Consider the following 72,089-nt stretch of genomic DNA (forward strand, 5'->3'; position numbering starts at 1 on the left):
ATGGGCTCCCCCGTGTCACCTATTGTAGCCAACCTTTACATGGAGGAAGTGGAAAGGAAGGCTCTTGGCTCTTTCAAAGGAAGAGTACCCAGCCACTGGTACAGATATGTAGACGACACCTGGGTCAAAATCAAGACACAAGAAGTGGAATCCTTCACTTCACAAGAAAGACAGACGCAACAACGTTGTCATCCCCTATGTAGCCGGTGTATCAGAGAAACTCAGGAGAGTTTTCTCCAAGCACGACATCCCAGTGTACTTCAGACCCAGCAACACACTCAGACAGAAACTGGTTCACCCGAAAGACAAAACTCCAAAACACAGACTTAACAACGTGGTGTATGCTGTACAGTGCAGCGAGGAATGCCCAGACCTCTACATTGGAGAGACCAAACAGCCACTTCACAAGCGCATGGCACAACATAGAAGAGCCACCTCCACGAGACAAGACTCAGCAGTCCATCTGCATCTTAAGGATAAAGGACACTCTTTCGAGGATGCCAATGTTCACATTTTGGACAGAGAGGACAGATGGTTTGAAAGAGGAGTGAAAGAGGCCATCTATGTCCACTGTGAGCGACCATCTTTGAACAGAGGCGGTGGTTTACGACACCAACTGTCTGCCATCTATAATCCAGTTTTGAGTTCCCTCCCCAGACGCCTTAATGCCCACTCACATCCTGGGCCATCTGACCTCAGGAATTCACATGACAAGGTGGGGCCAGGTTTCACAATGAGCTCACCCGAAACCCTGGCTGATTAGGTCCCACACCCGCTTTCACACCTTGGCTCATGTGATTAGAGGATCACCAGGGGGTCCTTTGTCCCTCTTTGGGGGGATACTCCCACTGGGTTTAAATCTGGGACTCTCGGCCATTTGACCTTAGAACTGAAGAAGCTTCTCGGATGAGAGGTGAAACGTCTTCAAGCAACTTAAAGAAGTCCAGACGTTATTCTTTGCAAACTCCTTTGACAATCTTCTAGTGTGTTTCTTTTATGTACGGTAAATCTCAGGTTTGGAAACAGTCTCCCAGAAAATGTTCATCGTACAAACCAAATATGTTATTGAAGCCTTTGGATTTCACATTTTTGAATAGCGCATCAGAAATAGAATGCATGTAAATATTTAGTTATCAAAGTATATACATCATTACAGTTCAATCATAGTTGGGGGCACTCATCAGATCCCTGATATTGAAATTGATTCATCTAACATTGAGTGCACATGTGCCAACTCTATATCTGCAGTACAATTTTTGCTATTGTCTCTCACTTTCTTGCTCACTCCTCAGTTTCTATCTCCTGCAAAGCAGCTTCACTACCTAAGCAAAATATTCTAACAATCATGTCTGAAGAAAAAGAACTAAAAGAAAACAGAAAGCGGGAGTAAGATTGGGGAGATCCATAAATCTGTGGAATGAAAAAGAATAAAAGTGAAAATGTTTCTTTCTTTCTCAAAGGAAACTTTCTCCAAAGAGCTTGTCCTACTCTACGTAGAACAAACGATGAGCCCCCCCTTGTTCTCCTTTCCTTCTCCCCCATCCTCTTCTCTCTTCCTTACAGTACAATAATTCTAATTATGTTCAGACAACTAAACATGCCAGCTCTAACGACAGGACAGATATGGGGAAATTGGCTCATTTGCACAATAATAAATGTAGGTTTGAGCCCATAGAAAGCCTATTAACATTTAAATGATACAAGGACGTTATCTCTAAAGTATGTGCTTATCCAGGGTGGCTTTCTGTGTGGATGTGCATAGAATGATCAAACAGCCATGTGTCTGCCTATGCCCTGCACTCCTCGGTGCAACACTGACAACCCTGCTGACAGTGCTTTGTAATTGGGAGGAGAAAATGGAGGTGGAGAAGGTTGGGAGGGGGCACTGAAGAGCACACAGATCAGCATTGTATGAATGGGGGAGGGGAGTGAAGTGTGGAGTAATGAGTATGATAGATGTTGATTTTTGGCACCAAAAGGTTGAAGGAGAAGCACACGCGTTTTCACTTCTGCTTCTCCTTCAACCTTGACGGTGAAAAGACAAAAGACATAAGCAGCCTTTCCAATACAGGAACTTGGGGCAGAAAATGTGTCAACAGGAAGAATACACCCTTACAGCCTTTTGTTTACAATGAGCTTTCCCATTCATAAGGTACTATAGATTGTGGGATGACAGCCACCTAAGAGATTTATTTTTATTTTTTCATTGATCCAAGACAAGTGCTTGATTGATTTACTACTGAACAACACCCTTGCTCTTAATTTCAAAGTGCAACTTCCACTAACCAGCTAGCTCCAGTCCTTCCCATCCTCAATATTTTCCTAAAACTCTAGTCCCCTGCTTAGGAATAAGTGTTAGTGAAACAACTCCAGCACGCTAGTCCTTTTTTTCTGCCCTCTAACTACAGCCTGCAACAGGTGGAGAGCTGGTGTCAGTACACTGAGTTTACTGAGGCAGCAGAACAGGTAATACCGTTGCTAGTTGCAATCCATGAAAGTGGAGTGGAAGCCCACTCATGACATGAGGAACGTACTTGAAAGGCAGCTAATAACTGTTTATTTATACAGTTTATAGATACAATTTACGCCGTTTTATATACTCGGTCATTTAAAAAAAAACATTACTACAAGCACACATGCAGAGCATACTGCATTGCTATTACCAGAAATGTTAGATAATTATGTAGAAAAACAGATTTCTTTCATGTAGGATGCCTTGGAGTCAAAAGGTGTCTTTAATAATTTTGCGACAGCTTCAAAAGTAAAATCAGTTTTGAATGCATCAAAATAATGTAGGTTATTGTAAATATAAAGCTATCTGAACAAAACAATAGTGCAAAAAACTGAAATGCCTGCTGCATTGGTTTTTGGTGTGTTGTTGAAACCACTAAGCATCAAGTCCTGATCAACAGGTTTTGGGGGGTTTCTCAAAAACACCAAGCCTGGAGTAGTGGCTTTTTTACTTTCTTGAAAAATTCCCCTGAATGGTATCTTGCGTGATTGTTCAATGTTCATATTTCAACAGATATATGGACTAGTTCTTATATAGCGCTTTTCTATGGTACCGGCACACTCAAAGCTCTTTATACAACTTGCCTCACTCACCCATTCATACCCATTTATATGCTTTTTCTATGAAAGTGCTTTCTATCTAACATTCAACAATATTTTGCTCGAGGATATTCAGCATCCAGGGATCAAATCACCAACCTTCCTATTTTCTGAGCTACAACCATTATTTGTTATAAAGGATCTAAGGGAACTAAGAGAAATCAAAACCCAAGGTGGAGGAGACAAATTGACCCTGCAATATGTTTATACGCACAACATGTCTGCACCAATGTCTACATAAAAATAGAAATTTTTACAACAGCACACTGTAATAGTCTAAAGAGCAACTGAAAAACTGACAAACAAACAATTTAATGCAGGTAAGGCCAGTTTATTTCATAACATTAAATATCTGTTGTTAATCATGACAAATGAAAACACATAAAGAGCTAGTTGAAAGTGTGGAACTTACACTTGCTATCTTAATTCTCAATAACATTTCATTTACATTTTAAATATGGAGGCCAAAGAGATGGCCCAAAGCTGGAAAAACACAACAAATAAAAAGCAAACATTGTATCAGTGCCCAAAGCAACAATCCAGCACATTAATAAAAGTGACAAATGCACTGGAAAACTTGGAAGACAACACTGGACATCATAGAAGACAATCGGTTGACACCATAGCTATTATAATACTACACTTAAGCCAGGACTTACATGAAATGTTAATTATACTGTTTTCCAGTATAACTATAACTGTGCAAAAAACCTATCTAGCTAGAAAATGGTGATTTGTTTTTGCAGGAAGTATAAACAAAAGTTTTTAGTGAACACTGGCTGATTTTAAAATGCCAGTCAACCAAGTTATACCAGCCTACATCTAAATTATTTTATGAACTTGGTTTAAAGAGGCTGAAATGTGGAGATCATAATTATTTTATTTTATTTTTATTTTTTTACATGAACAGATACCAAATTTGTTGTAATAACTCTTTGTTGCTTTTTATGCCTTCTTGTGATGTTTCACTTGAAGTTTTTTTTTTTTTTTTTAAAGAACAACAATTAAATTAATTTTCATGGTAATATAAAAAAGGAACAGAATTTTTAAGGCACAAACCCATGTTAAAATTTCACCTTCAACACCCCTGCAAAGACTTAAGTCTTCATTTGGTCCAAATTGACCTCATAATTATGGGCTTCTGCAGTGCATTAAATCTAAAGATAGGCTACATGGCATAAAAGCATTGCCATTTCCTTTGTTATTACTAATGTGGCCTTTAACTAGCTCAAACATGATGACATGCTATTAGACTTGAAATGCCACATATTTTGGGATTTGACATTAACAAAAAAGACAAGGAACAGAAATCACATTACAGCATTCTATTAAGAAATCCTCTACAGAGAACTGGGAATCAGACAGGAAATAAGGGAAACCTGTTTTCCTACTAAAACAGGATGACCGGTGCCACTAGTTGATCACAAGACATTGCATATACAAAACTTATGTGGCAATCATTGTATAATACGTTTTTTATAAAATACACAGCACAACCATATGCACAAGCAACAATAAGTATATGCTGCTTGAACAATATAATTATTGGTAAACACACAGCAATGTATTAAAAACCTGAAATATAAACGTTTTGTGTTTCTAAGCAGCCAGTGTGCTGTTATAGTTTTCCCAGTGAATTATTTTAGGTCCCAGGCTGTTGAGGATGCCAGCTTGAGTAATGAGACATTGCTTGGACATTGTTCCTTCGTTTTTTAAAACATTCAATAGTTAAATAATCCATTAACTGAAAAAAATAAGCAAAAAAGAAAGAAGTAAAGAAAAGATGTCTTACAATCTAGGTGATTCAGTGACTCAACACAAAATCATAATGTGCCTGCTTTGAAAATATTTTTCCTCGTTTTATTTTTAAATAGAATGCAATTTTGATTTTATTATTTTCCTCACTCAGGGACATTCAGGACATTTGTCATTCTTCTCTGACAGTTTTGCAGAACTGAAACAAATATGTACAACAAATAAGATGGCACAATACTAGAAATATATTTTATGGTATGACGGTTGATGTTCACCATTACTGTTTTGCGATGTCAGATTGCATCGAAATTTAAACATTTCTGGGTTAAACAACTCAACACTAACGCATCTAAAAATAACACATGCAGTGTGCTCATCATGACAAACACAGACTAGCACTTTCTCTTCGCCCCCTCTTTCTCTCTGGTGGGAAAGCAGTTTACCTCTTCAACCCTCATTACCATACCAATAGCAAGTAGACAACTAAAGCTAGTTTGTCAAAGGTATTTTAATTACCAATTAGAAACTTGGCTGCCTCTGCATGAGCTAGTTCAATATCTTTTTTTCCCACCAACTTTCTTGCTTTCTTGTACTACACACACATAGGTGTATAGCCAGGAGCACAAAGTTCCCTGGTGCCGTAGCCTTGATAAACAATGTCCTATTCAGCTCCATATGAATAATTAAGGGTCGAGTGTTGAGAAGAGGAGACACTTGTTTATTCAGAGAGAATAGCCTTGTCGATGGCTGTATAGCAGGGTTACAGAGATGCCAGAGGAGTTTATGGCCTGCTGTGACATTATCTAAATGGCACACTTACAAAAAATTCTAAAAAAAAAAAAACCCACAGAAATTCTGTGCATGGGTACTGCGACACATTAAATAACATTCATAAATGATAAACGAACTGGATAAATAGCGTGGTAAATATAAAATATTGATGTGGATTTGGCAGACAAGGCAGGTTATGTTCTTATTAACAGAATTCCTTTGTGTGTGCACAACTTTTTAAAACCTATGGATTTTGTTGGTTCAAAGGTGACTCTAGTGAGCGGAAAAAAGAGACCAATATATCTGATAAATAATTCCTTCCAGCAGAAAAAGGCTTTCCTGTAAAATTGCAGTGATAAAACTTGAAGTATTGGAGCTGTGGATGTCAACCTGGCAATTTCCATAAGGGTTATGACTATGAGTAATAATTTGCATCTCATCCATTAGACTTGCTCACAGTTCCTTTTAAATATATAATGCAGAATCTTTGTCCCTTTGTTCTTTTCCTCCTCATACCCTTTGACTTGATCTATCAGCTTATATTGACTGCATAACTTACTTCACCCTGTGGACTTGGTAAGAAAAGTGCAGATTTGCAAAATCGTGGGCATGTCAGGAACTATACATTCAATGATGTACATTCAGAGGAAATGAATCTCCTTAGAAACAATGTCAGAATGAGGCAATGTTTGTCATGTGAAGTTCAACCTTCAGGATTTAGACCTCAGTATTTACATTTCATGTGTTTGGGTTCTTCATAAAGTTAATGTGAATAAACTCATACAGAACATTTGCTTTTTTGTTTATGCTATAATCTCGTTAATACCCATATGCAAAGGTTGCTACATAGCTTGCAGAAATCACTTAGCAGAACTGTTCCAAATACACAGCTTTGAGCCTGAGGGGTTATAGTTTCTTTTCGACTAAAATGAAAACGATCAAGGACAACAGTGAGGCACTAGGCACAGCTTAAGATAGGCTTATACACTATAACAGAGTGGGTTTCAAGTACTTCAGTTTCTTTTCCGGTTCTTTTTTCTCTAGAATGAACACTTGTTTTAGCTCTTCTTGTTATTTTATTTAGTGTTTAATGCTACCAGCTGACAGGAAACAGAGTAATAAAGATAGATGTGTGTACACAGCTGGAGCTTGTAGTCAAACCCTGCAGCCAGGGTATATCATACTGGCAATACAGAGCACCAAATTGCTGAGCCACAGGGGAACTAAGAGACAAATCTGAAATCTGATGGATTGCTTTTCAAAATCTAAGTAAAAAAAAAAAAAACCTGAAGCAAGAACACAAGTGCCACAGCATCAAGCTTCACTTCACTGGACATTAACAAAAACAACACCATGTTCATGTAATAACTATTTAGAAAGGTGAGAGAAGTATTATTAATGGAGCCATATGCTAAGCAGTGATAATAATATCATTATGTTCTTTGAGACTTTTATTATTAATATTGTTATTTTAAACTCTGGTTGTCAGATTCAGCTGTAAAAAGTCTTGTGCCCCTGTACTAAATTAACAGTCCCGTTTCTGTGAAAGAAAAAATAATGATGTTCAAGCTACAAAAGACTGCTAGTGATGTAAGGGCTATGATTCAGCCTTTGTTCTGTCTATTTAATGAGGTTCAAAACTTAAAGTTGCATCAATCAAGAAAAGGCAATAAATAAATAAAATTAATTAATACAACATATGAAAGTAGATAGCTACCTGCCGCTGCTCCTCCACATCGAAAGGAGCCAGTTGAGGTGGATCGGGCATCTGATAAGGATGCCTCCTGGGTGAGGTGTTCCGGGCATGTCCCATTGGGAGGAGGCCCGGGGCAGACCCAGGAAACGCTGGAGAGATTACATCTCTTGGTTGAGGTGGAAATTACATAACCTAGTGATGTGCGATACCACTGATTTCCAAGTAAAATTCAGGGTGTTATCGACGATACTGATCCGATACCGATACTTTGTACAAAAATGTAATGTTTTATTGTATTTCAAATTATAGCTTCATAATGATTACACAACATCAGACTACTTGTTCTTATTGCTTAATAATGCAGAATTATCATATAGAAATAAAAAACCTGAAGTTGTGCACTATTTGAACACGTTGCCTGCCTGCCTGCAGCACTAAAGGACTCCGCGAGAGACGTCTGTCTCGCCCTAGCCACACCTGTCCCTGTCTTCTCCTCCTCTTCAGTTCGCCTCATCATAAGCTCATCATATTCTGTGATATGATTTACTCTGTGTTTGACGAGGTTAGTGGTGTTGCCACAACACCTCATTCTCTTGCCACATGTATTGCAAATTGGCTGTTTGTGGACGTAAAATACGTCCACTCATGACTCTGTTTACGCTCAGTCTTTGTTGTGAATGTGCACGCCAAGGGGCTGCGACACATTTATACAGCCGTATTTCGCATATGACTATGAAAGGCGAAAGAGGAAGTAGTTCCTTCCAAGTTAGACGATCCGAATGATATAGTTTCATTCCACTGTGCTCCTGTTAATGGTAAACTACAAATTTAGCCCAAATTACTAAAATATCGATATTTTAATATGAGAATCGATTCCAGAACATAAACAACTGGTATCGAAGGAATCCGCACACCACTAACATAACCTGCTGAAGTTGAAACTGTACATCCAAAAGAAAGGTAATGTAATGTAAATTAATTTGAATGTGGCATGGGTGTTGGTGCTAAGGTCAGAAGGGAAAGTCTACACTGCTTTCTGCTGAAGGCAGACAAAGGCGTTTTAGAATGTACAATACTATGAACCTTGAAGCAGGTGGACTGCTAAATGGTAAACGGACTGGTTCTTTCAGAGCACTCAAAGCACTTTTACACAACTTGCCTCATTCACACGAGCATTTTTTTCTATGCTCTTTCTGTCTAACTTTCACACACATTCATACTCCAATGGATGCATCAGAGAGCAACTTGGGGTTAATATCTTGCCCAAGGATATTTGGCGCCCAGACTGGAGTCGACAGGGATTGAACTACCAATCTTCCGATTAGTAGGTGAACTGCTCTACCACCTGAGCTCCTGAAAATAGGAAAGTGAGACTTCAGTTCACAATTGCACACCAAAACTGGAAACAGAAGATTACAAAACAAACCAAAAATTAACTGGTGTCATGAGTTTTGATTTCTGCTGCAACACTCTGGCTGAATTTGGTATAAACAACAGGAAAGCATGGGCCCATCCTGACTTGTATCAATAGTTCAGGCTACTGGTGCTGTAATGGTATGGGAGATATTTTCTAGCGACACTCCTTACGCTCCTTATTACCAATTGAATATTTTTTAAGCTCCCCTACCTGCCTCATTATTTTTAGTGACCATGTCCATGCCTTTATGCAAAAGCAGTGAAAAAGGTGGGAAAAGTAGACATTCTTCACCTAAGTAGAAGCACAGATACTTGTGTTAGAAATATTCTGGTAAAAGTTGAAGTACTGATTTATCTTCTTTCCTCAGTGAAAAAGTACATGCTCTGAAATTGACAAAAGCTGATATTACATGAGCTATTGAGACCCCTTTATAGTATAAAGCTAGAATTCAGTATGTGAATCTTCTCAGCATCTTGAGATTAACTCTGTAAAACCTGAACCATGAAAATACTGACAGAAAATGTAAATTAAAGAAAGAGAAAAACAAAGAAATAACTTTGCATACATGAGTTTTAATTTATACCATTTTTGCTACATTTTGCATTTCCCTGCAGTTTTTTGCTTAAAATGTGTTGTCCAATTTATTTAGGTTTTTTGGAGAAAATTAAAAACAGACTGATGATGTCGAGGTTTTAAATTTTAACAGAAAAATGCATGTATCAGATATGATACTCTTGGCATTATGGGGTTAAATTTAAATGGATATTCTCTTGGTTTAACCCAACACTGACCATGAACACCAAAGCCACTCTGCAGCAGTCCAACAAGGTATTTTACTATAAACATCACCACACTCAGCACAGTTAGCTTTAAGTCTGTCGGATGGCACTGAGCAGTCCTTACTTTCTTATCTTTAAAAATTAATCTCTCTTCTTCCTCTCCTGTCATTTTTAAATCGTGTTTCATCCTTTATTGAAGTTATCTCACATTCTTTCCACTCCCTACAGCAGCTGTAACTTTAGCTAGCAGATGGATTGTTTGGCAAACTGCACAGAAAGAGTTTGTGTGTTTGCAAATATTAATTGAACTGGTAGAAACAACGCATTTGAAATTACCTGTCACTTAAAAAACAACATCAACAAGAAAATCCTTGCTCACTCCTCTTTTCTCTAGTGTATATGCCAAAGTACTTGTACTTCATTACCATCCACCTTTGCCTCTTTGGCCACAATGTGCCCATTTTCTAATGGCTACTTCTAGGTGGTTAACACACCATGTCACAAAGCTCATTCAGCTGATATAATTCTTTATGACATACATTAAAGCCAGATGTAGGCAGAAAGTAAAAATACTTCTTAAGTAGAATTTTAGGTAATTTTACTCCCTACATTTTTAAACAAATATCTGTACTGTCTAATACTTAGATTTTCAAAAACAGACTTGTTACTTTTGGTTTAACGCATTTGAGGGAAGTTATTTTTTTACGTTACTGTGTACCTTCAAACATCAAACTGCTTAAACACGTGGAAGATCTATTCTTGCATTAATCTCCTGAGGAATGTCTCATAAAAACTCGTGACATAGTCAGGGTTAACATGAGCCAGTGTTTTTGTTTTTGTTTTTTTGGAACAACACTGGAATGAGTACAGATGTCCGTTACTTGTGTTCACAGTACTTCAACATCTAGCTAGCGCTGCAAAAGAGGAGCAAAAATAAAGGGATTAACGCTTTTTAAGTGTCAGGTTATTTCAAATGCAACGTTTCTATCAGCTTAAAAACATCAGCAATCACAAACTGTGTGCAGTGGGTCACACAGTGCGTCTGATAGCTAAAGCTACAGCTGCTGTATTACACAGGGAGAGAAAAGAGTGGGAGGTAACAGGACAGGAAGAAGAGAGGTTATATTAAAGCTAAGGACCGCTCAGTCGTATTTGATAAACTGGAAATTTCTTACTTTGAGAACACTTTAAACACATGAAAGCCTGTACTTTCACTTATAGTTGAGTAAAGAAGTTGAATCAATACATTTACTGGAATATTTTTTTAAATACTAGTACTTAAGTACTAGTGTTTAAAAAAGTACTTAAGTACTTCTACTTAAGTACAGGATGTCTGTATTTTTGCCACCTCTGATTAAACAATGTGCTAGAAACATTCCTGAGAGATTTTAGTCTATATTAACATGACAGCATTACACAGTTGCTACCGATTTGTTGGCTGCACATCCATAGTGTTTTGTTTGCTATTGTTAAGTTCCTCCATCTTTGTTTCTCCATGTGTCTCTTGCTCGCTCATTCGTTCTCTTCATTTAGTAAGTCTTCACCTCAGTTTTGCTTCCCCTGTTTCATCAGTTAGTATGTCCAGCTGTGTTCCCCAGGTGTTTCTTCTCAGTCCTGATTCCCTATTGTGTATATATCTTTCTGTCTATCTGATCTCCCTCTTTCTGCCAGCTGTGTTCTGTCACTTTCCAGTGTAGTTGCCCTGTTAACATTTCCCAATGTAGGCTTAGTTTAGTTCTTTTTTTTTTTCAGTTGCCCGCAAGCTTACTAATAAAGCTGTTTTAAGCCCTGTCCTGCCTGTGAGTCTACATATTGGCTCCGCTCCTCAGACCACCACACACAGCGTACAGGACAACTACTTTCAAATTATATGAGGTTTTTGACAAAAAGCATTGTCGTGCAAAGTGGTGGACATGGTCAGCAACAATACTCAGGTAGGCTGTGGTATTAAAATAAGGCTCACTTGGTCCCTGACACCACCACCACTGACACAACCACCACTATCACCAGCCTATTCAGCTGATACAAACCCATAGATCCATGCAAATTTAGAGCAGCCATCATCAAACTAGGTGATATTTTCTTATATTGTCCATTTTTTGTGAGTCCATTGAAAATTGCAGACTGAATTTGACAGGAGTGGTGCCCGGTGTGGTCTTCTGCTGCTGTAGCCGATTGCCTTTAATGTTTGGCATTTTGTGTGTTCAGAGATGTTCTTTATTGTATAAAGTGGTTCTCATACTTAGGTTATTTGAGTTACTGTTGCCTTCCTATCAACTTGAAGCCGTCTGGCTATTCTCCTCTGGCATCAACAATTCATTGTTTCCCAGAGAACTGCTGCTCACTGGATATTTTCAAGTATTCAGAGCATTCTCTGTAAACTCTCAGGATGGTTGTGTGGGGAAATCCCAGTAGAGCAGCTGTTTCTGAAATACTCAGAGCAGCTAGTCTGGCAACAACAGGCAAGCCAAATTAAAAGTCACTTAAATCACCTTGCTTGCTGATTCTAATGGTCAGATTGAACTTCAGCGGGTAACGTATGCTATGTCTACCTGCCTGAAAGCATTGACTTCCTACGATATGACTGGCCGATTAAAAAATTATGCTAACAAGCAGATGAACAGGTGCATCTAACAAAGTGGCCAGTGAGTGTATGTAGAAAGTAAATAAAATTGGACAAAGCTTTAGGATCTGATGTCTACAGAGAAATGCTGTAAAATTTCCTTTTTTGTACTCTAAGACTATAGGAAGATTGCTCCTGGCTAGCTTGATACATGCCCTGAGTAAACACTGTGATGAACTATGGTTTCAAGTGCTAGTTTCCAATTTTACGGAATCCATCATAATACCAATTTGTAAAACATTGTAGGGACAGCATGTGGTTTGTGACTCAGGTATGCAAGAGGTGGTCAAATTCATTTTTTTAATATAGTGCCAAATTGCAACAGCAGTCATCTCAAGGTGCTTTATATTGCAAAGTAAAGCACAACAATAATAGAGAGAAAACTTGTTACAATTATAATTATAGAATATATATTAAACTTATATAGCACATTATATACTGCTCATTAAGTAATAAATAATACTATTATTATACAGCTTAAATTATTATTTTAATTAACTATAGCAATATTGGTTATAGAGGTCACAATTAACTAATTTTCTCCAATTGTTGGGATTTATGGGTAACCCATTATGGGCTATATTAAATAGTGTGTTGCACAGTGTAAACTGGGTTGGGTGACAAGATTGCATATAAGAGGTAGGAACTCAGAGATTTTTCCAGATGACCTTGTTGCATAAGTATTTGTGGGAGGTCCTTTCTCAAGGCACAACAGAGAGAGGAGAATATTTAAATCAAGTGAACAAAGCGATTTACTAACATTTTTGACATGTGATTTACCTTTGCCCAATATTTAATGCCAAAAAAATACAGTGAGCTGACTGACGGTATTTATAAAACAGCACAACTTTGTAAATCACCCGTAAAACTAATAACACTTATAAGTACTATTTTTGGAATTTGCTCACGTAGGATTTTGCCCCATTTAGTAAACCTAGCCCTAAGTCTCTTTGCAGCTCTAATATGCCCTGATAAACAGAAGTATCTGATAATGCCATGATATTCAAACCCATAGTCTTACTTATCACTTCATAAGACTGTTAAAAAGACCAAAACAGTGGCTTTAAATTCACTAGAGAAATTCTGCTGATGATATGTGCTTTATTGTGGCGGATATGTGACTATTAGGATTACACTGCCTTAGCCCTATGACCTAGGACACACATCACACTAGGCAACATAAAAACAGACAGGGTTGCCTAATGCACACTGACATCAATCTCCATCTTCCCATCCATCTCACTACTGTGTAATCGGCCTTATTTGACCTGAAATGAGGAGGTCAACAGGGCGGACAGATGTTTCATGATAATGGTTTATGTGTGTGTCAGTGGATTATGTTAGCATGCTGCTGTACGATTCACTCCCACTCAATTTTTTTCTTTTTTTTTCCTTTTCCCTTTACTCTTTATGGCTTCAGGTCACATCAGTTGCAATTAAACCTTTCTTCCTCAACTAGGATTCACAGATTTTACATTAAGGAGATGGCTTTATCTCACTGCGTGTGCCTGTGTGTGCGTGTGTATGTGTGTGTGTGTGTGTCTAAGCACAAGATAGCGAAGCATACTTAACCCTGATCTCAATCTTCCAGAGCTGCAGGGGGTATGAAGGGATACCCTCAAACAATGTGTACGCACACTTATGTATGCAACACAGGCATCTTCTCCCAGTAATCCATTAATGCTAAGATCCTATTGCAGGTCCAACCAATTTCCAACTATCACAATGCCCATAAAAAGAAACCTAAAGCCAATAACTCCCTTAAGGGTCATAACTCACTCTTAATCGTCTTGTACTTCTGTTGGATCTGACATCAGCGCAGTTCACAATCTGGCAAGATCTCAAATCTTCCACCTTTCCTTTAGCTCCATCCCACACCCTCCACCATTCCCCTCCTTGCTGGCTCCCATTACAGAAGTCATCGCAAAGTCTTTTCCTTTTTCAGCTCTGCACCTGATGGTTTCACTTCCCTCACTTTCTGCCGTAATCCTCTGATATCAAGAGTCTGATGAATCACAAAGTGAAAAGAACAAAAAAAGAAAAAAATCTGGTGATACACTTCTGACACTCAACCACCGGATGTCCAACATAAAAGGGAAGTACTCAGCATGCTTTTAGTATTTTTTTTTTTAAATTAATCATTATGCATGCCATGCCAGCAGATGGCAGTAAGGAAAAGGTTCCTTTGGGGAAACCACTAATAAGGTAATTGGAAGGGGAGGAGAAAGAATGACAGAAGAGTCCCCCAGATTGCAGACAGGTGACCTCTGTTATAGTATGGCAGCCAGGGTGCTGTAGTACATGCTGTTGAATTCGCATGGTCACGAAAGGGGCAGGATTTGCATGTGTATACTTGTGTTATACAGACATACACACACGCTGACACATTTACACAAACACAGTTCAGAAAGACACATAAAAGGAAAACACATGCAGGAGTACCATACGCAATTACTGTCTCCTCGTCTTTAACTGTACTGGTTTCCAGAGCAGTGTAAAAAAGGGTGGAGTGGGGGGGTGGAGGAAAATTAGTACTGCTCTGGGGCCCCATCACACAGATGGACGGGGCCCAGTGCATATGCTGACAGAACATTATACGTCTCTCTCCACTTCCCTGTGTAGAGCCCCGCCCGAGTGCACAGGGGCTCGAGTGGAATATTAATGTTCCCAATTCAATTTGTAGGAGCCAAAGCTACTTCCTGGATGAGCAGTGTCGACACTTCTCTGTAATGGATGACGAGCATGCAGGGATTGTGTTGTTGACTTAATAATGAGGTAGGGCTTAGTTATCTAGGAATGCTGCTGTTTCCTTCGATAGAATCTGTGAATAATAATACTACTACTAATAATAATACCTATAAGGTCTGAACTGGAGTATATAATGCAAGTAGTTACAGCCCACATAAATTCCCATACCTTTTCCTGCCTACTTGGATTTAGCATTTTTGGTATTGTATTAGAGTACTGTAGCGTAGGGCTGGGCGATATGGCCTAAAATCCATATTGCGGTATAATTTGAAGCATATGCAGTAACGATATATGACATCATCAACATGTGCTATCGCAGTAGAGCGGTATAGTCAAAATCTCTACCGCTGGCCAAATTCATATCGTTTCTACCGTATACCGTTTATATCGCCCACCCCTACTATAGCGTCTATAAATTTTTCACTATTTTTCACTATTTGCTTCTATGTCACATCTACACAGCTGAAACAAGCTTGATATACACTAGCGTGTCTGTTTATATACACATACTCTATAAACATCAATTATTGTATTAATTTGTCAGTTTTTTGTCTGATAAATATAAAACAAGTTGCAGTTTCCTTTTCACTCTCTTTGTTCTGCTAGTTTTTGAGGAAATTGTAGTTCTCTCTATATTTCCACTTAAACTAGCTACTTGTTGCTAAAAACAGTGTGCGATATAGCAGTACAACTGAAATATACATCCAAATTTATTTTTGCTGTAGTAAAGAATGATAACAAGTCTGTAACAGTGTATATTCTTTTGTTTGTTATTTGCTGTCAAGTAGCTAATGACAAAGATTTTGGGGAGGAGCATACAAAAAGCGCAAATTGTTTTCTTGCTGAACAATACAAACACAAAGTTACAGGTCATCCCTGCATGTCTTCACTTCTGGCGTAGAAGAGAAGGGCGCATAGAAAAACTAACAAACAAACAAAAACGTTGTTTTGTTCCTTTGTTAAAGCAAACAAACTACACAGATTGCACAGTCATGGGCATACTATTGTAATATCAAGTGTTTTCATTATGCATTTAATTTGTTTTAGTGTTTTACTGGTCATTCACATTTGTATTTTATTGAATCTCTACTCGTACTTTTTGAGACCTGAGAAGCCTTATAATGTTGCCAAAGTATGGCACACAGAGATTTTAATTTTATCACTCTTAATGAATGCACAAGAGAAAAAAAAATATTTTTGATTCATACACAAAACATAAGAAATCAGTTTGGATACACACACAATAGGTCTTACGACATCAGTAAGCATTTACCATTGTTTAGAGTGTGGAATTAGTATATCGTGTAATGTATGTAATATGTTCATTTAGCTTAGCTTGAAACAACATTCTTCAGATTATATCACAGAGCACAACAGTGTCCTTATGTTGCCCTACTTGCTCTCTGTCTGTGCTGCTGACACAACTCATGATGCTTTCTGGCTTAGAGCTCATCTTTAAGCCTGCATTGTAGCTGACTGCCTTTCAAAAGCCCAATTGGATGCTTGAAAAACTCACTCTCCTTTTTGTTTGGCTCTGTAGGAAGTGGGACAGTTCTCATACTGGCAGTGGGGCACACAGACAGACACAATACATGGTTAGTTCTTTTGGGTAGTTTAAAGAAATCACTATCGTTCTGTTTCTTTTAGGTTTTTTTTTCCTTTTTGGGGGGGGGGGGGGTTTGCTGGCTCCAAACACATAACCAGCCTCCATTACTCATGTGCATATGCACTAATACTTGGAACTTACACTTAATACTATTAAAAGTTGCTTATTTCATACCACCTGAACATATTCTTTTTGAGTCCATGTTGCCATTAATAAGCAAGACAAGCATAAATACATTTAGAGGACAAAGATTATCTGGGCTGTAGATCCCAAATTACAGACAGAAAGCTGATGGATGTCAGTTTGAAGGGGGGGATAGGTAGATAGCATTTAGCTTATCCTCATTGTACAATCTTAGTCTTGGCTAGCCACCCAGTCCCACTTAATAACAGTTTAGCTTGGTATTTCCATGGCAACCAGCATTTGATTGCTTGCCCTAATCTTCTTTAATGTGGCTTAATGTTGTTTGTATCTCTCAAAATTTTGCTTTAGTCTCTCTCGCGCTCTCGCTCTCTTTCTCTCTCTCTATCCAGGCAGCTGTCCATGATCCTGTGCAGAATGAATGGTTTGTGTAATATTTACTATAAAGGAGGAATTTCCTATTTGACTTTTAAAATGCTTTTAAAATATTTAAATGCCTGCCTAATTTTTTATATATGCCTATTTTATATATATAAAAACTGAAGCCATACTGGCCCTCCCCCATGAATAGGATGAGGGACCTATGGAATCTTTGATACCCAGCATCCAGACTGATGGCGAAACAACTAGCAGTTCAGTGTTCCAACATTCGAAAAAGGAACTGCTCTCACTGCTAGAGATTGACGAAGTACAACACAGGTCAGGGTGGAGATATCATCACCCCTACCTGAGATTGGGTACCAAGCCCCAAGTACGATGGAAGAACAGAAGAAGAAGAGATGGAAAAAGAAGACTGTTGAGTGCGGTCGTGTCCAAATTCATGGGCTGCCTCCTCCTGAGGCCGCATTTATAGACCGATTACGTCACAGCGACGCGCCGAAGGCTGTCCAAATTCATAGGCTGCTCCGAATGCAGCCGACAAATGGGTCCTCATTTTCTCCGAATTTGAGGATGGGTCTGATGTATCCTTCTTTGCCCACCATATCCCAGAATTCATAGCGCGGCCCAGCCAAACTCTAGTTTCCGGTAATGGCGGCCGGTACTACGTTTTAAAATTACTCTTATTAATTTTTCTGGGTCACAAAATAAACTTTTAACATATTTTCAGGCGAGAAAGTAGCTGTGTAAACATCAAATATCTGCTCGGTTTATCAAGATATCGCATATTTGGAAAAGTGCTTCGACGTTTTCGGAGACGCCTGCTACCCACCAGCTCGATAGCGAGCCGGGAGCTCGAGGGTCACTGAAGCCGCCGAGAACGGCACAACTCCCGGCACATCATTTTCAGATCACCGCGGACTTTCGCTACTCGGGTTAAATGTAGTATATAAGTATAATCATGAAATATAACCTGAGACAACCTAAAAATGCTATTGTTGGGCTTTTACAGTGTTTTGTTTGTTCGTGAGTAAATCGGTTTGGCTGAGATTAAAGTTATTAGATTAGATTAGATAAAATAAAACTTTATTAATCCCCCGAGTGGGTTCCTCCTTGGTTTTTATACAGCTGACTAAACGTCAAACAGAAAACTGATTAAACAGAAGTGTGAGACGGTCGAGAATTTACTCCAGTGTCCTGTTATATTTTATATAGCAAGGAGCAGACGGCCGAGTTTATTAAACTCCACCGAGACAGCGGTGACGTTAATCAGAAGGCTGGACCGTCCAATTTCACTGCCGTTTACTTCCGGCCTACCCGACCGTCTGAGGACCCGGCCCACTTAGATTGCGAAGGCCTGGTCCTCAGGAGGATGCAGCCCATGAATTTGGACACGACCTGCGAGAGGAACTGACCTTAAAGATAGGATTATGGTGAAGCTTGAAACCTGTACCCTCCGTAGCCGGTTACCAAGATTATGTGAAGTACCCACTGAAGGTCTACTAGATGATTTCAGTGCAGCACTATGGACAATGCCTACTGCGACCATTACCGAGACTAACCAGCTTATACACACTACGGCAGCAAAGCTGGAAGAGCATATGCGAGAAGAATGCAACCCATAACGGAACAATGCTCAGTGGCAAGTGGATCAAGAGCAGACCACAGAAACCTCAGAAGTCACCAATCCCATCCAACTACTGCCCAATAACCTGTCTCAGTACCGCATGGACGCTCCTGTCAGGCATCACAGCGGCTAAGATGAACCGGTATATGACTAAATACATGAGAGGGGCCCAGAGAGGAATTGGCAGAAACACTCAAAACCTCAGCTAGTGGTAAATAGAGCAGTCTTTCTGCTGTAGGACCAGACTGACCTACCTGTGTACTGCCTAGATTAACTATACAAAAGTCTATGAGCCTCACAAATGGATCCTTGAATGCTTAGAACTATAACTAGAGTAATCCTACCAGTGGCTGGACAAAGTTGGACTAAAAGAGAGAACAGAGGCACTAATAATAACAGCACAAGAATAAGCTCTAAGCACAAGATCCATGGAGGCTGGGGTCTACCACACCAGGAAAGACCCAGGTGCAGGCTGTGTAGAAATGCTCCTGAGACAATAAAGCTGGCTGGGCATACATGGAATGTAAAGGTGGTTGAGAATAACCAAGCTAAGATCCTTTGCTGATGGCTAACCAACCGAACATACATCAAAGACCAAAAACAAAAAAGATAGAAATAGTGAGCCTTCTCACGCTGCTTTAACTTAGTAAGAATTAACTAGCCCAATTTTATCCTAGTATAACCACTAACCCTAATACAGTGTTAGTAGTGAGTGACTCCAAAAACGTTCTTCACATTCCTTAGGACAGGAAGAGAAAGTTCCAAATATAGAACATACTCTGTTGAGATCAAATTGCAGCATGTAATATTTCAGATGTTTTGCAATTAAATACAGACAGCATCACCTAAAGGTATAATTAAAATGAAATTGAGCCTGCCAATCACTGCAAGAACCTCAAGGTATGAATGCTGAGATTTTAAATCAATACTTCTATCTCCGAACACACCCATCCAATCTCACAGACACCCTGTAGAACTGATGGATGAAGCTATGTACTTTTTATGCAAATCAATATCGTTTTCAGAAAACTGCACGGAAATAAAATAAATGTAAAAAAAAACCACATTGCAACTGTAAAAGACAAAATGTATATATATGTACAAATGTATTGTACATATATAACTACATTCAATAAAAGATTTGGTACAAGAAGTCACTTTCACAAGCAATGTAAATGCAACGTTGTTCATCTCTAGCTGGGTGACTTCAAGATTAGTTGTGTGTTTTACAGTAAATAGAAAGATTTATACAAGTTTTTCATGCAGTGATATATTAATATATTAGTCTTCATTATTCAGAGTTGGGTTTTATTTATTTGTGGTGTTAGTTTAATTCACCCACAAGAAGTTTATTTAAGACAACATATGCAGTGACCTCCATATTAATTGTATCATGTATGGTCTGAATTCTGTGAGCTGTACGACTAAAGAAAAAATGCCTTATTGACTTATTCATATGTGTATTATATGTCTATAGACATGAAGATTAGAGTGAGAATGGTTGAGTGTTACTTTCCTTCCCTGTAGTCATCTCTGAATGTATCAGATAAGCTACATAAAATGTACTTTATTCAGATAAAGGCATTTTTTATTCAACTTACAGCTTTAATACTACTATTAAAGTGTGTGTGTGTGTGTGTGTGTGTGTGTGTGTGTGTGTGTGTGTGTGTGTGTGTGTGTGTGTGTGTGTGTGTGTGTGTGTGTGTGTGTGTGTGTGTTAGGTTCCCCTTAGTTAAACAAAACTCTTTTAACTTGTATGTCTGTGGCATCATGCACCATGCACATTTCATTGTAAAGGTTGTATAGTATATTCACCAGCAGTTGTGATCCTTTTTATAAAAATAGATGACAACATATGGAATTTGTGTTTTACCCCCACACATATAGTATATAGAATTCTTATAATTCTTTGTGAAACTATCAAAAATAAAAAGAGGCCTACAGGGAAAACGCATACATAAAAGGCTACTTTTAGAGGCTCCTATTTGGGTTACAGACAAAAACTGGAATATTAACATAGAATGATTATGTATAAAATCCCCAAGTGACTTCTCAGTGGCATCATTGTACAAGAGGTATTATCGCTAGAACATTTCATAGAGGGTTATCTTTGCAACCATTTCTAGGTATAATGGTTTACTATTTTGGAGGTCTAGGGAAAGGCCTGTAAAAGCTGTCCAGGTGAAACCTACATAACAAATAAGGGAACTCCTTATGATCAAAGTGAAAGAAACCATGTAAATTAGGTCAATAAAGACAATTAACTTAAACAAAGACTGAGGTTTGAGTGTTGCACTAACATGTTGTTCACTTAAATGTCAATATGAGGTCCAAAGAGATGTCAGTGTAAGCAAAGAAGACGATGCATTGAGTTTTTCCTTTCCAGTCACCTTTCTCACTCACTATGTGTTAATAGACCTCTAAAATTATATTAGTTCGATCAGTTACTCACTAAAATTGGGAACTATGCACAAAGATTGCTGGAGTTCAGTTACAGTTACACCTAATGCAATACTTATGTGAAACAACTTAAATTAAAGCTACAAGTCTGCAGTTCATTCACATCTTCATTTTTGCATTTAAAACCCTCCATAGGATCATACAGAGGCAACAAAAAAAACGAAAAACGTCACTATCCAAAAATCTATACATTTGTTAATGGCTGATCCATACAGGGACTGCAAGTGACACACATTGAAACTGAGGTGTACTAACAGAAAGTGTATTCATAAGAAGTGTCAGATCGGTGCTGTCAGCTTCACACACACAAATGCATACGCATACACATTTAAGAGACACAACTAGTCCTCCAAGCACACACGGTGCAGATGTGCGGCTGGCAGAAGTGTTGGCCCAGCTGGCAATGTGTGCTTCTCAATGGCATACTGGGGTTCTGTTGAAATTATAGATGTGCCAACAGATGTTTGGCAGTGATTTTATGGGTGTGTGCCACTGTCTGTATGTTTACTTGTGTGTGTATGCGTGTTCCAGTATGCGCTTGTATGCACACTTGCATTTGTTTGTGTGTGCTTTCCAAATGTTGTGTTTGGATGTTCTTTGCGTTTGTGCATGTGTACAATTTGTGTTCATCTCTCTATGGTTTTCAGAGATAGTGCTAGTGTGTGTGTGTGTATCCCATGGAGATGAATTAGGGGAATGTAGAATTTATGTGAGTGGTTGAACATGAGCAGCCGTCAGTGGTTCTCTTTGCAATATTGATAGTGCATTGTAACTAGAGGGAAGTGAAGCCTTCGGCAGGATAAAACAGATGAGGGAATACAATAAAGATAAGGAAAAAGAAGGTGATTAGGGTGATAAAGTAGAGGCAGTGGAAAAGAGGTGAGAGTTTGACAGAGGGATCGAAGAGGATGAAAATGGAGGGAATAAAGTGTCACAAGGGGAGAGGTGAAATCATAATGCAGAAGGAATTAGAGAGACAGGTTGTATAATTTTATGGCATTTTTTTTCTAAAGCGTAAAAGGGCAAGAAAAAACTGAGATTGATGTGGATCAAGGAGACATAGATGAAGACTGAGCCATGTCAAGCATGCAAGAAAGAAGTTACAGAAATGCCAAGAGACATTAAAAGAAAAAAAGTGCAAATGCAGTCTCAGCAGCTTAAAAAACAGGTGCTGCTTTCCATGGGGCAGCATTTACTACTGTTCTCTGTTTTTAACATATAATTATTAAAACCTTTCCTTTGAACAATCATCGTGATACAATACCACCCACTGGCCTCTCTCCATATAAGCAAATCAGTGGCACACTTTTCACCTCACTGCTGTCATTCACTTCCAGCATGTGCTGACAGGAATGACAGGCAGAGCAAAGCACAGAAGGAGGGAAAGAAGGAGAGAAGCCCCCCAAAAAGTAAGGCTTGGTGGAAAGGCTTGATGGAAAGTATACAAGTAAAAAGTCTGTGGGAGGCAAACTCAAACATAGTCAAATGGAACAGGAAGAGGACAGGGGGAGGAGGAAGGATGAATCAGGAAAAAAAACAAATACGAAGGAAAATGAAGGCACAGAAGCAACATCTACAAATGAAGCTGAGAAAGTGAGTGCTGGGGTATTTAAAATGGGGTATACAACAGTTTGAAACAAGAAGGACTGAACGGCAGAGGGCTGCAGAGGAAGTAAAACAGAAAAAAAGTGAGAGATGAAGTGAGAACAAGTAAGCCTGACAAAGACAGAGGGGGATGGGTAAAAGAGGGGAGCTAAAGGAGATAGACAGTATTGCCATAATTAAAGCTGAGGATGAGGTCACTGCCGGGGACACAGTGCGACTTTAATAGCCTAGAGATTTGGCCAGAGTCCCATCGGCCCTTTAACTCTGCATTAAGCTGATTACCCCCACATTTAACCAAAAATCACCGCCCACACTCACTTCTCGCCTAATATCACTTTAACTAAAACATTTTTTGGAGGTAGGGTGGGGTCTTTGGAGCAAGAGAGAAATACAGAGAAAGAGAGCAAATGGCATACCATGAAATCCATTTCATTTGTGTGTTTTTACCACATCCTCATAATCAGAGTGTGTTTTATGCATTTTTCACTAATACTCTGGTATTGTGTCTATTTATTTTTTAATGCACCATTTGTTCCAGTGCTACAAGTGGTGCACTTGAATTATACACTATATGCAAGCACGCATCAAATCCTGAGATGAATGGTTGACTTGTTGTAGCACCGTGTAGAAGGGTTAGGTGCACAAGGGATTAATACCAATAATTGCAGCTTTCGGTGAATGACTCATTGTTTAAATGCAGCTGTGTTTAACATCACAATCATCAAAATGATAGTCTGCATGTTTATTCAAAGTGGGAAAATTTAGCTAAAACAAAAAAACACAATACCCATTGTCATCGTCAGGCACACTCATATCCAGAGCTCTCAGGAGGACTTCTAACCCCAATCATCTTTATTATTCAAAGCAATTAGAAAAAAGCAGTACACGTCTGTGGGAGCATTACAGTGCAATTTCTAATGAGAACATGTGTAAGTTCACATTTCAGATAGCACATGACAGTTATTGAAGTGATCAAATATTCAATCCTGTGTCACAAAGATGGTATTTAAGTTCACGTCACTTTTTTCTTCTTTTTTTTCGTGATCATTACCTCAATTTATTTTGCATATTTACAGGAAACAAAATGCTAATTTAAGTGTCTTGACTATATCTCAAATAGAGTATGTCACTTTGTAACTATGGTTTATACTAATATACGTATGTATGTCAATGCACCTAACCTGTATCCTAGTTCAAGTATCCACTGTTTCCATAAAAACAATTAATTATAAATATAAAAAAATTCATTCTGCTAAGAAAAAATCAGAGCTATGTTCCTAATGCAAGCCCAGCTTTTCCTACCATCCAAACTTCACATTAAACGCATTTTAATGACTTAAAATACCTAAAATATTGTGAAACGGTCTTAGAAAAAAAGATTATAGACTAACAGCCACTGTTCATTAATAATGCATTGGCAAATCAAGGCAACAGTTTTTGGATTTTTTTGACAGGTCTTAAATATTGCAGTCAGTAATGGAACATGAGGGAGTAGCCACAGTGAGCTGTTAGATGAAGGGCTGCAAACCACTTGGTTGCACACCTACAATTTCTCAGTACATATAACTTTGCTGAGCTTGGATGTTGTGTGAAAACTATTTTTCCCGCATGCATCATGGACCAAGATGATGATTGCCCATGGCATGAAGGGAAAAAAACCCAATTATTTGGCAAAATTGTGAGTTTGTGTGACTGTCAGCATTGATGTCTATTGCATTTCAGCCTTTGCCAAAGGAGTTTCTACAATACTTAGCAAGCAGCATCAGCTCTGTATAATTAACAGTATACTGGAGTTTTATACCGGGTGTCTGTTGAACATTGACAGCAATTTATTTTATATCAACCATCAATGAAAGGTTGGCCTTAGCTTAAAAAAAGTGTGACCATACAGTGATGAAGATGGAGTATCGTGGAAAGTTTAATTTAGCAGTCTTACTGGTTCATCAACAAGAGCAATCGATTTTTAGAGTTTATGAATTTTGTACAAAGTTGAAAAACAGTTAAGCAAGATACTGCTCCTGTGAGGGGTTAGGGGTTGGGGGTCCAACAATTGTTTATTGTTTGTATTCACAATCAATCGTGCCGTTTGTTTTTGAGAAAGGCCCTGAGTAGGTGGGTATCGGGCTTTCTTCCAGTACCCCACATATCTGGTGTTCACACTTGGCTGAACCCACAGAACTTTCCTTGGTTACATGCACTTCTCTCTGTTATTCTCTTCCTCTCTGCAGCCACAGGATTAACAGTGAAGGGTGGAAGCACTTCAGCTAAATCTCCCTCCCCTGCAGCGATCGTGCAGCATGGACTGCTCTGGAATGAAGCTCACCACTCAGAGACAAGTCTTTGCACAAAGTGGTGTGTGAGAAACACATCTGGAGTGCTAGGCCATGACCCTCTTTTTTAGCACTGGGGATATGCACTTTTTTAGCACTGGGAAAAGCAGATGAACATTTTTCAGTGACAGCAGTGTGATTGACACATTAACACAACTTACCCTTCAACACTTTACCCCTTGACACTGTTGAAAATTCAGACATCTTGTGCTGCCAGTGGCCTGTTCTTAGTTTGTATTAGCAAACTACTTGTGACATCACTGAAATTATTTTGTCCCCTAGATAAACAATTAGAGTAAACATTTATTTATTTGTCACAATTTTAATGAGGTGAATATAGCGAGTAGTGATCTGTCAGTGATGATATTAATGCTGTGTGCGACAGTTTTTACTCTGCACCGTGCTCATTCACATGCAATGTACAAGTCATATCTAAATACAGTCCTCGTCTATGTCGCCTTTCCCTATCTCTCCCCAATCCTTTGATATCTGCGTTGACTTCAAAGCAGTGGGCTACAGCGTTACCTGATGCTAATAGTCCACATGAAAGAGAATCTGTTTGAGGTGTGAGCTTTTGGGAACTGACGGAGCCTCTTGGGGGGACCCCATTCGCTTCTCCGTCAGCCCAGACAACCTATTCCCCAGTTTCTAGTTAGTGGTGACTTCTAAAAGACCTTCAGAGATACAGGGAGAGATAGCATGCATACATCAGTGGGCTGCAGACCTTTTAAACATGAGCCACAGGAAAGTGAAGGCCAGTTCAAAAGGATTTATGCTGTCTGCACCCTGATATATTACTTGCATGTGGTTTTGGTTTACTGACTTGACAAATATGGAGACGAAAGCTTTAGTACTGACGCCTAGTCCAGTCAACAAGTGTTAATAGGAATATTATAATTCAGTACTACTGCTTGAAGTGATCCACTAGTTAGCATAGCTATACATCATCCTGTCAGACAGAGGAGCACAAAACTGGCTGCAGACTCTGAGGAGTTAGGATCTTATTAGCATGAAGATCACCACAACGTGCAATGATTTATTAAACCAAAAATACATATATATGTGGTCTTACTAGAATACATTTTGTAGAGACAGGGTGGTCATCTCATTTCTGGTGCCCAAAAGATGTAGTCAAAGCTTAGGCAGCTATGGAATGACTGAATACTGAGCCAACCAATGTCAGTTTGTGTCACATGAAATTTATTTTTATTTTTTCTGATTAGGTGTTAGGATTGACTTTGGATGTTTGAAGTTGTTTTGTGCTTTGTCTGAACTTAATTGTTTCTATTCCCTAGGCAGTTTACAGTTAGTACTCTTGCTGCAGCATTTTATATCAAGACTTTTCAGGGAGCTTGTAGAGCAACCTGATAATAATGAATTATAACATTCCAGCATAGAATTAATAAATACATGACCTAGCTTTTCAGCATCACTCTGAGACAGGATATTCCTAATTTTAGCAAATTTTCCTGATGAAAAAAATGACAAAAAAATTCCTCGTAGTGTTACTGGAGGCCAAAGTAATACCATCTTTCTAATATTTTACAAACGACTACAATAAACACAGTTTTGCTTGAAATTTAAAAGTAGGGAATTAGAGATCATCCAGGGTTTCATGCCTTGAACAGTCGAACCCCTAAGAAAGTCATTTTGACCCCTTGACATTTTAAAAATTGTATGAATCCATCATCCTATGTTTCATGACTTTTCCTACAGTGGGATTATTCATCAAATACCTAATATTTGGGTGTGCAGGACCCAAAGAAAAAAAATTATGACCACTTCACCGCGGATGTCATTTGGACCCAATGGAAATTATTTTAAAATCACTTGATTTCCTATCAACACGATTGTTTATGCAAATTTTGACATGAAGGCTACTATAACCTGAGCCAAAGCAGGCTAGACATGATTGAAAAATAAATATTTAGTAAACTATAGTTAGATAAAAGATGAGTAATAACTGCTAAGGATAGGATTTTGAGCTGGAGCAGAGTGGGTCAGACCGGGGAGTGTGTGACAGAATGCGTGGAGAATGGAGCGGGTGGCTGGCTGTGCAGAGCAGCGGGACAACTGTAGCTGAACTGAACTGAAAGTCCAAAGTGAGAAGAACTAATCTATGCAAATAAAGATGAAATCCAAACCAGAGCAGTCAAACAGCTTTCAGGTCTGTGCAGGAGAGTTGAGACAAAGCGGCGCACTGTGAACACTTTATGAGAAGCTGCAGATTTGGTAATCTGAGGCAGATGTGGATGAGATGAGAAACCCTGCCTGTTCTGCATTTACAATAATTATTTAAAATGTGTTTCTTAGTTTGTAGCTAGCTGTGAGGTCTGTTTTAAAATGTAGGCAATCAGCTGTCCAATCTGTTTCACAATGAACAGTCTGTTTTTACTTTAGTGCAACTAATCCCACACGTCATTCAAAAGTCATTTTTAAATTTCTTGAAGTTTGTCATCTAATAATTGCATTTTTTAGATCTGTTGGCTGTTGTATTATTTGTAGTATCCTTTGTTTATTAGATTTTTGGTTAACTGGATAATAAAAGGCCAGCACCTCAGAGTAACCAGGATTACCTTAATATTATGACGTTATGGCAATCAATCAGTATATAAAAACTCAAATCCAGAGATATTACCATTTTATTGCCACCAGGTTATCATATTTTTATCAACAAATTATTATACTATAACTATTTGGTTCTGCCCCATATGCATACATTTCTTCCCACATTATTAATCTTAGTTTCTGGTCTGTTATTATCCAGTTACATAAATTTCAGTGTAATATTACCAAGCTATACCCATTGTTGACAAGATAATTACTTGGATATTACTTTGGCAATATGGCACTTGTTTCTACCTTATTATGCCACTATTAACATGTTATACCACAATTAAATGAAACAATCAATAGATTGGTAAAAAAAATCATATTTATTTAACTGTACATTGTATTATTCAGTAAGTAAGGGGTGACAAGTACTAATCTACTTACTTTTCATGCAAGTGCGGTTAAAACAAAGGCAAATATGAAACACGTGGATTCACTGTTTTTTTGCAATTTGAGGTGGTCACCCCAAGCTCCAGTCAAACAGGCATATTTATACAAAAACAGCATTCTAAAATGACAACATAAAATAAGGTTCATTTTTAATTTTGTTAATAATAAATGTTCCATACAATTCAGTTGATTATGTTGCTTTTTTTCTGTTGGCTGTGTTTTTGTTTACAAGTTAGTCTTTCAAACTGACACAACGCAGCCTTGATATGGCCACACTGTGGAAGAAGCAGGCTTCTAAAAATGTGTGAAACCAAATAAAACAAAGCTGTGTAACCAATCCCACTATAGCAGCATGATTTCAAAAAATGGCCCACAGTTATGATGATCTGCTGGCTGGTATAGAAACCAACTGCTCATCGACTCTTCAGCTGCCCCTGTCCTCAGTGAAGAAAGTTCTTAAATGGAATATGATACAATGAAAGCTGTTTTTGTCTGAAAAATAACATGGCCCAACACTCATGTTATAGTGTTATAATCATAATAATATATATATTATTTGGACTTCGTTCTCCATCTGCATCTTTGATTTTACACGACTTGTACAGTAGTTAATGCCAGCTGTTGGGAAAATGTGTTATGCTGCATGTTTGATGGCTTAAAAAATATTACATTTGTTGTGTTTATGAATGCCTTAATGTCTGTTTCTTTATGGCTATCAAATACTACCACTTACAAAAGCATTTATAAAACAAACACAAAAAAGCACATACGAAGTCCAGGCAGCAGCAGTATACACTTTCACATCTTATGTCATAGTGCGTTTCGTTGATGCACTTTGTAACTCATGAGTCTGTTGTCAAGGTCACGACCGACAAAGATAGGCAAGAAAATTTTGATTTCAGATCAGAAGGATCAACTCCAACCATTCCTAGTCATGGTTCAGTCAGGCCGAGAACATTTCATACAGAGAATTTAATAATTTAATTATAACTTTGTGTTTAACAGTGAAAAGTTTGTTTTTTCACAGCTTTTCCAGTTGTGGTTCTGAGGTTTGATTTGATTCCTGAAAGCGCTGTGGCTGCCTAAACACCCTTTTCATTTGACTCTAGTCATTTGGAACATTTTCTCATTCAAACCAGGGCTTTGATTAAAAACAAAGGGCTGCTTATCTCAAAGGGCTGGGTTTCTTCCACTAGCCTTTGAAAACAGCTCGCAGCAAATTATGGTAAATAAGTGTACAAAAGCTTCTCCTTGTGTATATGCAGGTCAGCTTTCTTCAAAATGTTGGCCTACAATATGGCAAACAACAAAGTGTTGTCATGCATGTGGGCACGACAAATAACGCTGATCTCTGTCTGTGTTCTTTTTATGTGTTTCTTTTTTCCCTCTGCCTCATTTCCTTGCTTCACTTCAACATCAATCAGTTGCAGATGGAGAAACTAATAATTTCCAACAACTCCTGATAGGCAGCTTATCTCTAAGGAAAGTGGACCTCTTGCAGCCAGCATCAATGATACCGGCTTTTTCATGTTCCAAATTAATTCCTGAACATAATAACTAGAGGCAGTTTGGTGAAAAGAGGATTTCATTTATAATTAAACAACACTCACAGATGTATTAAATGACTCAAAGCTTTTGGCTATGAAGTTCTAACCTCTGGACAATCAAACAGCAAAATAAGGAAACATGCTGAAAAAAATATCAGTGTTCTCAGGCAAGTAAAAACATGTTACTCTGTCTTTGTTCCAGTAAAATTACTCCTCTGTATTCTATTCTTAGAACACTATATAAGTGGTTGCTTCATGTCACGGTTCTAATCACAATTTCATGTTATCCTTCTATTTCTCATCTGCAGAGGCAAATTATTTGGTGTCAGGCAATTGCACCCCAATTTCAGCTCATTCTAATGTTAGTCTTGTGACATGGACTCTCTTGCAAAGGAGCTGCAGAGGAGCACTTGTAATGGATTTTAAATCAAGCCACGTTCCAAGCCTAATTGTGAATATCAGGAGGATCAGTTTGAGATAATGATGGCCTGTGGTTTCTGCCCACACTGTTAGGCAGAATTTGTTGCCCTATGTTAAAATACCTGCTTCTTCGGGCCCAGTTACTAGAGTTTGGCATCACATTGCATCCAATTGCATCATGTTGAACCTCTTTGAAGTTCCAGTGACACTTCTTACACCCTTATTCAGGCTTGTCTTCCACTCCTTTGACCTAAATATAAAGAAAATAACAAATGAAAAAGCTATCCAGCAACAGAAGTATGTGATGCTGTTACAATGTCACATACCAGAAAGGGACAATGTCATTCTCTATCAAGCACCTGTTTGTGTATCTTGTAAAATGATTAAAATGGATTTGGTGTGCAGTCATGTTCTTAAAGGGCTGGACTCAGATCTCAGACCTTTGTGTTCTTTTCTCTGTCAGTTAATAACTCCAGACTCACGTCACATCACTCATATCTGTTTCTGTTGTTCTGTCTTGCTCATTTTTTTTTTTATCTCAGTCTATGCATCATTTGATCTTCTTTTCTTTGCACCTCACTCTGCGTGTGTTTAAATGAACACCTATTCTAACTATTCCTCCAGGTTTCTATAACTACTCCTTTCATTTCATTTTGTTATCCTACCACTTTTGGTCCTTGCTATCGCTTGCTCTGCGCACGTCCTCATACTCTCTCACTCGGTAGAGCGAGACATTGTGTGCAGACGCTGCCAGTCTCCAAAGACTGAAGCCAACTAATGCACAGCAAATACTAACCAGCCAAGCCAGGCATGCATAACGTAAAAGGATGGGCTCTCGTTTTTTTGGGCTGGAGCCAATACACTCGGGCATTAACACCCTCCTTTCCACCCATACATTCCAATAAGCCACTGGTAGTTTGCACAGCTCAAGCTGCTGACATACGTATTCAGTCAGGACCCAAATTATTGGTTTTCTCACCAATCACCCACAGGGACCTGTAAACCAGAATGAAGGATCGCATGAAAGAAATGTCTCTCGCTCTCTCTCGCTCTCTGTCTCTCACTATCTCTAGCTCTTTCTCGCTGTTATCTTCTATTTGCCCTTGAAGTCATTTCATATTCAATCAGCGGAAGCTGAGGAAGCATTGCACGTTGTTGAGCATGCAGGTCATTTGTAAAAGCTAATAGACACTAAGTGAAAAGGAAGGAAGACTGCTCTGTGAGTTTGCCAACATTTGGTAAGTCCCGGAGCTTACAAATGTGCCCCCAAAGTTGCAAATGAACAAGTCACTCAGCAGCTGTGTGAGAAAATACATTAGGTCATTATGCTAACATAGTTAAAACCCTTGTATGGCTTCAATATTGACACAGTAGTCTTAATCCAACACTGAATATATCAAAATTACATAGTCATGCAAATTTAATATCCAAGTTTCTTCCAGCTGAGTTTTCTTTTGAATGTCGCCATTCGTGCTGACATGACAAGCATTTAATATGTACTACAAACCCCCATAAAAAGCGTACAACGAGAACCATTGTAACACAGCACAGAAATGGTTAATCACAAAGAATCTGGTGACCTATCAATTCAAAAAATGGGAACATGAACAGCTAGCTTTATGATATCACAGCTTAATGAAAGTAGTGCCTTTGTTCCTCCTGTGGTACACAAATGTTGGAGCTGCTTGAACCGGCATAAATAGCCATTTGAATTATATCAGGGGTAGCATTTTCATCAGATGAGAAACCCGGCAGACAGGCACCCCTGCAGTGGATGACAAGTGGTAACATATGGATTGATAAAGCATGAGCTCAAACAAAATCACGCCAAGCCTGATATAGTGTTGCAGGCAGCATACTATATGTCAGCAATAAAGCAAATTGTTCCATTTCAAAGTTAGAGCGACAGCGAGGCTGTGAGAGATAGACCTCGAGGCAGGTAAATTGTCCATTTCATTATTGATAAGCATCATAGGAAGAAACCAGTCGTCCCTTATGATTGACAGCTGACGCTCAACCACTGATTTTCCACATGAGAGAGAGAGAGAGAGAGGCAACTAAAGCAATGAAGGATGTGATGGTCCAATTTCACTTCAAATGGAGCCCTAGGTGCAGGAAGACAGGCAAAGTGAGAACATATCAATGTACCTTTTAAAAAGCAAGTAATTCAAAGTAATATTAACTAAATAACATATCCTGCTTCGCATACTGTTGCATACTGTGTTTATGGATTTTAAAATGACTATTCTGTTAAAAAGCAAGTAATGAAGATAAATAATTAGTCCTCTGTGAATTAATTTAACACTTTTTTTTATTACACATCAATTACGAAGACTGAACAGTAGAAGTTGCTGTTCTGAAAGGAACAGACCTGTTTTCCAACCCATTTGGCATAAAAAATTGATATGAAGTAATTCTCTCTCTCGCTCTCACTCACACACACAGAGATGATTACTTAAAGGTGTTAGCAGTTCAGAAATAAACTCGAGTAAAAACTCAATTAATAAGAATACTTTCATAAAAATCTTTGAAAACAGTACTTGACTTTGGAAATGTTATCAAAAAGCACCAACTAAAAATCATTGTCTTCTATAAAGAAAATAATAAAATAAAATAAAACTTGACAAACTTATGTCCAATTTAAGAACAACAAGCCAAAACCGACAAAAAAAACTTTACCCCAAAAAGACCTTACCCAATTGAGCAATAATTATCTTAAGGCAAATTTGTGCAATGATCTCTGCCAGCTCATATATGAACTGATGTTAGATATTTTGATTAATTAATTAAATATATTTTATAAGGGTTAATGTTCATTTGATGTTTTCATTGGCATTAGAGTGAAAGTTTTACTATTGTCTCTTTTTGTCAGGACCAAAACAACGTTAAGCTACTGTCAGGAAAAAAAGGTTTAAGCTTTACTATTTTTTACTAGCTTTACTCATAACATTGATCCGCTTTTGTACCATTTGACTGGACTTTAAAGTCCTACTAGTGATTGATTGTACTTCATTACAGACACAGAGAGCTGGAGAACCATCAGCCAAGTACTCATTTCTGTTATGTTTAGCCTTCTTTGAAGGCAGTTTGAAGTCCACCGAATGGAGTCCATGCATAATTGGTGTATTGTAATGTAAATTTGGCACAGAGAAGTCCACGTGGTCACAAAAAACAGGGAGGCATACAAACATCAGCAAGGACCTTTAAACTCACCATCTGAGGATGAAATTTATGTCACTCAGACACGAGCAGATAGTAGTAGACTCATGGATGCCGAAACTATAATCGAAGCTTAAGAAGTGATTATGCCTTTTAAAGTACTCAAATCACTCAAAGTTACTGCAATAGTCATTTACTTGTAAATGAAATGAAATTGTCAAATACAAATGCACACACACATATAATATGGCAAATTTAACTGCAGGTCTGATGCTGTGAGATATGTACCGAAATAAAGACTGCAGCACTATTTGACTCAGTCAGAATGATCCCAACCCAAGGAGCTGGCTCTGTATGTCTCTTTTCAAAATGCTCTTCATGCACCCACTACAAAAGCCAAGAAATGGCTTTGTGGACTGCACTCTCCTCTGCCTCTCTTGTCCTGGCATGTCCACAGTGGTGGCCCTCCACCAGACAGGTTTTATCTACCTCCATGTGGAGCACACTGCCTCTGGCATAGAAGATCTGCCTGCATGTGTGAACTGCCAAGCAAGACTGCCATTTGGTGTAAGCACAGAACATAGGTCTGTTAAAGCTATTCTTCAGTGGATCTGGATAATTGCAGATGTGACGAACAGGGCATGTTTCTCTCCTAAGCTCTGCGTATCTGATCCTGAACCCGACCTGAAGCTACCTCTGACAATGAGGAAAACACAGTATTGCTTGGATGAAAGCATTTCTGTTTTTCTGCAGTCCTGCTTTCTTTGCTGGTGAGGCATTTAACTGCTGGCAGTAAAAGGGACTGCTGAAGAGATCAGAATCCCTCTTGATGACTCCCTGTTGCACAGTCTCACATGCTTTTAATTTCACAAACCAGGTGAGGCAAGGAAGTGATCAAACATGACATATCCTATTTAAAAGAAAAAGTATAGTGCAGCATTATAAAAGGGGAAAATAACTGTGTCAGTATTGTATTTAGCAATAGTTTCAGACCAGATAAACTATTGTGTTAATCAGCTAGTGGCAGTGATGGGTGATAGTGGGTAGTGGGTGAGAACATTGAGGCAATTTGTTTAGACAATTCAAAGTCAACTCATCGCTAACTCAAAGTTAACTGTAATTTGTCCTTATTGGTTTGTCTTGTAGGGAAAATGCATTACTTAAAGAGCATACTGTAAGCTGCACAACAGGGTGAGATGACCCTAGCAGATGTTTTTTACTCATGCTTGATTCCCCCAAGAGGAAACTCTGTGCACCATAACACAAACACACAGTTAGGAAATGAGAAAAGATCAAAAGATAAAGAGCAGCAGACAGGTAAAGAGATTTACGCTGCCAACACAGAACACAGAAAAATAAGCTCTATGAGTTTACCATATGCCTTCACTGTGCTGCAGAAGTCACCTGGGTGCTTAAATTCAAAATGACTCACATCAAACAGAATGCAAAAGAAAAAAAGGCACTCTTAACAGTACATGTTAAATGTTACAAATCAAATGAAAGCAGCACTGTTAAAATTATCCATTCATTTGTTTACAGAGGCTATGAGTATACATTTCACCTAGCTGTATGTTAATGCTTTAGGTTTGCTGTGTTTTATAGTTTCAGTTTATCAGATTCAAAACGTTGTGCTCTGTTAGCTCAGGAGTGGCTGGAGAGACATTGTTTTAATGGAACTAAAGTACAGTGGTTCTCACTAATGCATGGAAATGGTTGTCAACAGGCTTTCAGCTGCTGCACCACAATTAGAGCTCTGTCACTGGCCGACGGATGGCTAGCTTCCCATCGCACTGAATTACAATGCTGTCAAGTGTCTCATATCACTTATGAGGTTGGCAGCACATATCCTTTCCTAAAATATCAAGGCTGGTTCTGACACTGCACAGTTAATGCACGCTTCATATTCAAAAGTCTGTCAGAACTGATTGGCAGTGAGCTGAGTGAGCTCATTAATTTGCCTCTGTGTGCAACTAAACCAACTCACAGCTATACAAAGAACAGAGTAATTTAACTCTCCATACCTCTGTTTCTTTTTTATCCTCCATAGGAATGTCCACATAAAGACTGGTGAACAAGTGTTAGTTTTAATAAAGCCATAACCATAGCTCATTAACAGCAATGTGAGATGGCTGGCTCCTTCGAAACATGCCTTTTAATGACCCCCGTGGGACAGATCATCTGAATATGCAACAGTGATCTTTTTATGTATAATAGCACACTCTCTAGGGCTTGCTGTGAATTGGCAACAACCACACATGCACCTTCAAAAATCCTCTTACAGATACTGGCGTGCATTCACACAAACACCACGGTATTACAAATTTGCTAGACAACTACATGGCTAACAAAGAAGGGTCTCCATGGAAACAAATCTACTCTGGAATTTCATTCACTTAAACAACAGCTTGTACGTTTGACAATGTTCCTTTAAAATTACATTGTTTTCCTTGCGTCTTTTATGCATTTATTTGCTCTTGCCATATTGACAAACTTAGTGTCTTATTATACTATATACCAGGGGTCCCCAATCTCAGTCCACGAGGGCCGGTGTCCCTGCAGGTTTTAGATGTGTCCTTGATCCATCACAGCTGATTTAAATTGATAAATTACCTTCTCAACATGTCTTGAAGTTCTCCAGAGGCCTGGTAATGAGCTAATCATGTGATTCAGGTGTGTTGACCCAGGGTGAGATCTAAAACCTGCAGGGACACCGGCCCTCGTGGACTGAGATTGGGGACCCCTGCTATATACCTTATTATACTATTCTGGAGTGTGCAGTTACTTTAAAACATATTATTTACTCTTACGTGAAATATAACAGTGGTTTTCAAACTTTTTTGGGCCCAAGGCACCGCTAGATTACAATTTGAGCAAAATAATCTCAAAGTCATCTGACATGTCTTCAGTTCTTAAGTATATTGTTATATGGAGGCACTTTTGATTAAATATGTGTCACATTTGCATCTAATATGACATGATGTCTTTGCCAATGTGTAAGGTTTCTTCTTCTAAAATAAGCTCCACTGGCATAAAACTTTACTCGACTGCATTGTTTGAAAGTTGCAATCCAACAGATGGACTCACTGCCTAAGGTTCAGATCCAGCGCTCTTTGTAAAAGGTGCCAAGTTTCTCTTAGAAGAGATGTTTTCTTTGCTTCTCCAGCTTTCTTGACAGCACTTTAGCATTAGCCAACTTCTTCCAACACATGAGGCACTTAAGCTGGGAGCTGTTAACATCTCTGGTTTAGCTCAAGACTTCTTCTGAGATAGCTTAAGACAAACTTTATTTTACATATTTATTTCTTTTTTAACCCAATTAAATATAAAATGCAGTTTTTAAATTTTAAGCTACCTTTAGATGCTTACTCATCATAGGGATTACTAAACATTTAATTTGGCAGCTTCACTCCAGGTGCAGGCCTAAAGGGAATTTGTGTCTCCAGAGGGATTGAAACCAGCACTCTTCCCTTTGGCAACCGAATGTGCTAATCATTACTATGGAAACACCTACTGTACCTGGGGAAACGTCCCCCCCCCTCCCTCCCCTAACGTCTTCTTCATCATTAACTGTCATTATATTTTTTGGAATGCTAAGTATAATTTCAGTAGCCATATCCAGAGCTGATTACTGCCAGACTTGTTTGAATCAAGAAATTACTTTAGTGGAGCCTGTTTCATGAAGTAAAAACAGAGCTAACAGATCTCCAAATGAAACACATCATGCCACAATCTACAGAAACTCAAGAACAGATGATTGACAAATTCTCTGTCTAGAAAGGATCAAAAAGCCATTTCTTTGACTTCTGGAATTCAGTGAGGCAAAGGTTAAAATATCAGTACTACAGTCTAAATATCAGGAGAGCAAATCAATATGCTTTCAGATGTATGGCTACATGAATTCCAGAAGTCAAAGAATTAATTATCCAGAAAACTTGGAGTAGTGGTGAATCATTCCAGAAAAAGGCCAGCCTACCAAAATGGCTCCAACAGCACAATAACAACTCATCCAGCAGGTCCAAAAAGAACCCAGAACATCTAAAGAACTACACTTTCCTCAGTTAAAGTCAGCATTGTTCATTCAGCAATGAGTTTCTGTCCTATTAGATCTGGCATAAAACTAAATTTCCTAAAAAACAGAAAATCATGCCAACAGTTAAAGTTATGGTCTTTGCAGCTTTACCACCTGGATGACTTGCCATAAGTGAACCATGAATGCTTCTCTTATCCTGATGGAGAACCCCTGGTTGTCAGTTTGTGCTCTGAAGATCAAGCATACTTGGGTTATACAGCAAACACACAAGGATGTCCCCGCATGAATTGCTCAAAAGAACAAAACAAAAGGAAGGTTTTGGAGTGCCCTATTAAAACAATGGACATGAATCCAATGAAAATGCTTTGGTATGACTTAAAGAGACTTCTCAAAGCTGTCAGTGTCACTGCATTAAAATTAAATTTCCTAACCATCCATGTGAAAGACTCATTCCCAGTTAACACAAGGGTGGTACAACGAGTTCTTAGATTTAGGGGACAAATACTTTTCCACATAGGGCCAGGTAAGTCTGAATAGCTCCCCCCCTCCCCCTAATAAATAAAGTCACTAAAAATGCATGTATTTTGCATTTACTTGGATTATCTTTGTCTAACATTAAACTATCTTTGATTATCTTAAACATGCAAGTGTTTAAAAGAGAAGGAAATCAGGAAGGAGGCAAATGCTGTTTCCATCACGGTACTTTGCAATAACGTACAATTTTACTTTGTTCTTTCACTTAAGACAATATTGTACTATTAAAACATTGAACATGCTATTATATATTCAACTGCAATTGCTTTTTCCATTTTTATTTCCATTTTTAATCTCTGTTTTTTACTTTCTATTTTATGGTTTTCTTTGTATCTGTACTTTATTACATTATCTTTTTATGTTTCGTCATCAATAGAGTCACAGGCTGCATCTATAAAATAAATGGGTGGCAGAATTATAAATCACATGCAAAAAAAGGTTAAGCATTAATCATGCACTTTAGGCAACTTATATATGATATGAGATCATTATAACTGCACATATTATAAGTGCATACATAGTTAGTTAAAGCTAGAGGAGTGCAGTGCTTCATTGTGAACTCACAGAAAAAATCTCCCCAAACCTTTTTCTTTCTTTTTTTTACCAAGACAAACTTGTTATATGGGCCTCTATGTGTGCAGCTCTTTCCTGAAAAAGTGTTTAATACAACTGTGTGATGCCAGTTTGGCATGCTTTTTTGGCATGGCTCCTTTTTGCACAAACCTTTGGAAAAGAAGCAAAATGGCACATTATCTCCTGCGTACAGAGGTATTTACAAGAAGTACAGACAGCCAAAGTGTAGGTGTAGTGAATGTTCAGCTCATAGCATTTTTAAAAATTTGCCAAAAAGACTAAGTATAATGTCCCCAGTTCTTATTGATCACTCTTTCTTGTTATGCCAAGGACCTGAAGGGGGAAAGGGGAAGCTCAACACCAAAGAAAGAACACATGTTCACTGGACTAAAAGAAAACATTTCACCAGTTCTATATACATACTGTAGGGTTCACTTAGATCTCTATCATTATGTGTAAAAAGCAGGACACAATAAGTTCTTTCTTTCAGCTGTCATTAGCAAAGACTATTCCCACGCTGTATTACCTTATCAAATCAAATCAAAGTTTATTTATATAGCACATATTAAAACAACAGTGTTGACCATAGTGCTTCACAGTCAGTCAAAACACGAAACAATTAAAACAAACAATAAAATAAGACAACAAACAATAGGTAACAAGACAATAAACTAAAAATCAGCCAACTAGTTAGAATCAAAGGCCAAAGTAAACAGATAAGTTTTAAGACGAGATCTAAAAGACTGGAGAGACTCGGCCATACGAATATGTACAGGGAGGGTATTCCAGAGTCTAGGTGCCACGATCGCAAAGGCCCGGTCTCCTCTCGACTTCATTCGAGACCTAGGTTGTGCAAGGAGCAAGTGATTGGATGATCTAAGTGTTCTGTTGGGATTATATAGGTGGAGTAGGTCAGAGAGATAGGTGGGCGCTAAATTATTCAGAACTTGATAGGTGAACAAAAGAATTTTAAAATCTATGCGATATTTAACAGGGAGCCAGTGTAATTTGGCTAATATTGGAGTTATGTGTTCATGGATTCTTGTACCTGTTAAAAGACGCGCAGCTGCATTTTGAATTAACTGAAGCCGGTAAAGAGAAGAGTGTTGGAGGCCCGAGTAAAGGGAGTTACAGTAGTCCAATCTGGATGTGATAAATGCGTGAACAAGCTTTTCAAGTTCCTTTAAAGGGAGGAACGACTTTGCTTTGGAAATCTGACGCAACCTTAGTAAGTGGGACTTTTGAGCATGAAAATGGACATATAGATTCAAGATCTTTTATTTGTCACATGCATAGTTATACACAGGGGTGCACATAAGTGGTCCGCAGGTGCGCATTCGCTGTCAAAATAAAAGACGCGCACCAGATAAGAAGCTGCAACGCGTGTTTGCATACATAAAAGGCACTGTTTTTGTCCGCTAGAGTGGGATTTTCATGGCATATTCTGGACCAAATTTCTGTGCATTCATCATTTGTTTGAAGCCAGCTCACCTCCTGCAACCACTTTTCCGAGAATACGCGCTTCTTTTGCGGTCGGACTCCTTCTGACATTTCTTTGGAGGTGGAGGAACACCAAAGTAATTGCTTAAAGGAGCTTGCTTCTTCGACATCTTTAAGAGTTCTAAACAAATGTCTGTCCTCCTCCAGAAAATCTTACGTACGCAAACGCGCGTTGCAACTTCTTATCTGGTGCGCGTCTTTTATTTTGACAGCGAATGCGCACTTGCGGACCACTTATGTGCACTCCTGGTTATACAAGTATAAATGAGTGAAATGTGTCCTGATACGCTCCTTGACTGTGCAAAAAGAGAGAGAAAACATTATATACAATAAGTAAGTAAATATATACAAAGAGGACATTATGTGCAATAAGTGACTGAATTATATCAGGCATGATATGAGAATGTGAGTCCTGTCTCAGTCAGTTATGGTTGATGGGGGGGCATATGAAAGAAAAAGGGTTGTAAGTGAGTGTGTGACTCAAGTTAATTCATATGAGGATTCCATTATAGCTGTCTTTTTTTTTTTAAATTAATGATGACCACCAGAGTGTTGTGATTTTATTATTTTCTTCTTATGCAAAACTGAAGTCTGTTGGAGCTTCTGGTAGTTATTCACAATGTGTTCTCTGTATGTGTATGGAAACAGTAGAGTTTTGGCAGTTACGTGTGACAAATGGTGCTAAGACCCCTCTTAGCTATCCATTGGTCAGTCGATTTATCCATCTGTTTATCCATATGCTAGAAAACATTTTTGATAAAGGTCTTGAAATTTTAGGCTATATAGACTTGTGTTCAACTGTCAGTCTTTTTCAGCATCAGTCTGTGGAGTTTGACAGATGGCCTATATCTTTTCTCACCAAATAGCCACATAAGAATGTGACATAAATGCAATGTGTCAAGATCTACATTTAAAAAAAATGCAGTACAGAATATTTTAGCAAGTTTTCAGTCTGTTCTTTTTATTAATCCAAAAGCTTCTCCACTGCTTAATTTATACAGTGACATTTCAAGAAAGTCTCTCTTTTTATTAATTTGTTTATTAAATAAAACTTCAAGGAATGACTGATTTTTAGCTATGATAAGGGAATTGCTCTAAAGTTAGATAGGGATGTGTCCACATGAACTTCCTCTATATTAAGAAACAGAAATTACGCAGGCAGAGCTGCTGGTCATCTTTTATGCTCTGACTGTTGCAAAACAAGCAACAGCACATCATAATGTGGAATTCTTGTCACTTTGAGTAATTATTTTACTGTTTACACTGAAAATCAGCAGGCATGTTGGATACTGACCCAGTGAAAATATTTTATGGAGTCCCAACAAAATACAGGAAAATACTAGTTACCAGCTCTGTTTTCCTTGCTAATAACTCCCCCTGGATAACCAATTGCTGGCAGTCCTGATGTCTTTTGATGGATGTGTCTAATACAAAAACTTTTAAGTAAGAAGTAGACATGTTGTGATCAGCAAGGCAACATGATGGAGGATGTTAGGTTAGAGTCTGTCTGAAAAAATAAATAGAAAAATGATGAAATGACTAAGACTAGAAATGACATTAATGGATTTATAGAATATGGTAAATCATTATTTGAATTTTAAGTTTCCTCTGCATTTATTACTTTTTATACAAATTTTCCTGATTATCTCTTTTCCCATTAAACTTTCCTTTTTAATTATTTATATTCTCATTTATATTCCCTTTGATTTTTTTTCTTTTCAGAAAAGCTTGTGAATTTTTATATTTTCTTTTCACAGTTCAGTATACAATAAGAGGGCTGTCAGTCAAAGTGTATCATGGGGTCAAGTTTGCAATCATTCACTGGCTTGAAAAAGGGATGCATACAATCAGAAGATCATTACAGAAATTAGGTGCTTAGCTAATCTAGCTGAAAACAGTCCTATGGGTTGCTGATACTGTAAGTATGCAGTATGTTTGACCATGAAATGGCCTAGCATGTCCTCAGCACAAAAGGAATAGTGTGTTTGATGACTCAAGGTTAGCATAAACAGTGACATGCTAAACAATGCATTCTAAATGTGTGATTCTTATGGTGGGTATCAAAAAAATTAGCATTGTTTTGCATGTGTTTAATGTAACAGTAAAGAATGGGAGAAATAATTGGTTGATCACCTGTGGAATTTGTAAGCTTGCTCACTTAAAAGAAATCAACAGTCTAATTTTAATGGTAGTTCCTTTTTACTGGAGAGAGACAGAATATCAACTAAAAATCTAGAAAAAACACATTACTTAAAAGTATAAGTTTTTTTGCATTTTTTGCACTTGTCTATTTCTTCACTTCGAACCTCAATTTATAACTGTTATGGAATTTGTTTGTTTGTTTGTTTGTTTAGTTAATATTCCATCACTCTTAAAATGAAACTACCATAAAAATATACTTTTCATTTCTTGTGAGGAAATTTACAAATTCATTTACAAATTTTATGAACACAGATTAAGTCAGTTCATTTCTGAAATGACCAACCAAGCCTACCAAAAGCAGCACAGATTGGCAGAAAATATAACATAATAAAGTTTTAAATAAGATTCTCTCCAGAAACAACATACCAAATCAGATCAGGGACAGGAAATGGAAAGAAAATTGAAATTATCTGTATATGGGTAAGATCTAAGGTCAGACAGTGAGAAGAGCTTTTGATGTTCTGTGGATGGATCCTAGTAGCTCACATGGCATGCAGGATTCAACCAGGGAAGGCAGCTTCATTATAAACCATTTTCATACAACTGATATGCAGGTTTCTTTCAAAATAGTACATTTTTTCCCAACCATTCTGTTGTTAATAAAGACTATCTTAATTTTTCATGCTGAAGATCAAGACATTTGTACTCTGTTGAACCCCCCCCCCCCCCCAAAAAAAACACACAAACATTTGCATAAAAAAAGAAAAAAAATCAATAATTCATCTAAACACTATATGCATTTTTCCACTGTTCCTAGTGAGTAAATTCCAAAAGTATTGTTTCTTATGCTAACCAAAGTTTTTGTGCTGGTATGTATAATATGTAAAATGTCAAATGCAATACTCAGTTGTCTGTATATTGCATACAGTGGAACATACTTTGTAAAGGCAGCTGCAGTGTAGGTGTCTTACAAAGGTACAACAATAGAAAACAGTTTACAACAAAGTATTTCATTCTGTTAGAAGTGAATTCTATTTATTATTCATGAAACACATGCTATCAAGCTTTTGTCTACAGAATTTCTTATAATAAATTTACTCAATTAATAACAAGCATTCAATGTATTTTTTCCCTTTTTTAACTTTTAAAGGGCTTTTGTTTTAGATCTTTTTTTCCTGCTAGTTTCCTTGGAAGAAACAGATTGTCCTCCGTTATTAACTAGAGATGGCACGATACCACTTTTTTATGTCCGATACCGATATCATAAATTTGGATATCTGCCGATACCGATATGAATCCGATATAGTGTGTTTTTTAATCAATAAAACTGTTTTTTTAAATATCTTGCTGCATTTTGTATAAGTTCATACTCAAGTTTAAATAAACAACAACACTAAAGCTATTCTGTTATACCTGTATGTAAAAAATACACTGCACCCAAAATATTTCATAGTTCAGCAATACTGATCAATCTAATAAAATTAAACCTACTCCATCCTCCCTATTCTGGTATTTTAAAGAGTACTTAGCAGAAATATTAAGCAAACTAACTAATAGGGTTGGAAACTCCCAGCAAAAAAAAATAGGGAACCACCCCCACCCTCCACCTGATGATGCTTAATCGATGTAATCAACTTTAATTTGATGCAGGGTGAAAAAAATGCACAGAAATAAATTATTTTTCAAGAATAATTAAATAGATTCAACATCTTTCTTCAACAGAATTGCAGACTGCACAGATGGTATCTTCCCAAAAGGAAAAAGTACTATAGCTTACTAGGGTATATTAGACTTAACAGTTACTATATACAGTAAAGGACTTCTATACATTTTACATCAGATTAAAACTTTGGGTGTAAGATTCAGATAATTATTTATTGAAAGCTAGATATTTTAAATGAGAATAGGAAAGAAAAGTATGTATTTGTGCCCCCTTTTCCTTGTTCATGCCCCATCGGCCCCCCTGGCTAAACTTTGCTAGATCCGCCCCTGCACAGTTACCAGCCGTCAGCTACATAGAAAAGGATCCTGGTGTAGAAAGTAATATTAAATAAATTCTAACAACAGCTTATCAAGCTTAAACGTGCTGCTGTTGTTCAGCCGCTGGTTTCCTCTTTCTGGTGCAAAGTGGGCCAAAAACAAAGAAGAGAGACGGACTCGCGACAGAAAAGCCGATCAGCTGATCATTAAGCAGTTTCATGATTGAAGTAGCAGAGGGAGAGAGAGAGAGGAGTCGCTCCGTATATCGGTTGTTAAGCTTAACATGGGAATGCTTTACAACCATTCAGAGATGAACTTACACACTTGCTTTACTTCTCTCTGGGATAACTTCCTCGGAGATGAAATGCTGGTTTGCTAGCGAGGCTACAAATACACACAGCCGCTCTATCAGGTGAGCACACTGCTCCGACGTGCTACGGTTATGAGCCGAGTTACGCCATGTCGCAGGTTTTGTGAGGTGTTTTTTGATATTTAATGGATCGGATTACGTTTTTTATTTCTCTCCGATATCCGATCCAGTAATTTAGGTCAGTATCGGACCGATACGTAATATCGGATCGGTCCATCTCTATTATTAACATTGCCTAATATTGTTTCGGTGCACTGTAATGACATCAGCATCATTCCTATTTGATACACCTGTACTACAAAGCAAGATTTAATCTCATCTAGGTGATTTCAAGGTTACCACTGGGTTTTCTGTACTGCGTAGTTGGCTCACCTCTTACCTGCTCCGGAGCAGGTTTGAAAGAACTACGTTTTCACTGAACCTGTCATTGTCCAGAATCTAGTGAATCCGTGTTTATGTTTTGTCATTATTAATGTTCTTTGATTGACTTAGTTTATGGTTATTTGTTTATGATTTCTAGTGTTTTGTTGTTACTGTGTCTCCCTTGTGTCCCCTGTGTTATCTCCTGACATCCTTGTCTCTACATTCATGTATTTCCTGTTTTACTTTGACAGCCTCGCGACCCATGTTCAGTTTTTTGAGTTTTGCTTTGTGTCACTACCCGATCTGTACCGGAAACCCGATCGGTACCACGCATGTGCAAATGTTACGTCACTTCCTCTCTTTGTCAACATTTGCCAACAGTTAATATATTTGAATGACACGGTTAGCGCCCAGTTAGCTCCTAGCATTTCTCGACAGCTCTGCCTCTTTTTCGACTGCCCGGGACATTTAAACAATGGATACCTCCGTATACAAACAAATTCATGCTTTTCTCCTCAACAGAGAGCTTCCCTCGATTGAATGAAAGCACTGTAAAATAGGAAGAATGGAAGTATGAAAAGAAAAAAAAAGAAGAAGAAGACACTGCTAGCATAATGGACAGGTTTTTGACGGGGCTCCCACACAAACGCAAAGCAGGAGATGAAGCACCGCCGAATATTTTTCCAAACCAACTTTCTTCCAAGCCAAAGACTAGAAAATATGGTGAAGCATATCTTCCCTTAGGTGCCAAGGTAGGTCTCCCCTGCAGAATTGGTTCTCCCTGCACACGCTGGGCTCTCCAAATCACAGACAAACAGTACCCCACATTCTTGATTTTTAGTTCACAAACACTTCTTGTAATGACTAACTACTCCTGACATTTTGGAGATGTTAGCTCTTTATACAGTAAAGTTACAGTGGGATACAAATAATATCAGGCTGATGCTGCCACAATTTGTTCCCCCGCTTCAATTCACGGACAAACAGTATCCCACAGTTGTTTATGTTTTTGAACCCATTTTGCACAGAGAGGCATTTTTTGAAAAGTGTATTGATAGCAATGTTGAATATTATTACACAGGAAAAAAACAACTACACGTCAAATAATTACACCGTGACGCCTCCGCCTTTCTAAATGGAGGGACAGTAACTGCGTGTGTATATGTAAGCGTGTAAAACCTGAAGATAGTCAGATTAACAGTAACAGTATTTTGTCTCCATCGGCCATTCTGCAATTCATCTCATGTAAAAAATAATGTGGCGCACAGCGTGACGTGACAAAAGGCACACACCTTTGACGCTGCGTGACGAAAACTGTATTCCTCGTCCACACGTGAACACAAAAACGGAGTTTTAAAAAATCTCCGTTTTCGGTGATTCGAAACGCCGTTTACGTGTGGACGAAAGGCCCAAACGCATAAAAACAGCTGCGTTTTCAAAAATACCTATGTAGGTGTGCACGTAGCGTAAAAGAGTTAGTAGTTTATTTCCTTACTACCTCTAATTTATTGCAGTTTACTTGTATTTTCTTAATTGTTTAGTAAATGTTTGAGGTGTGAAATAAACCGCAATGGAGTTGTGTGTGTGGTTGGAGGATGTGTTTGGGGGGGGGGGGCATTTTTCTTGTAAAACAAAGGGGGGCCTAGCAAAAAAAGTTTGGGAACCACTGCTCTAGCAGATCATTACATGAAGGAACCTTTTAAATACAAGCGCGCTCATGCTCACAGGTGTACACACGGGTGCTCACAGACACAAACTACACCCTTTTTGGCTCCTACCTCAAAGCACACTGTGCGCTGTCGATCTTATGTGCTGCACAATAATATTCAATATTTAGTATTTACTGTTATATTCACATAGATTATCGTGATGATGTTGTTTATCATATTGCTCTCTTTTTTTCCTTGTTTTCTTTCTCAACAGGTGATCCAGGTGATTGATATATGTATTTTTTGTCTGTTTGTTTTTGTTTTTTTCCCCTTTATCACCGTTCCTCTTCCCCGCTGTTTTTCTTTCCCTACTTTCTTTTTTTCTCCCTTTTCTTTCCCCCAGTCATGTCTGTCCCCGTGTGTAGCAAGTGAAAATAAAATAAACAATAAAAACAATGGTCAACCAAATGGACCAATACGGCAAGGCCGGGATGGTCCATTTGGTAAAGTAAATCCGTTGGGCATCTTTCTTGGCCTTTAGACAATAATTCTGATGGCAAAAGAACCAAACGGGACAGGCGAAAAAAAAAAAAAAAGTTCAGTTTACAATCGGGTTCATTCACTCGGTCAGCAAGTGGCGGTATCCTCGTAAACTGGGGAGCAAACTGCCATTAAACGATTAGGAGAAGAAGAGAACATCTGCACATGCACGGTGTGGATTGGGTAGACCCGATTTGTACGGTCCCAACTTTGCACATGCGCAGTAAGGACCGGGGAGTCCTGATCCGTAACTATCTTTTTTTTTTTTCGTTTTTGTCTTTATTATATTGAAATGTTTCATTACTGCAAACATTTTAAGAGATACTTATTATTGTTTACATCTTAACAGATACTCTGACCCATAGCTATCGTTAAATGCTTCGAGTGGAAGTAGTGGCCTTTTGCACATGCGTGGCACCGATCGGTGCGGATCGGGTAGTGACACTTCCTCTCTGTCTCGTCTTGTCTGATTAATCTCAGCTGTGTTACCTGCCTGTCTGCCATTTCCTCATTACCCTGTGTGTATATATAGTGTGTGCTTCCTTCTGTTCCTTGTCGGTCTGTCTGTGTGTCATCCTTCATGTTGCCTCTGCATTTCCTCTGTCAGCTTTCCGTGTGTTTCCTGGTTTCTCATTCCTTGCTTCTGGTCTCCATCCTCAGGTTATATGTTTACACTTAGTTTTCCCCAGTCTAGGTTTTGGTTAGTTTTGTCTGTTCCTCCTGTTTGTAGTTTTTGTAAAGCCGACAGTAAAGGCTTGTTTTTTGTTATCGGCCACACTCGTCTCCATTTGCCTGCACTTGGGTTCTCAATCTCCTTAGCCTCGCCGTCTGCCTCGCCAGACGTGACAAACCATTTGTTTACAGCATGTTTTAAGGACAATATACATCCTCTAGTGGGGGAATGTGTTTTATATGTGTAAATTCTTAAGCTGTATCTTAGCAAAACCACAGACTGACACATGCATTCATTTGGTGACGCAGAAAATTCACAGCACTTTTCTTGTTCCACATTTTGTCATGTTACAGGCTTATTCCAAAATAAATTAATTTTCACCTGAAAATTCTACACACAATACTCCATAATAACAAACTGAAAAGTTTGAAATTATTGCAAATTTATTTAAAATAAAAAACTGAAATATAACATGGACACAAGTATTCATGTTCAGGTGAATCCTATTTACACTGATCATCTGTCAGATGCTTCTTCAACCTGTTTTAAGTCCACCTGTGATAAATTCAGCGGACATGATTTGGAAAGGCGCACACCTGTCTATATAAGGCCGCTTAGTTGACAGGTCATAGCACAAATCAAACCATGAAGTCCAAGGAATTGTAGACAGGATTGTGTCAAGGTACAGATCTGCAGAACACTACAGAAAAGAAATCTGCAGAATTAAAGGCTCCAATGAGCACAGTGGCCTCTATCATTTATAAATGTGAGAAGTTTAGAACCACCAAGACTCTTCCAAGAGCTGGTCACCCACCAATCTGACCAATCGAGGTAGAAGGGCTTTAGTCAGGGAGATGATGAAGAATGTGATGGTTACTTGGACAGAGCTCCAGCATTGCTCTGTGGAAAGACAGCCATTTTTGCAGCAGTTATGATAGAAAAATAATTCCATAGACAAGAAGGCCTGGCTCTCAGTCTTTGGTCTAATTCATCCTAAAGATGATGTGTCGAGTCAAGATCAGGACTCTGTGCAGTTTTTCCATGCCAAACTCGCTCATCCATGTCTTTATGGAGATATAAATATTAGTGATGCACAGTCCTGTTGGAACAGGAACGGGGCATCCCCAAACAATTCCCAAAAAGTTAGGAGCATGAAATTTTCCAAAATGTCTTCATATGCTGAAGCATTAATAGTTCTTTTCTGTGAAAGAAGAGTTGATCTGTGAAACAATTCTTTTAGACAGGTGAGATGCTACCAAAACCACCCCTTTCATGTGAATGTCGAGGGACAACCCTGGGTGGACCAAGGTGATTTGATGATCATCTTTGGCTACATCCACACGTAGAGGGGTATTTTTGAAAACGCAGATTTTTCCCTGCGTTTGGGCCTTTCGTCTACATGTAAACGGCGTTTTGGGTCACTGAAGATGGAGATTTTTAAAAACTCCTGCCAGGGTGGAGATTTTCAAAAACTCTGTTTTTGCATTTAGGTGTAGACGAGGAAAACAGATTTACTCGTGCAACGTCTTATTCTTCTTCTAAATTTTATTAGCAGACTCACGCAACGTCAAAGGGGTGCGCCATTTTTGACATCACGCTATGCGCCACGTTATTGTTTACATGAGATGAATTTCCACAATGGCAGATAGAGACAAAATACTGTTGCTGTTAATCTTACTATCTACAGTGTTTTAAACACACACATATATATATATATATATATATATATATATATATATATATATATATATATATATATATATATAATATATACAGTTACTGTCCCTCCATTTAGAAAGACAGAGGCGTCAGAGTGAACTTCGGACATGGCTTCTACATTCAACACAGACGCTCTCACAACCCAAATCCCAACGTTGGTTTTGAATAAATTAAATTTTTTTAAAATTCAATTTATGTATGCTGTATGCATTTTTTGTGAGTCTACACAACAGCCAAAATACTGTCTTTAGTTATTAACATTTGAAATGATGAAGGCACTTGAAAATGGCATTTGAAAAGTAACAGAATATTAGCTGCCTTTCCAGAAAAACAAAAACTTTTAAGAAGTACTTAAGGTTTTGTGAGGGTACAAAACCCTGTTTAGTCTTTCCCTCCCAGGCTTCTAGACTTCTGATTGGCCAACATTTCGTTTTTAGCGTTTACATGTGGGCGGAGATAATTTTTTCAAAACTGCACGTGTGGAGGGGATGTTTAAGAAAACGAAAACAGAAAATCTCTGTTTTCAAAAATACCCGTGTATGTGTGGACGTAGCCTTAGTGTGACCATTTATCCCTGTTGCCAGTGTTAGGGTAACTCAATTTGTAGTACAGGCCCAAGAGCTTTGTTTTGAATATCCAAAACTGATCATTTATATCAAGACATGCTTGGAAGCGGTATAACTGAGAGAAGGAGCAAGGCAAGTTTTGCTGGAATAAATTTTTTAATTATTTTTTTTTATTTTATTCTTCATATAATATACACGGTTTTCAAATCAAGAAACCAAAGGCAAAGTGCAGTGAAAACAAAGGTACCATCCATGACAATCCTTACACATGTAAGATATATGAGAAACAATATGAAATAATCTTAAATTTTACACAATGTGTACATACTATACCTAAACAGGAGTAGGCAGAATTTTAACACCTACTTCCTTTTCACTAAAATACAATCTTGATGAAAACATTCAGCTTAGTTTACTGTCTTATTGATCAACAAAAATGAAGACAAGGCTTCAAAAGAACACAACGAAACATCAATCACTGACAAGAACATTTCCCTTATTCATGCAATTTGTTTTTGAACAAACGTGAAATTATGTATTGATGTACTTTGTTCACTTCATTCATAGAATTGTTATGCAAACTCCTGTGACTGCAATGCTGTAATATTTTACATTAGTCTTCACTACTGGCTTGAGGAAAATAAGGATTCCTCTCAGGTCATGATAATTTGGTCTCATTTGTGACAGCTTCTGAATGAGATTGGTTGTTATTAACATTATTTTTGCAGTTCTGATGTCAACCAGAACTTCAAATTATACAGTGCATTTAATGTGATAAAAAGTAGTTTGATGGTTCTCTTGAAGGCATTTTACTTATTATAATTATTGCTTTTTTTCCTTGCAGAATGTATAAATGTATATTGGATGAGTATCTGCCATACTTCCACACAGTACGTCATGTAAGAAAGTATGGTAATAATGTTTGATTTATAAAATCTTCAACTCTATAAAGAGTTGCAACAGACTTTGATATTTTGCCTTTAATATAAGTAATGTGGAATTTCCAGGATAATTTGTGATGTATTATTACCCCAAGAAATTGGATTTCGTTCACCTTTTCTAATTCTGTTTTTTTTTTGTCATTATTTCCCCAGTGATAGAATTTTACAATTCTCAAATATCATGAATTTTGTTTTTTCTCAAATTCAGTGTTAATTTATTATTGTCAAACCCATTGTTCCAAGTTACTTCCACAGCACAATACGTTTGTGTCATCTGCAAACATTACTTTTAATGTCTTTGAATTTGTGGATATGCCAGTAATGCAATGAAGGCCCCAAAAACAGATCTTTGGAAGACCCCATAGACAACAGGTTCTAATTTCAATTTTGTGGTATTTATTCAGGCAAATTTTTTTTCAGTTTGTCCGTTAACCCTCAATAATGCCACCCCTCTAATCCCATAGTTTGTTTAGTAAAAGGTCATGGTCAACTGTACCAAATGCTTAAGAATTTTTTTACAGAATTTTTTTTGTTTTAAATAGCAGTTGTTACTGTATCTGTAAACTTAATTAAAGCATGTATTGTGTGTTTGTTTTGTTTTGTTTGTTTGTTTTGGGGGGGGGGGGGGTCTAAACATGTTAATAATGTCTTTTTTACTGAATAATGTTTCCAGCTAGAACCAAACCAGCAACTTGTCAGTCACCAGTCAAATTTGTTAACCATTACACTCTGGAGCCACAAATGTGCTAAGCAGGTATATAGTATTAACCTCAAAAAAGGACTAAAGGTTGTGATGTCACTTTTCAGTATGCATGCTTTAGCTAAATCCCTTTAATGTACTATAAATAAAAAAATAAAAATCTGCATTGGTCATTAATTTGGTATGAATTAATTTGCTAAGCTCTTAATGCCACTTTTATTTCACTAAAGCTATACATTTAATATTAATGTATGAATTGAATGAGGGGACCATTTAATCCATACCCAAAGCATTTAACACTCACTAATGTCAAAGCTAATCCAGAAATCCAAAGTTTATCCAAAAACCCACATGTAAGCAATCCTGCTGGTGATACTCTATTGCCCAGTTGCATAGTATGTAAGCATCAGACTGCATGATTATAAGTGACAGAGGAATGGCATTAAATAATAATTCATCTGAAAATCACTTTGACTACATTTAAGTGATCTAATATTTTAATACTATGGCTTTTAATTGTATGTCTCTGACACTACATGTGATAATCCAGATCCTGTATCATCTACATCTGTTTCTATTTTGCAATGGGCATGTCTGAATAATATCAGTCCCTTGATAACATGGTGAAAGCATCAAGAGACCTTATATTAAAATAGACATTTTATGACCGATGAATAACAGTAGGGAAAATGCATGTCAATCTATTATTTGGGCCCTGCATAATGAGGATACTCAAAAAAATGTCAACTTAATCTTTCAAAAGACCAGTTTTGGTTGACACTAAATTTAGCACAGACGAAAAAACAAACCTCAAGAAGCAGAGTCAGAAGAGAGCATCCCTGCCACAGTCTGAGCAAAAGGAAGTCAATATCCTAATGTAAAAGGCTCTTCTCGTCGTCTCTTTCCCTGCTAAAGTTGAAGAGGAAACTGTGTGGAGTGGAATTGAAATAACAAATGTCATTAAATGAGAGTGTGCAATAGCAACTGCTCAGTAAACAGTGTGCCTGCTGCCTGTGGTAGATAAGCAAATGGGAGACTGTTTTTTGATGTCGACTGATGGTCCAGACTGTGCAGGCAGCATGGTCACTGGGGAAACTGTCTTCATCACTTTGCACCGAATTGTTTTCCAGTCCCTCCATTAAATTCCAGAAATGGCTGACAAAAATCCACCATTCATAAGTTGATAAAGGATGCCTACTGTTTAGTGGCCACACCCTCATCATTCACATGTAAATTACCTCAGCTTTGACACTAACTTTAAAAGAAAACTTTGTGAGGTATAGAACTTGACAAACCTGAACTTAATTTCTAGTTTTATAAAAACTCATAATACACGATAAGAAAAAAATATACACCGCAAATTTTATTGAGCAGCCATGGCTGAATTTGAAGGTTATAGACATGTACATACATGTATGCATAATAATTCTAAAGGGAAAGCACTGTACCTTCGTATAAAAAAACTAAATTTAAATCTCTGTGTGTCCTATTAAATGGGAAATCAAGCAACAAGAATCTTTTCAGTTTTTTTATAGGGATAAAACTATACTGAACATAAGTATCTACTCACACACACACACCTGTTGTTGACTCTTTCCTGTTTCTCTCTCTGTTTATCTCCGCCTCCTTTTTCTCTTTTCAGTATTTTTGCCAATACCACTTCACTCCCTCTATCTCTTGCAGTTTTTCACAGTTCCACTCCTGGATAAGTGTTGAAGCAATAATTCATGTATGTGTTAAGCTCAGACAGCTTTTTTCCAAAATTACACACCTTTTCTAACTGGAATGTGTCCAGTTAGAAAAGAAAAAACACACTTTTTCTTTGTCAAAAAAGTAAAAAAAAAAAGTGCTGGCAAGTAATTATTTCATGTGGGGGATGAATTTATATATTTTTAGGGTAACAATACATAAGTAGATCATTAGTGAAGGAGCATCATTAGGAAGCACAGCCTGGGTTCTTCATTTCATGTGAGCTGCTGCTACAGTTAACCTTAGTTTGTACATCCTCTTGCTGAACACTGTCTCAACAACTTTAAAGTGAAATGCCACATTTTGATTCGGAATTGGTTGAACAAAAATGGCAATTTTCATAAAAGCTGTACATCCCTGCATTTTCAGTCTTCTTCCACAGTTTACTAACCTCCTTTTTTTTTATTCACTCAGGCTAGTGTTGGAAAAATACTAGTCTAAGTGTAATGGAGAAATGGGCAGATGAATACAGATTACAGAATGCTGTAATCAAGCTTGCATAAGAACACACCCTTTAAAAAGATCTGTATGCACTTATCTGCCTGAATTCCTGAACATATGGGCTCTACTCTGTTTTTCATCATCTCCTCTTTCCCAAGCTGTCAAACTGTGTTCTGTTTTCATCACTCTGAACCAATCATTTTCTAGCTGGCCTTCTGCAAGCCAATCAGTCTCTGTACTGTGGGCTTCAAATCTTAGCGCCTCTGGTCGATCTACATAACCCTATATCCATGTTTTGATATGTTGTTTCAAAATATACGTTTGTATAATCAGTCACAGTAGTCACGTTTGATGTTGACTTAATGTGAAGCCATAGTCATCTCAGCAGGGGACAATTGCATCAACGTACACTGCTTGGGTAAAATCATAATTGTAATAGCGTTTAACCCTCACTAACTAAATGTAAAACAAAATGAAGATATAAAGTTTTTGCAGTTTTGTTTTTGTCATGTGCTTGGCTAAGTGTGTGCACGTAAGCACACTCTAGCAAGTAAATAGTCAAAAGAATTTAACCTGCTTTCTGTCTGTGCACCACCAAAGCCAGGTAACTTGATTATATGTTTCTATTAGTTGTCACCAGGTGGCACACCTGCCAACAGTGGTGTAGGAAATGCCAATCTTCAAGCCTTTTGGCATAGTACAGAAAGAAAACAATACATGTGACACTACAAAAACAGACTTTATTAAAAAATTACCACATTATATATGAAGGAGAACAGAACTGGATTTAGACATGTTGCTCCTGGCCTGCTGTCAAAATGAACAGAAGGCAGGAAATGATGAGGGGAAGAACCTGGGATAAAGCAAATGATATGCTCCTTATTTATGTCAGTCAAAGTGGCATATGTGGTCTGAATTATCATTTAGCTATTACACTAGTATGTGCATATGCACACACACGCACAAACACACACCATTTGACAGCCAAGAAATGACATGTTAATTGCAGCTGCTGGTTAAAAGGCCTAACAGCCATTTAGAGTAAAAGGGAGAACTCAACAATGGATGATAGGAATTTGTCTTACTGCCAGAGCTGTCGTGCTAGACAAGGAGACTCATCAGCTGCACTCTGTTTCAATGGATATTTACACTGGTGGAGCTAATGCATTTAGGTTGGCTTGCAAGATGAAAAAAAACCTCTGTCAAATCTCACTGAGCTCTGATTTTGACATTTTCATATTGTAGACAAACATTTTTTATGACTGGAGTATTGACTTGTGATTTTGTTTAAATTTTGATCATTTACAAATGATTACTAAAGGAGCAAGCTTTACATTTTGATATTCATTATATTTGCATCATTTTCTGTAGGATTGAAATTAAATGATCTTTATAACATTTACAAAGGGAAACGCAAACTATTACAAACAGTTAAGATTGTGTTCTTTCCCTGTAAAACACATTAGGTAAAAACACAAGCTAAGCAGACTTTTGATTTTGATGCTGGCATGGACATTCTTTGCTATCCATTAGTACACTGTCAGTATGCCATTGCAGGTAAGCAGCAAATAAAACTCAAAAGATTAGGTTCAAAGTTAGTGAGAAATTATTTTAAAGAGTGGAATGGCACTGAGCGCAAACAAAATGCAAACTGATAACACACTAAATTACTTTTTTTGTGATATGGAACTCAAAGTCACACAGAAACGTAGCTCTGTGGTTCTAGACCACCGTGCTGTCTCCCTTTCCTGTACACTAGCTCAGCCACTTGGTTGTGCTTCTCTGTGTTCACAGTCCCAGGTTGCATCGTGCATCGTGCTATTACTTGTATGTCTGTGGATCTGGTACGTAGGGCCTGTTCTTGTGCTGCCATGTTCATGAAAGCCATGTTGTCTTTTATGAAGATATATGTCCCACTTGGGGGCTACTGAAACAAGAGACACATGGACAAAGACTAACTATATATGCATAACATTTAGACTCAAATAATCATAATAACAGACTGAAGCTAACTGAAAACATTTTGGTTAAATATAATTAAGCTAATATCTAGCTAATATATGAGAAAACTGAATCATTTTTTCACTTATGGATCTTGTGTACATTTTTAAACGTGTTACTCTGCTTGATCTTATTATGCTTTTTAACAAGTTTGACCCTACCATTATTAAATTATTTTTAACTGTACTTAGAGCTCACAGTGACATCAGTTGACAGCAATCCTCTTTGAAGCAGGTCAGCCTGAAAACCAGCGGCAGCGGGAGTCTTGATTAAGACTGGGCATTTTAGATTAATTGTCGACTGGAGCACTCATGGCAGGGGGTATCTCCAGGCTGCAGTTGGGTCCATCAGATTTAACCAATTTATGCAGTGCCTGAATGATAGCTTATGTTCCTGCTAGTATTTGTCTTCTATATTAGAGCTAGACGGGCAAGAGGTGACTGGGGAAGATGGTGTTATTAGAAAATGATGCCCATGGGTAGGTCTCTCTGTGGTGACATGGCTATTAGAAAAATACGGAGTGGATATGATGAGGATCAAGTGAATGTGTACAAGAAATGATTAAAGGAGTGGGACTTAGATGATAAAACACAAAAAACAAAAACAAAACAAATGCTGATGTATCACAACACAAACAAAAAAGGGAAAGCAGTTCTCTCCAAAATAGCATTTAAGCAGCATTACAACAAATGCCTAAGCCAGGGGTCCCCAATCCTAGTCCACGAGGGCTGGTGTCCCTGCAGGTTTTAGATCTCACCCTGGGTCAACACACCTGAATCACATGATTACTTCATTACCAGGCCTCTGGAGAACTTCGATACATGTTGAGAAGGTAATTTATCCATTTAAATCAGCTGTGATGGATCAAGGACACATCTAAAACCTGCAGGGACACCGGCCCTCGTGGACTGGGATTGGGGACCCCTGGCCTAAGCTGATAACAATACAGTGACTTTTTTACTGAAGCAGTCTTCAATTTTAATACACATTTGTTTGGAGAAGCAAATCAGGTCCTGTGTGTACAGGAGCTAGCAACATGAAGAAGACAGTTTTACATGTAAACATAGTGTAAATCACAGCACCACCTTTAACAGTACATGTAAAAAAAACAATAAAATGCTTAAACTTAGAAATGGTATTTTTGTAAATGAAAATAAATAGTTTTAAATGTGATGTAAGCAACACAGTTCAAAAAAGTTGAGAAATGGGTAAGGGTTTATATATAGGGCTGTATGTTTTATTTTTATTTTTATTCTTATGTTGTAAATTTGCCCTGGACAGCCTCTTATTTCGAGTTTATCATTTTATATTCTTTACTTTTGTGTGAACCTGTGTGCTCCATCTGCCTGTCACTTTGCTGCTGGAACACATGAATTTCCCAAATGAGAGACAGTAAAGGATATTTCTATTTCTTTTCTATTTCTAATAGGTTCTCGATTTGTGCTCTCAGAAGCAATTTCACAACTTATTATCCACACTTATCGCATCACACTGATTTGTTATCCACCAAGTCAGTATGATGAGTATGATTATCCTAAAATGATTAGCCTGGAAACTTTGTGTGATTTTTGTTTAAATTTAACTAAATGCAAAAGTCAGCATGGTATCATGTTCACAGTCACAATGCTAATATGCTGTTGCTTGATAAGTATATTTATCACATTTGCGATCTTACTTCAGGGTTCTTCAGTTTAAAATGCTATTTGGGACATAAAATGAAGCTAAACACAAAGAGGTGATGATAATGTTGTTAATATATTTCTTTTGTCATAAATTTAAAGAAGGAAAGTAACACTGGATAAAGTAAAAGTGAAAAATGAATAAAAAATATATTAACCCTGAGGAGAGATTCACAAATTCCATGGCAATTCACCCAGTAGTTTTTAAAGACATGTCAGTTACAATCAAAAATGCCATCCTGCTCAAGACAATAGAAGAAAACCTTCAAATACTGCATAGTTCAACCTCTGGAGACCACAAATCCATTCAGTGTTTTCTACCATACAACATTTCAATGTGGACCAGTGTGCTAGATTGAGCTATGTGCTAGTGACTAGTATGACATTAAATCCTTGAGGAACTCAATTAACCTCTAAGAAGTCTGTCTTACAAAAGATTTATATATTTTACATTTAGATATCAGCATGCATTCAATAGCTCATGACCTAAAGTATTCTATATAAAAAGTAAAAATATATTCAAGTTTCATGGAAGGTTCTATGGAATCAGGAACTGAACCAAAATGAAATAAATAGCGCATTCACTGAGACTGCACAACCTTGATCAAGTCCTATGCATTTAATAATGATTTGCAGGGACAGACTATACCGCTATACTGTGTACACAAGGTAACATGTGACCTTTCCGTCAGGGTGCCTCATTAGACCGGCTGTCAGAAGATTTTGCTGAAAATGTTGTCTTCTTTGTGATGTTCTTAACACCTTTTTCTGTTTTACACTCACACTGGTATTGGCTATGTTGGTGGCCTTGCCATCAACTCCTGAAAGAAGTCCTCTAGAACTTCCATGCTGTTACTTTGATTTATTAAAAATCTTTTGTTCCTAGAGCTGAAGGGTGATTGTGAGTAGTCTGTCTATTCTGTCACAATGCAGACAGGTATCCACATATGTATTTTTTTTTTCTTCCCTGGACATAGCCTTTAATGCATGATTGACATATTCATTCATTAGCTAGCTAGATTTGACAGAATGGCAACTTGCCAAGAGTGCTGAAGTGTTGAGGGATGAAATACTTTGTTCAATACCACATAGGACTGTCTGTGGGCAATGACTGGAGGTGAAGCAGTAATACTCCAAAATTCTACATTTCACTATGAAATTATCATCTCCAGTCCCTTCAAGGGTGAATGAGTAAGTTTGGTTCTTTAAAATCTTCTTCTTTGAATTTATGTTGGTTCCAAAGGACTTTTATAATCCCAAGTTTTGAAAAACAAAATGACAGAAACTCTTCAAACCACACCTAAAGCATAATCCATTTCTCTGCACCCTTAATTCTCAGTTTGTTCGAAGCAGTCTTCATCTTACCAAAAGATTGTTAAGTACACTGTTTTGTACACTGCCTCTTCCAAAATACCAGAACTCCGACAGAGCCATCTGTCACACTGCAAACACACGCATACAGACAGCAGGAATGGTCTGACAATTCTCTTCAGATAAAGTAAAAAGCTGTCACTATTGGAATTCCTAATAACTGTCCACTACTGCTTCTATGATGAAGAAGGAAATTGCATTTTATAGCCATCTTCCAAGTCTATAAGGGGGTCCTTAGCTGCCTAAGCTTGTAAGCTTACTAACAGAACCAAAGTTCACACACTTATTTGTAACAGTTCAATCCTATTTTAAAACGGGTCTAAAAAGCATGCTTCTTTTGTGGCACATTTAAAATAAGTAACACAGCTAAAGCCTTACAGTGTCTTTGTCTATGTTGCACTAACATAAAATTGCAAATTTTCCAAAATAAATATATATAACATTCAGTTCATAAATGTCCTTGGAGCCCATAGCAATAATGGCTGAGCACGAATGGAAATAATTCCAATATTGCACTGAAATCATCAGCCATCATCATTAGAAATCATCATTTGCTTTTGCGACAGACCTGAATTAATATTAAGAATATGCTTAAGAATTATTTGTGATTTCATTTCTTTTTTTTTCTAGGAATGTAATTTATCTATTTTCCACTAAAAGAACTAGACTCCTGTAAAAATATTTGCTATTTTCCTGATTTTTTTTATTGTGGTTTTGGCATATTTGATAGATTTATATGTTTCAGCTCGTCCAACAAATTATAATATTATAACCCAATTAAATACAAAATGCAGTTTTTAAATGATGATTTCATTTATTAAGAAAACCCCAAACTTTTCAAACCTATCCAGCCTTGTGTGAAAAACTCACAGCCTATTGACCAGTTGTGCGACCCTGTGCAGACATATTTTGCCAGTGTGTCGATACTCAAAATACTGTGTGTTAAAATAATTGTCTTGAAGCCTAGGGCCACTTCGTATAGAATATTAATGTGTAACCATTAGAATAATCAATACCTGTTATACCAGTATGTGATCTACCACCCTCTGGCCACCCATATACTCACCCACAAGAACACCCCTTACCATCCTTCTAATGATCAACCAGAGTGCCCAGCTTCCTTACCAACACTCTATATAATTGAAGTATCAATAAAACAAAACAGCACTGGCAGTTGATCTGTGGGTCCTGAGATAATGCATGTGATAAGGAATTGACACTGATGTGAATGGTCAGAGCAAATGCACTCTGGGTAAAGGAAATGAATGAGAGACAGGGAAGACAGGAATAGTGAGGGGGATGTTATTGCTGTACAAAGCGATGTCACATGGTCATTGACCCCGCTGGTTTGAAGTGTCAGTGTGAGTAGATACAGTGTTGGCGATATGAGGACTCAAATGGAAAACAGAAAACCAAACACTTGTGGGCTTAAGGGGAAGATAAGTGCAACAGATAGAGGTTGCGTGTGTGTATGTGTGTGTGTGTGTGTGTGTGTGTGTGTGTGTGTGTGTGTGTGTGCGTGCGTAAAATGACAAGCTATTTAATGAAGAGGTTGTGAGTGGACCATTGCAGTAAAGAAGGTAGTATATTTTCTATTTTTTGTAATGTTTAAAGTCCTCTACTGAGAATACTTCTACCTATTGGAAGTGGGCAAAGTTCTGGGATAATAATGAAAAATCTTTGTATTTACATGAAATCCCAATAAAGTCAACTATCTATTCAATGTTCTCTTATTGTTACTGAATAGAATCTCAAATTGAAACTATCTACAAATCACAACATGTAATAGCAAATTTTTAGATGTTTTTGGAACTTAAATTGGTTTTGTTTGCAACAAATGCCTCCAGATTCTAATACACATTCCCGAGTTTATATCTGAACAAGACTCAAATGTTTTTCTTTTTGTTTTGTTTTTTTTTTCCTTTCTCTTGAATTAACAACTTTACTGACTTTGAAAATGGCTATAAATACAGCCAAAGCCACAATTCACCCACTTGAGAGCTGATAATGCATCATCAAGTGCAGCACCAGTGTACTTCACTCAGAGTTAGTTGATGCTAAAAGCAAGCTGTAATAGGTTTGAGTTATGCATTTTTCCACACATAGCTCTCAGCCCCTGAAAACAACTTTGGCAGACAGCAGTTAAAAATTCCAACCGGAAACTGTATTGCACAAATGTATATTCACAGTTGGGTTCCCCCCTCCTCTTTTATTCGCAACATAGCGGTCCCACCCTGGGTTCTAGCAAGCGCCATCTAAAATGAAACGCTGGAGCTTCTATCCCTGACAAATGACTGAACTTCATAGCAGAGGGAATTAACATGCTGAAGGACCATAATTTAACTGCAGTTTCTTGGAAATACCACTGAACTTGAGCTTAACGTTGCCTCTTTTCTTTCACTGCTCTTGGTATGCAGTCATTAACCTACCAAAAGAACATAAATAAATTACCACCTGCTGACACTTAAATCATTTTGAACTTCCTGAATTAAATCATCATGAGTGAGACTTGGGAAAGAAGCCAGAGAGAGAGAGGCATATACAGTAAGTAATAAAGCAAATGAGGCACCCAAAGGAATTAAGGCAGTCTCATGAGAAATCTAGTCCACTTAAGAGCTGACTTCTGAAAACTTTCTCTGGAGAATCCTAGATTACAACCAGGGTGCATCATTAAAAACATATGCAAATTTGGGTCAGGGTTCTCTATTCTGTGATTTTACACTCATGCAAAAAGTGAGCATTTTTGTAGAACTCATATTTTCTGTCAGGTTACAGGAACTCTCTGCTTTTAATTGCTTGAATGTGGCTACCCAACATGTAAATTGTCTGTAATAACATGTACACTAATATTGATACAGACTGTAATTGGAAAAGTAACATTGCAATGGCACACATGCTCTGTGTGCAGTATGAGGAGCTTCCTTTTCCTTGACCTTACAATGTGTGGTCCTCTATCTGCCAGCTCATTTGTCCTCAATACTGCTGATAATCATGGGCACAGTGATCACTCTACATCTCTCCCTTTTCCCATCATTCTGTTACCTTAACTGCTTTTATGATCTCTCATTTCTCTAAGCTATCCTCTCAGCACAGTCTCACTACATTTAAGTTACTCTTTTTTTCTCCTTCCATCTAATCGTGCTGTTAGCTTTTCCTCTCATTCAACTCCCTGCCTCCACTTTCATCCACTCATCCTCTAAATCAGTCTTCCATCCCCATTTCATTTCCTCACCCTTCTTTCATGTCTCCAGTTTTACTTTTCCTATCTATCTTGTCCATCCACGGGTCTTCTTTTTACTCTTGACCTGTGTCTACCCTCTGTTTCCTCTGTCTTTCAGCTACTTTCTTTCCTCCTTTTTTGGCACTCCTTTTACGTCCACCTTACTCTGCTTTTATGTTTTCCTCTACCTCCAAGTATATCACCTTTTCCCTCCTTTATACTCTGTTCCTCCTTTTTTTTTTTTTTTTTAACTTCCCTCCCTGTTGATTCCCTCCTGTCTTGCTTTTTCTTCACCTCTGTGTTTCAGGCTCACTGTTCCCAGTTCTCTCTGAAACAATAGCAGAGGGTGTCTAAGGCTCTTACCAACCACAGTAGCAGACTGCATTAATATTGCATGCCACTGTCTTATCGACCACAGAAATGCCAGGAATACAGAGCTGGCTACAAGACAAGTTAGTGGCTAGAGTGGCTGCTCATGGACACACACACACGTGCATGCTGTATATAAAGCACTGGTAACACCTAAAAAACCTAATGTGTGGTTTGAGTGGTGTTGATTTGGGGTTCGGTGGGTTACTGAATCTACACCTGGTGAAAAGATTAGATTTCCTCACCACTGAATAAACTGGTACATTGAGAGAAATGCATAGTACATTTCATAGAGATACAACTACGTCTTTGCAGACTGAAAATGGACCAAAATCTTACTTTAGTGTCTCTAAGCTTAAATTGGGGTCCAAATGTTAAGTCAACTAAAAACAAGTTTTTCAATGGAAATGTTTTCCACAGTGACAGAAAGAAAAGGGCACAAGCAGGCACAAAGTAATACACAAAGGCACACACACACATACACATACACATACACATAAACCCAGCATGTGTCTGTGCCTGCTGGCAGGCTTTTTCCATCAGCTGGACCTATCACAGCTTATTATCAGCTCCTTTGAACCGTGGGCTCAGAGCATGATTGCGCTCTCAATTAATGCCTGTATGATCTACTTTGACGGAGCGAGTAATGACAAGTGCCTTGCCTGTGTGTGATTGTACACATGTGCTTTTTTGCACACACATACACACCCAAACGTGGACTTTTTTGGGGGGCTGTATGTTTATATATAACCATGTCCCTTTGTGTCTTTCCATTACACTTAGTGCATGTATGTTTTCAGAGTGTGTGTATGTGTGTGAATGTGTAAGTGTGTTGTCTCGTCAGGGGGTAGTGAACCAGTTTAGGCTAAATTGGGAGAGACATATGTGACTCTGCATTGAATGTCTTTTCAAAGGCATCCTTTTATCTTTGGCCTCCTTCATAACCAACGGAATCTGCTTGCAGAGCGGCTGAAGAAGTTTTTGATTATTTCACCGCGCTGTCATCTGTGATGGGCTTTAAGATTAAACCTAGCACCTCTCAAGCTGCTCTATTTATACCAGTCAGAGGAAGATAGCATATAGAAAGTTTCAGCCTTTGAATACTGGGTTAGGTATACAGACATAAAAGCTTTTCTCGCTGCATGTTTGTATGTAGCCATGTCCACCCAAAAAGATAAAACGCAGGCCAAAGTTGATTGACATATAGAAGGATGAAAGCTCCCCAAAGCCTGAAAAACCCAGACAGCCCGTCATTGTGCTTGTCTCTGTCTCTGTATGCATGTTCTTCAAAAACACAAATAAAGATGAAAGTTGGTAAGCTGTGAGACTTAATTTGACTGCAGACATTTTTCCCCCTCTATATTTGTGTATGACTGAAATGCAGCACTGGAATACCATGTAAAGTCAAGTCAAGTCATATCCCGTGGCACATTGCATTGAGGCAGACCAAGACTTAAATGGGTTGAGAACAAGAGAAAGGCAGGGGCAATGTTTTCTTCTCTGTAAGCTAATAAATATAAAGAGTGAAGTCAAGCTCACTATTGATTTTCTGTATTTTCCCATCTACGTAACACAATACAGTTTATTGTGTTAGGTAGATGTGTGTAATTATTTTCTAATGTAACTATAGTTCTTACCAAAATGCATGGAAAACAGACCTACATTTCACAATATCTTGCTAATAGTTTAACTGCTGACACTCTTTGTGCAGTTAGTGACTGTCAACACAAATAATTTTAGGTCATAAAAAGAAACAAATGATTTTTGGCTTTTAGGTTATAACTGCTTCCTTACTATAACTGCACCCCTTTTAGCTAGTCCCACCCAGTCTTATTTTCTTTAATCCTAACTGCTGTAAAGACATACCCAGAAAGTGCATTCATTAGTGAGCCACCACCAAAAAGGGCAGGCATTGCTCAGTCCACACACAGTGGCAAGGTCATAATGTATAAACCTCCTCAATCTTGCTTCCAGAGAAATTGCCTTCAAGGTTCAACACTTTTCTTCCATTAAGACTCTGAAGACAGTTACTCTTTGTCTATAGGTTTAATAATGTAGAAAGTGTGAAACTGAAGTAAAAATATACCTCATTTACAATTGCAAAGTATAATCTTTAAATCGCCTATTGTTCTGTAGCACATATTTTGTTAGAGTAAGCATAGTTGCACTCTCAGCCCATGCTACTTTAACAACTTTTTTACAGACCAAACTTCACCAGTGTTGCAAAATATAATCATGACATTAGAGGTAAGTAATAAGTAATAAACAAGTCCCATACAGACGATGCCACAAAAAGATAAAGGAGGGCAGCTATAAGTGGATCGGGACCATGCACAAACTTCCTACTTTCTTCCACTTCGTGTAATGTCACTGTATGTCAAAACGAATCACACAATCGCCCATCGAGGGTGCTAAAAGTACAATCACACCAATGCGCATCCATATCTAATCAAATACATAATGGTGACTACCTCAACTAACAAAATCTAGGTTTTTAGTTGTGAGCTATGTGAACCAAGACAGAAAAACATTGCACACTCAGCCATGAAAAAGTGTATTTGCCTCCTACCTGATTTGTAAGGGTTTTTTTATTATTAATTTTTTGCTTATTTGCCACACTTTGTTTGTTGAAACAAAGTGTGGCAACAAATTTTAATATTAGACCAAGATAACCCAAGTAAATACAAACTGCAGTTTTTTTTTATGATAATTTCTTTTCTAATGAAAAAAAGGTCTGGCCTCATGTAAAAAAAAGTTATTGCACCCTAAATCTAATAATTGGCTTTCCCAGCCTTGACATCAAGCGCTACAATCAAGCGTTTGCGATAACTAGCAGTAAGTCTTTCAAGTGACAGTGGAGGAAGGTTGGCCAACTCTTCTTTGCTGAACAGTTTTAATTCAGCCACATCGGAGGGGTTTTGAGCATGAGCAGCCTGTCCAAGGTCATGCTAAAGCATTTCAATCAAATCTGAGATTTAAGTCTCGGCATTGAGTAAGCCACTACAAAACTGTTTTTTTTTTTTGAGTCACTCAGAGATGGACCACATAATGTTTTCCTAAAAGTCTTAGGGATTATAAAGATTTTTTTTTAAATTTGATTTTTTTGACAAATGTGAGACAGGTGACAAGTGGGGCTTGCAGTTCTTTAAATTATGTTCTTGGCTCTGGGTTCTCTTGTGACCTCCTTATTATATCATCAGTTCACACCAAAGTTGGAATAATTTTGGTAGGTTAAAGCGATTTTTGATTCATCATGTCCTGCAGTGATCAGGCAGGACAAAAATAATAAATAAAATGAAAAATAAAGACGAAGCTAATAGCGTTATCAGAAGTAAAGTACAAAATCCACAGTCCCTGTTCAGTGCAGTATGGTCACAACAGCTGGTAAGTAATTCAGTTTAACTGGATTATTATTGATTATGTATACCATTTTGTTATATTATTATTTTTGTATTATATTTTGTGGCTATTTTCTGCTATTAATTGAAATGTAAGACTAAAAAAGTGAAGACAAATGGTGCTCTAAATCACACAACAAAAGCCCTCCTCTAGAGACCAACTAGGGCAATTTCTGTTTGTTGCTCCCATGTTGCTCAAATAATGGTTCCTCAGTCAGTCCAGTACTTTGTAATGTTGTAACATTCTTTGTTTCATTTGATTGCTTTGTCTTCAGCTGAATATAGAATAAGCAAGATTGTGTTCATTACCCGTCATTAACACTTACCCAGTGTGCAAAGTGACGTCAGAGTCTTTTATGTGTCATTTTTGGACGTCCAGTTTTGGTCCACTGAAGGCAGTGTCTTTTTTTAACATCTACTGAACGTCTGGTGTTGATGTCTGTAGGACCTCTGTGTATGGGCTATTTATGGGTCAAATGTGATTTAGACTCATTTTAGTTGTTGTTTTTATATGGCTTCTATAGGTTCTGTAGTCCCATGTTTCCAGAGGGTGGAGGACATGTTTTCTATACACTGCCAATTAATTTTAAAAATCATCCGCAGCTGAAACAATCAAATGAAGCTAATGGAAAAGGATCTGGAACAGAATGCCAACTTTTGAAATGGGACAGTGGTCCCTCATTTATCGCGGGAGTTACGTTCTAAAAATAGCCCACGATAAGTGAAATCCATGAAGTAGCCAACTTTATTTTTTACAATTATTATAGATGTTTTAAGGCTGTAAAACCCCTCATTACACACTTTATACACTTTTCTTAGACAGGTTGAGAGTGTTTAAACAAGAGAGAAAAGTGTGAAAATGTTCAAAGTTCAAACCTTGTAGAAAAATAAGTGCAGTATTATAGAATGAAACCAAAGGCACCCGCAGGTGATGACGTTTCGTCGACATTGTTGTTTGTTGGGGAGAATACTTACAAACATACAGTACAGCACTTCAGAGTCACACTACTAGTGATCGAAGATTTATGTAAATTTGACAAGCTGCATGCATTCTGTACTGTGCAGGAGATACTGCACAAGATTGACTGACGATGGTCTACAGCCAATCAGGACGCGGAACACAATGCACTGTAAAAAAAAAAAAAAAAAAAAAAAAAAGCATGCAAAATTGCACAAAAAAAATCCGCGAACAGCAAGGCCATGAAAGGTGAACCGCATTATAGCAAGGGACCACTGTACATCAGTTATATACTTATATGTGAAGGAATGCAGAGTGATCAGCAGACATCTCCAAGATGTCTTGATGCTAAAACAAAATTGAGCAGCTACAGGGTGAAGTCCCCAGCTTCTTAGAGACAGACAAAGACTGTTGAGCAGATTGTCCAGTTTAAACATACATACTGGCACAAACTTCTCCTACTTTCCACCATAACTTCTTTCAGTCCAGCTAACAATCGCAACCACACTGATCACTTCCTCTTACAATCAAGTGTTTTTCAAAATTAAACAGAATTGAACCGTATATAGGGCAAATGCTTTTTTCAAACTTCTTAAACACATTGTACTCCTTTCAAAAACAAATTCCCAAATTTTTCTAAGGACTTTAACCATTATTATTTTAAATTTTTACACAACTTTCAATACATCTTGTTAAATGACAGATTTAAGCTGGTTACAAACAAATAAGCTGATTAATTGAAATAAATAAACCAGTTAAAGAAAAACGGGAAAATGCAAAATAAAAAAAAAAAAAACATGCACTGAATAAATCAATAGGCTACCATATAATAAATTGTCTTTGTTTATATATAATCTGTATTCATATGTATCATGCTCATATGCATCAACAATGTTGACAATTTTAAATAAAAAATATTACATTTAATGATCATGTAAATTTCTTGCACCTGTCATAGATGTCTACATGACGTCTGAAGAAATTACCCAGTCCAAAGTTCAAATGTTGAACATCATATTGACGTCCAAGTCATGGTTGGATGTCCAAATTGTGGACCTAGTTGGGGCATTGTATAGATATCCAGAATTGGTCATTGACAGATGGACCCAATATTGACATGATCTGCACGTCTATCTGACGTCTCTGTATCTATTAGTCCAGCAAGTGCAGTAAGTGATCATATATTTATGGGCATATCAAAATAAATATCAACATGAAACAATGAAGAAAACATAATTTCTTTCTGTAAATGATATTTCAAATGATCCATCCATTTAGTGTTTTAATTAAGTTGTAAATTGTCAATTCTTTTAATTAAGTATTTGAAAACTCTGGCACAATATATGTTTTCATTGACTTAGAAGAAAAAAAAACATATGAATTTGCTTGATTTTGCAATTACATAATTTTGGGTATCAGTGGACTGAAGGTAGTTTCTGCAAAACATGAGGTGTCATCTTTGTCCTCCGGAGAAATATGCCTACTTTAATAAAAACATCACACAATATGGACTGACAAAATAAAGAACTCATATATTTATAGTTGGATCTGACCGGGGCTGGCCATTTGAGAGTTAAAAAGCAAAGTCCTTAAGTAAGTGCTGTGCTGTGTGTTGCCAGGCTTTCTGCCACCTCGCGGTTGTTTCAGTTTTATAGTTCAGTATAATCCATTTTGGATTACCACTGGGGTAATGCTCCTACGATTAAAAAGGATTTTCCCTCTAGGGTTTTAATGAGAATCTCAGCAGTATTTGTAGTGTTGAACATCCTCTGGTCTCTCTGTCAAACCTGGTGCTTTGCATGTATGTCAATCCAAGTCAATCCATACATGTGTGCTTATGGATGTGCATTTCTCTCCTTGTGTGCAGCCTAATGTTTAAATTTTCACTCGTCTGTTTGCATGTGTTATAAACTGTTATAAACTACTATCTATTATAAATAGAATTTAGATTACTGATGAACTGAAAGGAATATGAATAGTGAGGAAGGAAAAAAAATAACACAATTAAAATGACTCAGTATAATTTGAAGATAATTTGGTTTAAAGACATTAACATTATTGCAAAATATGTTACTTAATATATTGATGGTTTATTTTCTGTTTTTTAGTAATTATGTCTTGTTTAACCCTAACCCTCCACCCAAAGTGTACTGCTATGATTATTGTGCTTAATCCAGATAATTGTACACGATATTTTCCTAGAAACAAAAAACAAAAAAACAAATAAATTATTGAATAGCTTTTTTTTAATTATTTTTTAAAATCGTAATAACAAAGTAAATTGGGATACAAGTTATTCAACAGTGGCTGAAGGCTTTATAAAAACATTACCTTACAATCAAACATGGAGTGTTTTAATAGTCAAATAAATGAATATGGAAAACCCTGTCCTGGTTACCAAATAGTTTCCATCCTGGCACCAATCAGGCGTGCCTAAGTGAACTCTAAATGAGGTAAATACTACACTGATGATGGTCGTTCTGTGCGGCAGGGGGCATCTTGTATCCAGCAGTTCTTTTTCATATTCATGGACTCGGGATTTTCCAGTGGGAAAGGAGGTATGTATGTAATTTTAAGAAGCAGAAAACTGATAAGGTATTTATTTATTTATTCATAATGGTGAAAAATGTTTTTTTTTCTTCTTCTGAAATGTCTGAAGGGGATCTGACCTTTCAGAGTTTGTAATCTACATGACTTTCTATCAGCTTAAAACATGTGCTGCTTTGGAATAAGTTCCTCTGTCTCCCCTCCATCCACATACTCTTGTCTAATGTTAATAACAGTAGCTGTGGACTGACAACAAAGATCACAGGAGCTGGATCAGAATAATCAGACGTAAGGTTAAACGGGCCCCTGGAGAGACTTCACTCAAGCTTGACTACAGTTAGCCATCTGCCCAGTAGGGTGTGTGATTTGTTAAATAGATCTATAAATTAAGGTTGTTTGGAACCATGGATGCTTGGTACATGATTGATTCAATAATACTTTAATGTCTGACTACTCGACGAACAAAAGGCTGTGCACATGTGAATATCGACAGAAGCATAGAGGAAGAGAAATGAATGTAACTCTGTAATTTTCTGGTTTAAAAAAGAATCCAATAAGCCACACTGTTTGAATAAATGATGAAACACTGTGGGTTTGTAGGAGATCAAAATCACCAATGAGTGATGGTAACCCACCTTTGTGAAAGAAAGATATCAAAACCAAAAGGAGCTCAAAACCACACTTGCACGTAAGAAGAATACAACAGAATAGCCAGAATAGCCCTTTATTGTCATTGTAAATGTACAACAAAATTATAGAGAAAAACATTAGTTTGTTTTCCGGGGGGGGGGGGGGGGGGGCAGGGATCAGAAGCAGAGAGAAGTGGTCAGATTGTCCTAGATGGGGGAGGGGTGTCACTCTGCAGGCATGCTTAATGTTGCTGTACTGGTTTGATGAAAAGATATATGATTCCAGACTTGGGTACTTCATTTAGAAGTGCTTTTTTTAAAATTGTTGTATAACATTAACATTTTCTATTCAAGGAGAGTAGAAAAGCACTATATAAGAACTAGTCCATTTAACATTTAACATTATTTTTATGACCAGCACTGAACACAAGGCTGTGATCGCTTCATTTTTTTTATTGCTCATTCATAATTGTGCTTTTCTGGTGGCTACTTCAAAGTCTAGTAGCTCTTTTCTCTTTACATCTCCTATGTGTAAGTGCAGGTGTTTTTGTTCTCCTTTCCCGAGTCTTTAGCTTTTGTGATGTTCATACATACACACATTTTGCCCTTGACACTTTTTCTCTATATGTTAGTGTGCAACGACAAATCACAGGAACACCACTGCCCACTTCTGTCTCTGCACGTGTATGTGTGAGTTTGTGTGTGTGTGTGTGTGCACCATGGCTTTATAATGGTGGCAGTAAGGTAGAGGGTGCATGTATGCCAGTGTGTGTGGGTGTGTGCATAGGTGGTTGCATGTGTGTGTTTGCCAGACTGGCCCCAGGGTCCCAAGCCATCACGCTTTATGAGGTATGGCAAGGTGAGAGCAAAACATCTGCTAGCCCAAAGAAAAGCCCTGGTTTGGGACTTGTACTGGGTTTGGACAGTGAACACATACACACACTTACTCACATACATTTAACTGCTTTAAAGAAATACATACTTGACTCAGACACACTGCCAGAACCTTTAAAATACACAAGCCTTGATCTTAAGAAGCAACACACCATATACAAGCAAACCTCCATACATATTGAAGCACACTTAGCTATTACAATAGACATGAACACACACAAAGTACTCTAAAAAAAAAGAAAGCGAAAAGAAAAAAAACAATTCTGAAGCAGACATGAACATCCTCCTCAGGCTTTCTTTTTTGTGATCCTCCCTTCTTGGCTGCCTCTTTCTTCCTTATTGTAGTGTTTCCGTCATGTCAAGGGCATTGGAACAATCCCCTAGTACCTGCCATCGTAGCCCCCCTCCCCATTCCTCTATTCCTCTCTTCCAGCAACCCCTCCTGTCTTCTCAGAACACCCCGGAGAGGAGAACTGCCATGTAAGGTCTAGTGGAGAGAGGATAGACACAGAAAGCATTCAGACCGCCTCTGACATCAGAATCACTGAACCTGCCCACATCTATTCTCCCCAACCTTGTCTGTCAAACTGCCTGTCTGTATGTTATGTGTATGTGTGTGTGTGTGTGTGTGTGTGTGTGTGTGTGTGTGTGTGTGTGTGTAGTTCTGCCTTTTTAACCCCTTTTTCATGCAGTCAAAGTTAGCTGGAAAAGTAACTTTTTCTCTCTGAGAAACTGTGATGGGAGATGTTCTTTCTTAGTTGCCAAAAATGTATCAACAATGTAAATTTATTTGAGGTAGTGCTGAGGATTGGTTCATGTATATATAGTGGTACTTATAGCTTAAACAGTGACATGTAACCCTATAGCTCCATCTATTGGGATAGCGTATTATCATTCTGAGCTCAGGCCACCTTTACCTTGTGCTTTATGTCCGTTTGATATACCTAGGAAGCAATGGTTGAAAATCTGAACAAAAACATTGAGACATGTCCAGTTCTCAACTAAAATAGTGCCATGACTGAACTGAAGCCATATCTTGTGAAGTAATGCATCCAAAAGGATGCTGTCATTCTTTTGCTTTCCAAAAAGCATTTGCCTTGTATAATATGCCTTGTCAAGCACCCCTGAAGAGGTTTGGCTAAATTACAGTCATCGGTTGAATACCGCTTGATATTTTCCATTTTAACTGCAGCAAGTACAATTCTTTTCTGTCTTCCACTTGGCCTCCCTTCCCGTCAACATTATTTGTCTGCTCTGTCTGGCTTGTAATTGTAAAACACTCCAAAACAGTCTGAAAGCGTATAAACAAATGGAAATAATGCCCTTTCTTCCGACTTAAATAAAGAAATGTAATTCCAGTTCATACTCACTGAATTT

General features: G+C 37.8%; 1 long non-coding RNA gene across 1 annotated transcript; it reads left to right on the top strand.

Moving 5' to 3' along the window:
* Positions 1–43,967: 43,967 nt before the first annotated feature.
* Positions 43,968–49,221, top strand: LOC134628745 (uncharacterized). Its single transcript, XR_010094008.1, has 3 exons — positions 43,968–44,347; positions 45,191–45,420; positions 46,592–49,221. It is a non-coding gene; the product is annotated as an uncharacterized LOC134628745 (long non-coding RNA).
* The last annotated feature ends 22,868 nt before the right edge of the window (positions 49,222–72,089 follow it).

Source organism: Pelmatolapia mariae, linkage group LG6 (genome assembly GCF_036321145.2).
Source record: "Pelmatolapia mariae isolate MD_Pm_ZW linkage group LG6, Pm_UMD_F_2, whole genome shotgun sequence".
NCBI classification, from domain to species: Eukaryota; Metazoa; Chordata; class Actinopteri; order Cichliformes; family Cichlidae; genus Pelmatolapia; species Pelmatolapia mariae.